General features: G+C 39.2%; 1 protein-coding gene across 1 annotated transcript; it reads left to right on the forward strand.

Annotated features, from left to right (window-relative positions):
- Positions 1-2,892: 2,892 nt before the first annotated feature.
- SPHKAP (SPHK1 interactor, AKAP domain containing) lies at positions 2,893-59,874 on the forward strand. Its single transcript, XM_075031807.1, has 11 exons — positions 2,893-2,976; positions 9,361-9,471; positions 35,324-35,383; positions 39,720-39,854; positions 42,833-43,088; positions 43,373-47,117; positions 50,572-50,751; positions 52,653-52,739; positions 54,751-54,803; positions 54,888-55,072; positions 57,632-59,874. The coding sequence occupies exons 1-11, from the start codon at positions 2,893-2,895 to the stop codon at positions 57,773-57,775; spliced, it is 5,040 nt and encodes a 1,679-aa protein (XP_074887908.1). The 3' UTR covers positions 57,776-59,874.
- The last annotated feature ends 1,074 nt before the right edge of the window (positions 59,875-60,948 follow it).

Consider the following 60,948-nt stretch of genomic DNA (forward strand, 5'->3'; position numbering starts at 1 on the left):
AACTCACTGAGGAAAACACTGTGGAGTCTGTTTCCAAATGTAGCGCTCATAATTTAGCATTTCTTTGTTAAAATTATTCCACTTTTCAGTGACTGTGAACCCTGACCGCATAAATCTGTTTGCAAACAGTGGGAGCCTGGAGTTCATATCACTAGCTCAACGTTAGAGTTGAACTACAATGCAGCGTGAGAATAAGGGTTCTGCTCTACAGTTACAGTACAGGAAACATGAACCCTAAGATAAAAAAGAAGCCCTGAAAGTGTTACAGATACTCATAAATGCGTTGTCCCTTGTTCTGTGAAACACAGTTGCTGATTTTACCTGTGCTCTGAATAATCAACTGGACGTGAAATACAGATCTGAGGACTGTGATAGCTGATGAGAATTTAGGTTTACCAGATTTCAGTAACACCAAAGGCAGTTGTTGCCCATCTGACCTTAAGTCTGAGATGGAGCCTTTTCTCGTTCAAAACATTTAGTGGCATTCTACATTTACTTCACTCATCACTTACTTTTAACAAGCTTTTCTATATTTACAAATGAGAGTTTGTTTTGGAAAGAACACATATTTTAAAGAATTAAGAAGATTTTGCAAATCTTTGTGCCTTCCATATGACTAGGTAGACAACTTTACTTCTGTATGGAACATGTAATGTGGTACCCCTTACTGGAATATCACCCAGAGGTAGCACAAATTTGTTAATACTCCAGAATATGACTCTTCAACTACATTTTCCAGCTAGGCTTTAATGTACTATTCTATTTGTACTGTTTAATTAAGGTCCAAAAAGGCCTTCAGATAGTGGCCACACTATCATCTTTGTTGCTTTTAGACTCAGCAACACTTTATACACTGAAAGTTCAGTTCGCTGCACACAGAGAGCAAGTAGTCATTATCAGCATATCAACTCCCTGTAGGGCAAAGCAGTGGCAAAGCCACTCAGTCTTCCTCTCAGTGAAGAGCAGGAGAAAACAATGGGCCTTGTACTTCAGCCTGCAGGTCAGACTTGATTTGTAATTTACTATTAGATTGCAGAAGTGATGCATGTTATAAAACAAGGCAGTGCACAGCTTCTGCTGGGAGTACTGAGTTGTACCTAGTACAGAAGTTGCATTTAAATGTGGACTTATCAAGGAGGGTACTTAATTTACACAATATTTGACCCTCTGAATATGAGGTTCTTATTCTTAATGAAGATATAAAACCAGAATGACTTCATATGTTTAATATCCCTCATTCTGTTAAAAGAACTCGGTATGAGGCCTATAAAAAGCTATTTTCTTTGTCAAATGCCACAGAAATTACTGCCCAGAAATATTACCCTTTATCTATATAATCTGAGCAACGGAATAGAATTTTGTAAACAGACAAAAGTCTCCCTTCTACATACAAATGATGCTGATATCTTAGAAAGTATTAAGTGGTATCACACTTTTCAAGTGAAGTCAGTTAACCTACTGGTCTCACTTGTGCATATGTATTCAATCCTCCTGTGCAATTCATGAAGCTCGCCCGCAATTAGCAATTAATAAACACTAAGTTAGTTTTATATTTTTCATTCACTCTTCTGATTCCAGCACATACACTTTTTTTAATAATCATGGAATAGCACCACACACATCAGCAAAATTCATATTGACAAAGTTACTTATCAATGGGAGTGGATATATTCATAATTGGTCCTAAGCAGTATCAAGTGAAATATACATATATGAATCTTTGAGAGAAAGGTAGCCTTATTGATGTTTCACTGTGGATTTGCGCAAAATGTGAAAGTAGCCTCCTCTTAACATATTGGCTTAAGCTCCCGTGAAAGTGACTTATAAAAATGCATTTTAGTTTTTAATTGAGCATACTCGGAAATTGCACATGGTCTGTTATCTCATTGTAACTGATGAAAGATTATTAGTTAAGCCATGGTAACCTGGTCATTTGTTATGGTCTATCACAATGTGTTCCACATCTTCTCATAGATGATTTGCAATAAATTGAAAGCACTCTAGAGACCCAATTTGAGAAGCAGAACTTGATCATGTAGGATACTCTTTCCCTAGTACATTTCTGGAGAAATATCCCTTTAGCACTGTATAGTCTTTAACTAAGATTACATCATGTCCAGAGAGAGAAGATTTACTAAGCTTGCGACAATTTGATTATATGGAGGGAGATCTTACAAGACTGGCCTGAACTATTCCAAAAGAAAAGTGTGAGGGGTGGTACCAGCTGTGCATGCAAATAACTTGGCTGGGGGAACTTGTTTTTATGGTTTTGTATTTCACATCTGCACAGTCCCAAAGTAAACACAGTTCTGTTGTGTACAGCTGACTCCCAAGAGTATGTGCACCTAAACCTACAATGTATCAAGCTATTCCATCTAGATTACGGAATTCAACCACTCCTGTTGTGTTTTTTAAATTTTAGTCACTACCCCTTTACTTCTATCCAGGCAGGTAAAAATGCAGCAAACGTTTCTTTTGTCTACCAAGCTGAATTAATGCAGCAAGTATTTCATTCGCTGCTCCAAGCTGCCTGCTTATGAAAACAAGCTACTACCACTTTTTATAGTGTCATTCACGACAGGTGGATATGATTATAAGCAGCTATATGCTATCCTCTAGTCTTTAAAAGACATTGGTCTGCTATTTTATATCCAAAGTATGTAGCTCAGGAGAGTTCCCCAAATTTTCCCAAAAAGGGAAAATTAAGGTAATAAATAGACCAGTAATGTCAGCAAGGAGAGTATAGACAGCTTCTTGTAATCTAAGTTAAGTTACATCTCTTTACTGAACTGTATTTTGGTATCATTTGAGTTATCTATGTAGCTGAGTCACTGGAAAGGTTTTTGGGGGTTTGTTTCTTTTTTGTTCTTCAGCAACTTTGAATCTCCACTGATGCATGAAGTCCCAGAGCACCAAGGCAGCAGCACAAACAGTTCGGCAAGCAGTTTGGGAAGCTCTGTCACAGCATGTAAGAAGGTAACTTCTGAGTTTATGTTGTATTCAAAGGCAGATATATCCCAGGTTATAGCTTTGCTTTTTAGCTTTTGTCTTTATTGTGGAATAAAGAAATTCAGCTGATACCTAAAACAGAAAAGGACTGATACAGAAAAATAAATTCTGTGTGCTGTGATGGTATCTTGCAGTTTTGTCTGCCTGGTCTATACCTGTCTGGTCCCAAAGTATATTATACATATATGGGAAATAAAATCCCCCTGAACATTTCTATTTTTCCTCATTATCTGACAATATGAAATAAAAGCAATCCATAGTGTGAATACCTTTAGGACTGCCCTTCAATAGGTGGCAAGTTTCCGGGACCCAGCCTGAGGGTCCAGAGCTTTACTTCTCTCAGGTCAGTACAATGGAGGGTCCTTCATGAAACAGCTTTTCTGCCTTCCCTAGTATCTGACTGGAAGGTTTTCAGCAACCCAGGATGTAGTATAGATTTGACTGTTGCTGGTTTTGTTGCCTCAAAATGGGTTTATATGTAGTTAGTTAATTTAGAGGATGCGGGGGGGGGGGGGGGGGGGGGAAGTGGTGCCCGTGTGTGTATGTATGTCATTAGGAGAAGTCATATATCACAGATTATTTTATGTATGTAGGTGATTTCAGTACAACTGAGAATACACCGGTGAAGACCACGGATGCTTCCTTTTATTCCTCCTCCCCAGGGCCAGTTTATGGTAGTACAGTCCAAGGGAAGGGGGTACTTCGCAATAACCCTCAGAGCTCTACTGTCTCCTACAGGCATAATTCTAGAGCTGACAAGAAAACATTTGTTCTAATACAGAAATGTTATAAAACTTCACAGTTCATTCAGTTTTCCCATAATTCTTACTTTTTTCTTTTCCTTTCACTAGCAATAATAATCCTTTCCTTTTGTTCTTTTTTTTTTTCAAAATAAAAACAGTATGTATTTATATATGCAAGCAGAGAGAGAGAAAGATAAAACATGTAGAAGATAAAGATTTATTTTCCTTATCCTGCAAACCACACTGTGGGTGTGGGGGGTGAGTACTGTCTGTCTACAGAAATTTTGTTAAATGTAAAATCATTGGTATAAAAAAGAACTCAATAGACTGATGCATATGCTGAGACTGGGCTTCTCCAGCTCACCACAACATGGCTAAAAGACAGCATCAATATTTCATTTGATCAAAGGGTTTGTTTATTTGCAAAAGAATACCTGATTTTTAAAAAATGCTGCTGAATGCAATTGGAATCTTCATATAAGCAGAAATAGGCAGAAAATCCATTGTTTGGGAGAACATCTTAAATTTTCATTTAATCTCAGAGTTGTATATTTTATGTAAGACTGAAGGACAGTGGCACAGCACTGAGAAGTGCCGCCATTATGTTTACAAATGGTCCCAGCTTGGTCACCTTCAGAAGCACTGCTCTCTTTTAAAGGCCAGCCTTTACCACTTGATTTAGAGATGCTTCACCTGTCTGATGACTTATATTTGAACTTTTCATTGTAATACGAGTTGATTTTATGATTGTTGGCACACTGAAAGTGACTCACTTCTGCCAACACTTCTGACAAACAGTGGGATGTTTTGGGCTTCTTTACAGCATTGTTACAAAATGTATTACCATTCTTTTCTTGTGTGGAAAAGGATAAAGTTACCAAAATAGGCCATTACCTTCTCTTTTAGCCTCTGTTAGTTACACTGATTTTTAAGTTAGATGTGTAATTGGTGGTGGAGTGAAACACTATGGGTTCCTGCTGCAAGGGAACAGTTTAAAGAGTTAACTTGCAGTTTTGAGTAATTGTATTTGGGATGAATGGCTCCTGTCAGGAACCATATGAGATGTGGCCTGTTACTACACACACAAATCCGAACAAATGCGGAAGAGGTGCCCCTTGATATCTCATCTTATTCTGTATGTCCCACTTTCATATCTTTTTTGATGAATAGTAATTAACCAAAGCAATTAAGATGATCAGCCTCGAAGACGCAGATGTTTCATTTGTGGAGCAGAGCCTTTTTAATGTTGTCTCGGTTATGGATATTTACTGTATTTTAATGTCTTATGATCTAAATCAGGGAGCAGGAAGCTGTTACACTAAACTCATATGCAATATTTTCCTCTGGGAAAGAGTGACTCTTCCAATCCACACTCTGCTAGAGGCTGATTTAGTTCATTGATTCACAACACACTGAGTAATGCTGACGGCTGAGTCTCTAGATGAGAGTGGAAAATTTTTTTTTTTAGAACCATGAATTACTGCTGATTTTACATTTAGTGCATGATGCAAATTCATCCTGAATTATTTTCTGAGTGCGATGATCCTGCTCTGAACCAGATATACAGCAGTGTGTGCAGCTGTTACATGTAAGTATGGTCAATGAATCAAGTTCTGCTTTCAGTTGTACCAATGCAAATCAGAGGCAACCTCGCTGAATTCAGCAAAATTTCTAACAGTGTATGTCAGTGGGATTGGCCCAGAACTTGTCTCAATTAGATAAGAATGAAATACAAGATAGGAGGGGGACATTTGGGCAAGTGATACTGTTTGCCTTAAAAGTGCAGGCTATATAAAAGAAGGATACTGACTGACAGCTGAAGTATAGGTTTAGGTTTCTTATCCTTTGGTACAGACCAGCTTAGTATATTTTGAAAATATGCTTAAATGCAAAAATAACAATCAGAATGTACTGGTAGACTTACATCTCTGCGGAATACCAGTTCTCACATTGCAGTTGATTAATTAATTAGCCTTGTTAATTTAGGACAGCTCCTTCAAGCTTATACACTTTTGATCATCACAGTCATACGTTATTTTACTATAAGGAATTCAGTATATTCCTTTAAAAGCATGACTATCCCAGCAAGTTTTAATACATATGCAAACTCCCACTTTATATAAACGCATGCACCTAGTTAACAGGGAGAATTGCCTTACAATAGCAAGATGCTGTAAGAGGTATTACATTCACTCTTACAGTATGTTTGTCTTTGAATGTGATAATATTGCTGTCTGTTACCAAAGAAACATGCCCAAAAGTTCACACGGCTTCTATATATGCATTTTTGCATAGCAGGTGTGTGTAACCCTACTGTGATCAGCATTGCGGGGTGGCCCAAATTATCCTTCGTCCAAAGAAGTATTAACGGGAAGGCTCTGAGCAATAGTATGTCTGTAATGGTCCTAATGCAGAAACTTGCATTTCATAAGGTAGAGTTTAAACTCATTCAAAGTTTACCCCTCATTCCTGCCACCGCTTACTCAAATGCCACCTTCCGTCTCCTGAACACCATTCAGATATGTGTTAAACCAGACCATATGCAAGGAGGCCTCCCCCACATGTTCCTGCATGCCTCCATTTCCCACAGCACTGTCTTTTCAGAGTAATTTCCAGAGGCTTACCAGATGATTTTGGGCCAAACTGTATTCCTTGGATTGCTGACCTCCGCCAGCTTCTGCTGCGTGGACTCAAGTATACCTGGTTTTGTTTTTCTCACCTGTCTTCTTCAGATCCAAATTGCTGCAAATTATTTTCTCCAGCCTCCAGTAGTAAAAATGTTATGCCTATTGCACCCTTCTTCACATTTCTGGCTGCATTCTCAAGTGCATGTGCAGAACTATTTATGCACACATGAGACCAAAATCTGGCCCAGGGAAAACATCATCCTACTAATGTTGTTCATCTCCTTGAGGTTACTTAAAAATCCCATGCTGTCCAAAACTTTCCTGTAATAATTTCTACCTTTGACTTCAAAGTCTATTATGAAAAGCTGCATACAAAAAATTATATGTATCATAAAGCCTTGCAATTTATAAACCATCCTGGAGTGACCCAAGCTTGGCAACTATGACTTGACTGGACTGAAACATTTGTTCAGGAGAGTTATTGCTTCTGTTGGTGCTTCACCAATATTTGCTTCCTGATAAAAACATCCTCTGAAAGAAAGGTAGAGCTATCAAGGGTCATTTAACATCCCACAGGAGGAAAACTAGGTGAAGCTTGGACTACCCAGCTCTTTTCATGGGTTTATCATCTACAATATACATCTGCTATGACCTAGCTGTTCTGAAATGTTGGGTGTGCACAGCAAGTCCTTATGACAAAGAGTAGTACCAAGGATTTCTGAAGCTTGTTTCTGCATGATAATTTCTGCCTATTCCGGTTTCTCAGAAACTGTCTGATATTTGGGAAAGCAAGCTCTAAAGTGATTAAGGCTAAAGACAAATTTATTGTGATTTTTAAGGAAATGAAACAAGACTGCTTATTACAGCAAAAGCTATTTGAGCTAAAGAGAATTGTTTCCTGTCAGTGTTATGTCTTAACAGGTAATTAGAACTTCAGCCCTTTAGGATGAGAAGATTTAGAATCAGATGAAATCTGAAGTCATATATATATGTATATATGTGTGTGTGTGTGTGTGTGCTTGCATGTATATATATGTTCAATTCTTTATGTCTTCATAAAAGCCTCAGAGGATGGTAATTTTTGGAAAAGAGGAAAAAAAAAGCTTGATCCTAGATTTTACCAACCAGCTTATAATGGCTCAGTATTCCCACATTTGAAAATATTTCTAAAAAAAAAAAAAAAGAATCATTTATAACACTAATAGGAAATTGTTTCTTTGGGAAATGAAATATATTATTTTCCCCATCTAGTCTCAGATTTAGTTATGGTGGCAGGAATCTTTTTGCACTGAGACAGGAGGTTATAAAATTTATTGAGCACAGAGTCATTCAACTGGTAAACAAGATTAGCTAGAAGCCCCCAAGAAGAGGCTGGTGTTCATGTGAAGCATTCATGAGCCTTTGTCATTCTCAGAACAAATTATTTGGGCACAGTGCTTTTTCTGAGTATTCTGTGAACCCTAAATTTGTATTCAGAAGCTCTTTGGAAGAAATCCCATAGCAGAGCTGGAGCACTGAGAAACAACTGCCACAAAGGTGCAAAGCCTTTGTGGAGGGCACCATAGAAGGGCACTGAAGCAGCCCAAACTTATGGACTGTGGTGTTCCCCATTGCCTCCTCATCCATCTTCTGCTGACTTTTATTCAGAAATCCATATAGAATAATACAGGGAGTGCAGTATTAACCATCTCACTTGCTTTCTGCCAGAAAGATAAAAATTAGAGTGGGTGGTAGTCTGTGGGTGGTAATAAGCTTATTTCTGGATTGCCCCTGAGTATTAGAAAATTGTGTCAACTGGCCAGATCAGCTTTCCACAGTCATTCATCTTCCCTGAGAAACGAAGAGGCCTCGCAAGTTCTTCCCACTTCTCTTCCTAAGAAAGGGATCTAGGCTTACAGATCAAGTGTTCCTGAAGTAGGACAAAGGTGTGTCAATGCAAAACATGCAGTAACGTCAAGTACTGTGGATAGATTTTTTTCCAGGTAGAGCAACAAATGTATATTTTAAAATATCGTTATTAAAATAAAAGGCTAGAGAGCTAGAGTACAGACTGTTTCCATGTAATGCAAGAATTGCGAGAAGTACAAATAAAATATACATCCATTTCACAAACATACTTGTTAATATTGCTGCCCGAGGAAGACAATAAGCCATATAAAATGTTCTATAAGTAGCATAATTGTTGCAGATATTCTTTTCCTATTGTTACCTAGTTGTTTTAAAAATACTAAGGGTCCTTTTTTCATGGAAGACTATTAGGACAGAGACAGCAAGTAAGGAATTCAGTTCAATATAAGCATCAGACTTGCAAAACTGGCTTTGCCTCTTTATGGACTACAGATATCTGCAGCCCCATTTTGCTTTTGTTTGAGCAAAGCTTGTGGCATAAGCTGTAGGATTTAGTCAACACAGAGATTAAACGCAAAATTTTGGTTTTAGGGTACTGACTGAGCTCAGTACTCATTACAGCAGGTCTTAAGTACTTTAGCTTCTCAGAAAGCAGAAATGTGTGTTTAAGAAGAAAGAGTTTGCAGCCTATCTAAGAAGCAGCTGGCAGAGTGAATAGTACTGATCTATTGTGGAGAGAGATACAGTATATCATAAAGGCTGCAACTTTGTGCACTCTGGCATAATTAAATAATTAGTTTTTCCAACATCTATGTTTATCACTTTAACACAGAACAAAACTCCTAGCAGTATTTTCCAACAAAAATGTTGGGTTTAGGCATCTCCTTCAAGTATCTCTAAGGACTTTCAGTTCTGAAAGAATATAAGCTAATACTTTAGGGGATATATAAATCACTTGATTTAAGGCACATTAACTGGACAGGTCCAAAAGGAACAGGGGTCCCAGTCTTGCCTCCCAAAATTTTGTAGGCAAGATTTCCTTTGAGTTACAACAATAGAGTTCAGGCCCCCAAAGCACAGTAGGACTGAGTAAATTTTTTAATTATTTTAACTATTTTTAACTATTTTAACAGATTCTCTGCAGTAACAGTCTGCTAGAATCAACAGACTACTGGCTGCAGAATCAGAGGACACCATGCCAAATTGGCTTTCTGGAAGACAAGTCAGAAAGCAACTGTGCCTCAGTAAGTACTCACTGTAATTTCCTCTGGGGAAAAGTCCACTGAGAGTTATTTGGGTAGGATGTGGGGCCGACCACAGTACATGTTAAATTAAAAAAAGTCAATGACTAACTGACACCGAGATTATAGCAATCTAGTTTCTGTAATTTCCAGCTTTCTGTTAAAAGCAAACATACAAAGCAAAAATGAATACAGATTTCTACATAAAGCACATTAATAAAGATTACTGCAGAGGTTTCCCCACATTTGGTTTTCAGACTTTGTGGCCCTCCATATTTTTTTATGTTCATAATCTGCAACTTACAACAGAGGAAAATAAGCCGAACAGAAAATTATTCCAAACCACAACTTGGTAAGTGGCAGGTTTGAAAGAGCAGATGTTTAAAAGGCTGCTCAATGTTCCTGAAGGCATAGAGATACAATTAAAGAGAAAACTCTTTTTATAGCAGATGAGGAGAAGCTGCTAAAGAACTCAAACAGAATTATTTTACATTTGAAATGAAATTTAAATCTCACTATTGTGGGTTATAATGGAATTAAGAACAGCTTTTGGTTAAGACGGTATGTGAAGAAATAGGAGTTATGTTGTTGCTTTACACACTAGCTACATGAAACTGGATGGAGGTACATTGCTGTGATTGTAACAGTTTTTTATTTGATGAATATAAAATCTCAAGAGAGCAGATCCTTACTTGGAATCCTGTTTGATTGCTACTCCCTGGCCTCAATGAGCCAACAAAGGCTTTAGAAAGAGCAGTTTTGTCTCAGGTGAAAGGTTTCCAGCACTGCTTGTGCTGCACACAACCTAAAGACCAGCAGAGGGGTCTCATGGAGTCTGCTGGGATTCCTTCAAGGACATGGACATTTCAGCTCTAGCTGATGAACCCAGATGCCTGCTGTCAAGAAACTGAATCTGCATCCCATGGTGGTGATGACTGGAGGCTTTGTGTCTTGCCTGGGGGTGATGCTGCGTGCTTGAGAACAGCACGAGTGATACAACAGTGTCAGTGCAGCAGTTAAAGGTTAGGAATATGGTCAAAGGTTATAGGGCTCAATTCACTGTCATGCTGTCCACTGGACTATCAGTTTCCACAAGACAGCGTGAGCAAAAGACACAAGCTAATCAGAGTGTGCTAGTAAGCAACAATACAAGGTATAAGGTGAGAAACTAAACAGACTCCTGTGTCTATTTTAGATGATGCTGGGTGAAAAAAATGAAGGGGATATTAAGGAGTAGTGTTTAGTGGTACTAATTTCCTAGACTCCCCAAACTAGACAGACAGCAGTTCCCTGTTTTTTGAGCATTCTGCATGTATTTCCCAAGCAAAAGGGTCACAGTATTAGGAAGTACAAACATTGCTCAATTGCAGCTGAAATGCTGTCACTTGGAACAGTATCCTGACTACATTCTTAACCAGAATGGCATCATCAGGCAGGTAATCAATGGTATCTTTGTCTGATACACGAAAGGATTGCTTTTAATGCAGAAATCATTGACCACAGTCACTTGGTTTTACTATTTAGTACTTCATATCCTAAAAAAGGCTTATTTTCTCAGAGGAAATGATTACTCCAAATACTAATATAAAAATGAATTATGACTTGCTTTTTGATGTGTTGAGCTTTGACTTTTTTCTTCAGATTTCTTTGAATCTTATAGGAAGTTATCTCTGATAGGATGGAGCTACTGAGAAAAGACAGCTTGTTAAAGTAAGACTATGCTCAGATTTGATTTAAAAATACCCAATATAGCTGCTTGATACACACTTTTCCTCTTGAAAGCACAGATCAGGTTTTATCTAGCCCTGGTCAGTCACCTTGTAGGAAAAATAAGCATTACTCTCACTATTTTGCAGATATGAGAGAAGAGGCAGAAGTACTGAAATGACTATTCATTACAATCCCAAAAGGAGATTCTGAGATAAAGGGTTTCAGCAAGTCAAAGACCCAAATCTCACATGTGCTGAATGCCCACAATTTTCCCTGGTAAAGTAATGCAAGTCGTTAATTTTCTTTTAATCCCCTCTTTGTCAAAGAAAAGACAAAAAAGACAAAGGTCCTTCCTAAGAGAACAGCTTGTGTTACTACAGTGTAATGGTGTAGTTCCTGCTTGCAGGCAGAGAGTGGGCAAAGGTGCTCCATGAGTCTTCCAGGATACAGAACTGCCCCACTGTTCCTAATGCCATCCTAAACTACAAGACCCTGACTGACCGCTTTCTTACATGGGAGGAATATTAGGATATGCTTTGAAACAAGGTCTGCCAAGCCATCTTGCCCCATTGCCTACTCCTTGTGTAGTGCACATACAGGACAGCCAGCTTTCCCTGTATGGCTTTCTGAACACAGTGCCAACTCGACACACACAGAAAGTTTCACAATTTTCAAAGCTAAATTTATAACTAGTTGATTCTGCAATTTACAGTTATCGCTATAGAAGAAAAGAGATTACATTGAAAGAATTTTATATTAACGAGGTTGAAGCAGAATGTACAATAATATATTGAGTGAAATTAAAATATCATATATAGAGAGCATTGATTTAGAAGCTAAGAAGTTATATATTATTTTGGAGCATTGCTGTTCACATCAAGAGAAAAGGTATTTGGTAGCCTGGAAGCATAGTTCTTGATCTGTCCCTGAAAGTTATGCTTTTGAGTTACTGTTGAATTGGTACTCATAAACTGTTACGAGCAGAACTGAAGTTTTGTTCATATTCCTGGATAATTTATTCTGAGTGGTAGTACAGTACGGAATTTTAATTTGGGTGCCTAAAAAGTTGCACAACTAATGTAAATACAAGCAGTAAACTAGAAAACTGAAATTAATCATCAAACTTGATATGTGAATCAGAGTGTAAACACTTTTTTTTTTTTTCCCCACGAATTGCTCTCCCCACTTTAGATACGTGGGTGGTTCATTTTGCTGTGCACAGTACATGAGCAAGCCAGGGAACAGGGAATACTTAACCACTGTGCAAGGATTAGGCATTAGTTCAGCACCATACTCAGAACCTGCAAAGCATTTCATTGTGAGTCCTTTCCAATGACTGACACTAAACAAGCAGAAGCTGCGGGAATGAGGGAGGAAGAAGGATATGAACATGGAATAGTTTCCCTAGCTTCTCAATTAGCAGGCAAACCAGACTGCCCTTAGCAGAAAATATGTTCTATCTTCTCTTTCATGTGGAAGATTTTATAAATTGCTGTTGCCAATGGTGCCAGAGATGTTTTAATCAAACTGCCTCTGAAAGTTGTCATTATGTTTGCAGAAGGAAAAAAAAGAAATCTCAAATGTAGTATATCATTAATGGTTGCTTTTCCCAAAGATAGCTCATAATACATTTAGCTATAGTGTTCAGTTTTCATTTGGAAGAGTTCATGTTTAGTTATAAGGGGTCTAATCTTACTGTAACTATAAATGCAACAAGATCATATGAACATAGCTTTCATAAATGTTATATTCATTATGTTCCATTACAGATTAGCACAGTTAGTACAAGTAAAAATAGACTCATGGCTGTCCTACATATGCTCACCAAGTATACTAACATTGATTTATTAAAACACTAAATATTTAACTCAGTTGTAGAAGACTACTTTTTCAGAGAGAATTTTTTTTAAGCAGAACTGGCATTTTGGTACATGTAATAGTCCATCCATTTCCAAACTGGTTAATGAGAATGTAGCCATTATGATATGAAAATAATAAATTGTGTTAGAGGAACAGTATTTCATACTTGCTTAAGTTGGAAATCTTCTCAAGAGCTCTGAAAATTGTTATTTCAAATTCTGCTACCTTACAATAATAGAAGAAATGCTAGTGTGTCCATATTTCATCCAATGTTTCTGGTCATCTGCAAGGATGAACAATAGAAATCATAGGGAGAAATAATAGGGAGATGTGGTGTCTGTTCTCCATTTTTATGCCAACTTAGCAGTATGTTGGTGAGTTGTCTATGAAAAGAAGTGTTATGAGTATGATATGAACAGAGTTTGAAAGATTGTCTTGTCCTAACTTTCCTTTTCTACTTTCTGTACATACAATTTTTGTCCAATTCTCTGTGTTTACATTTAGGAAATCAGATTAGATACACTGGGATTGAGTCCAGGGGGACAGGACTAACTGTCTTATGTTATTAGGGCTTTCTAGGGAGACTTCGCACAGAGGCTAGTCAGGAAGGGGCACCTGAAAAAGATTTTTCTGTGCTTGAAGTGAAGGCACAGTGGGAGAGAGTAAAGGTAAATCCTAGGTAGTAGAGCTGTTTGTTTTCATTTCTGTATTGGAATAAAACATCCTACCAGCTCTCTTTAAACCTCCCCTGGGATGAAGTGTGCTACCCCCCTTATTTCAGATGACCCTATCTGATTTTGCCATGCTGTCTGCTTAAAAAGGTTAAACTCCCTCAAAGAAATTCTTATTCTACATCAATGTTATGAGTGCTTTTTCCTCTTCAGAGAATATTTGAGTAATTGCTAAACACTAAATTAAACTTAGTTCAACTAACAATGATACCGTTTAGCAGCAGTTTACTGCTGCAGATTAGAATATGTAGTTTCATACTAATATCATAATTAGATAGTATAAATTTTAAACATAGTTTAATTATGGAAGTCTTGTTTTGTTTGTTTCCACTGAATGAGAACTTAATCAAAATTCACCTAATAGAATAAAATACATGGATTCATGAGACATAATCATTCCTAAGCTGCACATAGTGACTTATATATGTAATTAAAGTATCTGTAATGTGACATTCTTATTACCCCATGGAGAGACGTCATAAAATAAATGTAGTTCCACATATATATATACACCTTTGTCCACTCCATTATTGCCATCTTTCTCAGGACCTACATCAAATGCTTTGGACATGCTTTTAAGCAAACCTTATTTGAAAAGAAAAAACTGATAGATACTTTGTCCCTACTTTCCCTCCAAAGATCTAGGTTATATAATTACTAGTGCTGAACATTTGTAGTTGGCTTATATTAGTACAAGTTAAGAAATTGAAATTCTTCCTTAATTAGATGATTTATAGTTTCTTCTAGCATTGGACTCTCCTAAAGTACAAAGTCTTAATCTTGCGCACAGAAAAATCATTTATGATTCTTCTTAGCACTTCCTAAGATTTGACATTTTTCTTTTCAATGCCTGTGCAGTAAGCATCAGCATGAGTAAGGTGGTATTGCCATGCTTCTAAAGATGTATCTTAATTATCTTTTAGGAATTCTTAATGAAGAGTTATTTAGAAAAAAGCAAGATAAAAAAAAAAGTATTATAGTGTTGCAAGACATTTGGCATTCATTTACTGCAAGATGCTTAAATCATAGCAGTGATTTTTCCAGAAATTCTCTGGACTTTCATACTCTAGAGCAGCAACAGATACAAAAGCCATTAGAAATGATATTTGCACTGAAAAAAGATTTTCTCTCAAAATGGACCCAGACTCCAATAATCTCCCCACAAAATGTGATATCATGCCCTCTCTCTCTTCACATGACCATCTTGTCCCAACACGGAGGCTGGGAAGCAGGCCTTCCTGCTCCACACAGCCTAACAAAGCCCTTGAGAACCACTGGTCTAGGAAAATACACCCTTCCCTTCCCAAGCAGTGTGCCTCCAAGTGAGAGGTAACGGGTTTTCCAGACTTTGGCGGAAATGCTGCAAACATTTTGTCAAATATCCTGGAGAAGTAGAAACACAAACTTTACACCCTTGAACAGCAGTGATAGATATGGAAGGTGGAAAATCTCTGCTTTTCAATTAGAACAAAGCAATAAAAAACAATGCTCATTTCTTACTTTAGCATAACAAGATACCACTTTTTAAAGAATCAGGATGTGTCCAGGGCTCTAAAGCTCATTTTAAAATCATTTTATGTCTCCTTATAGCTGAAAGAAAGATCTGGCTTTGCAGGAGAGAACAGTTTCAATAAAGGGTTTAAAGATTTGAAACAGTCTTGAAATAGTCCAGCAACTTTTCCACTTGCAAGTACTCCTACTCTGTAATAACTTAAATACTCCATACAAGTATGCATATAATGTAGGCTATATGCATAGACATACGCAGCTGTATATTGGTTAGATCCAGCCAAAGGTAGCAGCGGAAGCACATGGCCAGAGTAGAGGGAAAAGGGAAGGACAGCAGCCCAAATTTCAGTCAAATTCAGTCTTGTTAAAGTACCCTCTCATTTAATTGCTGGCTGCTTTTGTCTGACCCCGTGCCATCTCCACTTGTTCTCCAAGTGGTCTGATGAGTCCTGGTGGTAGCACAAAGGAGAGTGGAGGACAACATGACTAGGGAAGTGGGGAGGGTGGAGACAGTAACCAGCAACTGGGTGGGCTTATGTCACATGGAAGAACCTCAATCCATCCACAGCACAGGAGAAGGAAGAATTGCAGGTTGGCGTTGTTAGCTGCTTAGTTGAGTACAGAAGAACATACCCAGTCTAGAAGACGGACATTAGCATCTCAAGGAAAGGAAGCAATGCTTATATTAATGAAGGGTGGCAAGGCTGTTGCCTTGGTGAGAAATAAAACAGATTGCTAAGAACGCAAACAGGTGATGTAATTATGGATCACGTTGTCTATGATCTCTCTGTTTACTGAGATAATGAAGAATGTAATTTTGCCATCATAGCAGCTAGATTTTCAGTACTAGCTGCTTAACTTGCTGCTGTATAACTTCACTCTCCTAAGCAGGTATCTAAGCATTGCCAATTTCATTGCAGTTTAGCCATCAAGCTTTTAAACAGATTCAGGAGGACGTTAAGGATGCCTTTATGCACTAATTTGAGCTGGTCAAATCAGGGCTTCTGTGGTCTCACCTCCTCCTCTAGCCCCTACTTCATCTTTTTTACTACCCTGCGTTTGTACAAATGTGTAGTAAGTTGGTTCAGACAGAAGAGAACCTATGAAAATAAGAAATCAGTTTTCCTGGCCAGTTCTTCCTTGAATCATCTCACTGTATTGTCAGACAAATGCCAGTGCTCGCTCAAGTGATAGAACAAAAACATCAAGGAAACAGCTCCCACAAATTAATTCAAGTGGAATGATAACATATGCAGAAAGGGAAAATCCTTGGCAAGGTGTATTTTGAGGAAAAAAAAGAAAGCAGCTTTCGGTTGAATTAAAGTAGATTATGAGTGGTTTTCATTCATTTCTTCACCCAAGTCTTTTTAAAGATTTGACATGACATATCTTTGGATGTTTAGGTACAAATATACAGAGTTATATTTTACATCAGTCTTTGATAGCAGAATTACTTCCAGGTAACTTGCTAACAGTAGTGTGGACACTGGGTCAGGGTGCTGAAATCTAAGCACTGGAACATTTTGTATCTCTTAATAAGGGCCCCTAGCTCCAGTATGTTCTCCAGAGTCTCCAGAGAATGAAAGCACTTACTCTCCCATACTGAAGGGTGGAGATCTAGTCTTAGAGGAGTTCAGAAAGGAGGATGTTTCTTCCCAGGATTGGTAGCAGTCAGCAAGGCTCTATATACAGCCAAGTATGGAAGTGCAATCTTGAATCCCAAAGGAGGGGTTTTTTTGTTTGTTGGGTTTTTTAAATCAAAACCATATGTGTGTTCCTAAGTAGTGACCATACATAGCTAAAACAACTGTTTTGTTTTATTGTGTTTGAATGAAGATTTGCATTTCCTAGTAAACATAGCAAAGCTCTATTTGTCTGCATAAAACAGATAGACCTACATACTAAGATGTTTGCCCTCCCTCATGAGGTTGCATGCACACCCCCAGCAGTATGTCATATAGACAGGGGATTACAAGAGTGTTTATTTTACCTTTCACTCAGTAATTACTCAACCATCTTCAAGAACAGCATTGTCTCTTTCAGAAATCAAAATCCATCCGTTGCTTTCCAGATCTAAGCCATAATTACTAGAGGTATTTTTAGTTTTAAGTCCCATCTTCCTATTCAGCCTGACGATACCTTAATTATATCCTGACAAGGAGCAGGAATCAACAGCTGCAGGCTAAATTGTGGCATTGAGTCTTAGTCATTTCTCAGGCATGTGTGGGTGTTCATGCTGCTGTGGTAAGGAATTGTACCTTCCAGAGAGCCCCTCTCTCACTTGCACAGAGAAATAAGAAACCCTCCTCTTCACCAATTACTCTCTGCCTTATGGAGCCCAGTGCAGGCCAAAACGCTAGTTTAAACGACCACTGAAAGAATTACTTGTATAATCTGTAAAATATGTTTCTCTTGTTGGTCTTGTTCATACTTGGCTCTGAAAAATATATGTTCACATATGAGCTAATGTTAAGACAGAAATTAAATATGCCCTTAAAGGGTTGTATTTCCACATTTTCAGTACCACGCATGTATTTTATACAGCAGCCAAAACTGCCTCATTAATTTTGGGGTGGGGAAAATTGACAATAGATTTTCTTCTCTTTTCTTGTAACTTCAGACTTGGACACACTTTAATCTTCCGTCTAGATCCGCCATCTTCTTTCCTGTTCCTCTGTGATACTTTCACACAGCAGTGTTTTCCTGTCTGTATTTAAGTGAACTGGATGCTTAGCTTTACTCTGACAAAGCTATAAATAAACACCAGGAGGATCAAGTGTGGTATTGCAGCTGTATCCCCTTCAGCATTTCACACTGGCATATCTTCAGTGCCTCCATGGTCTGCCTTATCAAGAAATGGGATTCTTGTGCTACCTCCAGAGTGGACATCTGTAACTGCTTGCTGCTGTTATAACCACAGGTTCCCTCTAACATGAATTGCAGTGTGAGGCTTATAGAAATTTGTTAAACATTAAGTATACAGGGCACCGGAGAAAGCAGATGGTGCATGTGGCATAAATATTTATTGGCATATTTTCTTTAAGTCATAAGTGACAATTAATTACATCAAACCCAAAGGAATAAGCCTTAATGGGAAGAATATGTTCACAGCTGTTTTTGAAGAAACAGATTATAAAGAGATGACTTGCGGTGATTCATTAATGCAGTCCAGCCACTAAAATAGGGATAGTCTCTAAAATATCAAGACACATAAATCAACCAAGTCATTTGAGATAGGCACCTTCTGAAGAGTAATTGGGACTAAATTTCAGGTATGTTACTGCTAAAAATGCTGGAGGGAGAACAGTATAAGACATCCTTCTGACAACATACAACATGTACCTAAAATAGAGTTGTGGCTGGGCTGGGGAGACACAGGAAAGTCATGTCAGGACCTTATTTAGATGAACTTGAGTGACTCACAGAAGATAGTATATACTAGGTTGTCTGCTTTTGGAAATGCTCCATCAGGGCTTGCAAGAAGAGCAGTTGGAAACCTCATCTGCATGTTAGATAGCAGTTGTGCAGTTCACGGGAAAGATTTTTACATAGAAACTGGAAGTAGTAATGTGGGGTTTGTGGCAGTCCTAATGAAAATACAGAGCAAGAAGGGGAAAAATACTTTCTCCACTCACAGCTAGAGAGGGAAACTGTTACTCTCTAATCATGCGAAGGACTGTACAACAGAAGGAAGGCCCACACTTGGCTTCAAGTTGGTGTTTCCTCAACCTGCCCTGCATCCTGTTGAAGTTCTAGGCAGAGAAAGTGTCAGTAGACTGCCATGGTCCTACTTTGACAAGGGTGGATTTTTTGATGGTTTGCAGTAGCCTGATTGCACTTTGGTGAGGTCAGGAAGGTTACCACTGTATAGCTGAGGGATACCTGTCATGAAGCCTTTTGAGTTATTTAGACTACAGTGCAGAAGGTGTGCCTGAGCTTCTTCATACTCTGGGGTTATCACTCGTAAATTCTCCCACCTGTGTAATACTGCTGCCTCACATTTGTGTACATCCTTTTGCAAGCAGCTACGTGGCATATCTAGTACTTACAAACTAGTATTTTTATTTCCACATCTCACAGCTGGTTCCTCTGCCAGAATCATTTTGGCAAGCGTGGAAATTAATGCGAGACAAACATTGCATCCAAATGTTAATGGATAATTAGCTCTGTCTTCCAGAAGATGCTTTTTTATTCTGAGTCACTGTCAGGCTATTTCAAACACCTCATATAAGACATATTCCAATTCAAAATCCTCTTTAACCATTTAAATATAACGGATCAAATTCTACCATGTGTGGAGGAGAGAGCTACATCTCTTATACCATTCCCAGTCTCCTATCTAGCAAAAAGTTGAGCTATATATATTAGTTATAACTGTTAATGACTCCAAAAAGAAGTTACGAGAGCCAATGGCAGGGAAAATAAGTCACTAAGATTTAGTCAGTGGGGCAAAGGAAACTGTAATCTAAAACTAAATAATTGCAACATAAAAGCAACAACTGGTAATTTTCAGTTTCCTTATTTCTTATGAAATATCTCGAATCTCCACAAAAAAAGTGATGTCAATCCTTATAACACATCCTTCTTCAGTAGGCATTTATCTCTATGCTCAGGGGAGGGAAATACTTGGAAATTACCCGATTACATTCTTCCATCCCATGACAGCACACCAATTCAATAGTAAGGCAGGAACCAAAATCCTGCCTGCTTCCCAAAGTTACTCGGAGGCTATTAGGAGCTAATAGCCTCCAAAGTTATTAGGAGGCTAAATAATAGTAATGGCAAAAAAAAAAGGGGGGAGGGGGCGGTGGTGTGGGTGGAGAACACTGTAGAATATTACCTGACACTCAACAAATTTCAGCTAGCAGTTAGTGAACAGTTGGGATCTCTCTCTCCCTCAAAAATCGTAGGAAAGTGTCTTTTCCCTTACATGCTTTATAACGTAGGTGTCACAAGCCTCACTGCTCTGCACGAAGGCATTTTAAAGAAGCACGGTATAAAACCAGAAGGAAGCTGAATGAAGATCACACGTTAGGCATAATGAAACTGTACACACAAGAAAGCCACACACGCACACTCCTACTTCAGATGATCCTAATTTCCTCTTCATTAGGGTGTGTGTGACTGCATAGTTATATCTTTAAATAGCTGAGAAATTTGTGAGTGGGCCTGAGTGAGTGCAGAGACCGTCTGCCCCCCAGGCAGCTTGTCTAATTGCCTCTGTTCCAGTTCAGTCTGCTGCTGGCTGCAGCAGTAGAGCTGTTAAGTAAAATGAGCAGTTGCTTATTACACAGATAAACACACATGCCCAGTGACACTGTGAGAACTTTAAGAAAGTACTAAGCTTGGAAATTCTTCTGTGTAGCTTTGTGCTCTTAGCATTCAGAGCATGAAATCTAACTTCCACCGTAAGTTGCACCTAACTGCAGTCGAATGTTTTGCCATAGGTGTTTTCTTCTCCAGAACTCAGGACCTTGTATAGACGAAGTGTAAGTTCATGTGCCCTCTGAACTGAAAGATCCTCTACAGCTGTCCATACAACATCCATTTTACCATCATAGTGTTAGCATACAGCTTTTTTTTTCCTAGCTACACTAAGAAAAAGTTACCAGGGGTAAGCAAAAGCAAGGATAGGAGTTTCTGTTTTCTAGAGATATTTACCTTCTCAAAGTATCAGCATAAGTAAGAAAACAATCAGGAACCACTCTACATAGTGTTACTGAAATTACCTAAAACACCACTCCTGATAATATTGCAGGAAACTGGCTCAGGCTGAGGTTTCTAGCTCCTTTTCCAAAAAGATCCAATCCAATCCTCAATTGGATGCCAGAAATTTCTCATCTCTTTGCTTGTCTGCAAAGAAACTGGGAGCTACAAAAGCTGTGACTTTAATCATCACTGTAGGAGCTTCCAGGCCCCTTTCTGTAATATGAGCCCAATGTAGGGATGATGCCGCATAAAGCATGTCAGGGAGCCTCACAGTCCCATTTGCACCACTGCTTTGGACCTACAGGTTTAAGAAGGCCATGAAGAAAGCAGATGTTGCCTTGGTAGAAACTTGTCTAGGGGAAGAAGATAGTTCAGACCAGAAAATCTTTTTAATTTCCCGCTTCGTCATTTCAGATATGAGAAGTTGAAAGCTAGGAGATTCTTGCTTTAAGGGGTTTGTTCTAAACCCATTAAAAGTGTTGTTCAGATATTTTTTCTCCAACCACATATACAAATAAATATGTGGAATGAACAACTCTTTTTTTTAAGCTGCAGAGCTTAAAAATGGTAATGATAAAGCTAATAATCCAACTGACTCATGGACAGAAAAGATCTTTATTTCTGTCTGCTGCTGTTTAACTTGGTAGAAAAACATCCATGATTTCAGCAGCTGTGTGGTCTGGCTCTGGGAACACAGAGCTTGCAAGAATGGGTGAGTGTGCGGAAGTACAGGTACTTCTGCCTAATCTCTGCATGGGATTAGGGATGGTTTCGATAATTCTGATGCAGTAGCCACCTCCTCCAGATTCCAGCAGAAGTTTAACTGAGATATTCCATGCTCTTTTTAACTGATGGTGTGCAAATGTGGGTAGCATCATATTTTTCTAAGTAATTTTTCTAAGCATTTGGGAAGAATCAGTATCAAATCCATCAAAATGAGGTTTCCCAGTTAAAATCACTTTATGTATTATGAACAGTTTAAAGAATTTCCCAGCTTGCTTCTTAAACAGTGTATTTGGGTAAGATAAGTCCTTCCAGATATGCACCTCTCCACCCACCCCCCTAAAGGTGCTTAAAGAACTCTGTGAGAGGAAATTATTTACCTTCACTCTCTCATGCTGGATTCTGGAAATAGATCAGTATTTAATAGATAAATCAATAGATCAGACTTCAACTGGGGCAAGACCTAAATCTGTCAAAACCTACATGTATTAGGCAAAACATTGTCCCAAAGCAGCTGTGGATTTGTGTGCATAAAAATAGTTTGACAAAGTACTTGAATTAGATTCAAATTAGTTTGATTAAATATTTTTTAAGAACCAAGAGAATACCTAGGATTACAGCCTCAGTAAAGAAGCATAATTATGGTTTCTGGTTGCCTGTTTACCAACAGAAATAATTTCAGGCTCAACTGAGAGCAATGAAAGAGCAAATTCAAGTTGAGGGGAGAGCAAATAAAGGAGAATTGGGGAAAAGGGAAATTTCAAAGTTCAGTTAAGGCTTTCTTTCTAATTATGCAGTGGCATTTAGGGGTTTGAGAGCATATATTTAAGATGTCAAATTAACTGACTTGAAGAATCTTTTTAATGGGACTGAACAACAGATTCTGCAAGCATGGTAGGCATGGTGATTCATGATTTCATTTTCAAAAAATTTGTGAGATCCGAGATGGTGGTATCATAGAAGACACTTTTTTTTTTTTAATGGATGCTAACACAAAGCAGTTCTCTAAAAATAGGCAGAGAAAAAAGGGAGGGCAGCACCAAAGTAAACCCCTACTTATGCAAAAGCAGGCAGACCTACAGGCCCACTCCTTTTAGGGACACATTTGGCAACGGAGCGTCCCCTGATGGCTCCGAGAGGCTTAAATAGAAAGACAGAGGAGTCCGGTGTCTTGACAGAGCCATGTCAAATAACCTCCCACAGCAACAGGCTCCATCAGCAGAAGTTGAGCATTGGGCTTCAGCTTTTTTCAAGCCAAATTTTAAGCCCTTATGGTCTGTGGGAGGCAGGTGAGAAGAACAAAGAAGGCTGGAGGGTGGGTAGCTTTGATAAGGAGACAGACTGTGTCTCCACCAGTGCTGACAGTGGGAGAAGGAGGAACTGGTGCTTCTGCCCCACCAGTGTTCCTCTTGTGACTCCTCTGCAGTTTGCAGGATCTGGTGTCTGATGTGCTTGACATGCTACACAAAGCTACCATTCTGCATGCTAGAGATTAGATCTTCATTTCCAATCAAGACATACCTTACGAGTACATGTGGCTCAAGGCCTCCATGTGACAATCTGTAGTCACCTCCAAACTTGCTGGATCATATCTATCTAATTTGACAATAGGCCAGAGGTCCCGGAGGTAAAACTTCCTACAGGTTTCACGAACAGATTAAACTGGGAGATTGTATAGTGCACCAGCTAAGCATGAACTCAAACCTTGCTTATACAACAGCGAAATGAGACAAAGCCACACCTTCAGAAACACTCTACTGACGGGAAAGTGGCAATCAGATCTTACACCTCGAGGTGCTGAAAAGTTAACGTAGAAATGTTAATACATAGGTAAGCAGGCTTTTCTAATCCCAACGCTCACGTAGCCAATCAGAAAATTAACTGTTTTCCAGACCACTTCGTAAGCACAAGAACATGTAATATTTCTTCTTTTTCAAGTAGTCTTGCTGCTTCAGAGCTCTACCTGTTTATAACCTAACAGCTGGAGCGGAGCTGCCCTGGAATTTGTAAAGCACGCGTGAGCAGAGAGATGCTATGCAAGTCTCCTTCAGCAGAAACAGAGGTCAGTCCCTAAAGGTTTAGTTTAAAATGACTGAAGCTGTTGGCAACCATATGTTATCTTTCTTATAGAACTTTAGTCAAAAATGATGAAAAGAGAGATTGGTGAGCCACAGCAGGAGCAAAGCCCACAGTGAAAGACTGAGCCGGTGAAGTTGGGCAACTAGCCTTTTGTTTGAAGCATACTGCTAAGAGGGAACACAAAGCAGAGGGCATCGCTGCTGTTCTGGGCTGCTCCTCGACTCTGACAAGCCTGGCAGTGACATTTTTGTTTTTTCTTCTTTCATATTCCTGTTTTGCTGGCAGTTAGTGTCTTATCTTTATTGGCCTTTGTGTAACCGAACTAATGTAGGTTAGTAGATTTGAGGCTGTATTTAGAGTCTACGAGTTGCTGAATTTAGAGGCTATGCCTTATGTTGTGAACTCAATGTTTAGAACAGGGTATGTTTTCTTCTGAATTGCAGTGGAAACCACTAGCTAGTTGCTAAGAGGTTTTTTTGTGTGGAAAAGGTCTCTAAAGAACAAACTGGTTCAGTCACAGAATAAGTGGATTTTTTTTGTTTGTACTTTAACTTAATCTAGACATTTCTACAGGGTGACTCTGTTAGACATTGACAATAAAGTGCATGGAGCTAAGACGACTGTCATCAAACCATATCCATTATAAAGCTGTAACTTCTGTTGTTTGTAACATTGGTCAGCTGTAGCTGGATCTTTTGTGTGCTGAATGCAAATGCTGTTAAGGGAAGGATGAAACATTCCTTTTCAGAAGGGAAAAAACATGGTGGTATTGGTTTAAAAATTTAATCTTCTGATCCAGGAAGCAAGAAGAGGCACTGAGACCAGGATGGGTTTGGTGGGGGGAAGGAAGAGTTTAGGGCATTATCCTGATCAGTTAGATTTTACAAACCTGATTTTTAGTCTTAATGTGTATATTGATACATATTTATCATACAGCTGAGCTCAGTCAAAACCCATCATCAGACCTGCATGTGTCCTTCCTTAGTTCCCACCTCACTTTCTCAAAAGCAGAGAGAACTTACAGAATGGTGTGCTTTTACTGCAGAAGGATCTCACTAACCAGTGGAGCAAAGGGGCCTGTTTTTAATCTAGAGACAATAGTTTCTGATCCACTGGATCCAGTCCTGAAACCCTTTCCATAGAAGACTTTGAGTAGAGATTTATCAGGAGACATGTTTCAGGAGGTGTGACAACCATGAAGCTGCTGATTTTGTCTGCTGCCCTGCAAAGTACCACCTCCCCATTTCTTCTTCCCCCACTGTAATCCAGAAAGAAAGCACCTAAGCCCAGGAGACAGCAATACATCGCAGACCTGCCCCCCTGCATGAAAGACAGTGTGAAAATGAGAAATATGGTCTAAACTATTATGCATACTAACACTATACTACAAAAGGGGGAAAAACACCTATATTGGGTATCACAATAAAGTGATAAGCATTACTGAGTAGTTGAGGCAAGTAAGAAAAAACTAGCTCAATTTAAAAAAAAAAAACACAAATACACTTTTCCAGACATTGCTGCTCTACCTTCTGAGCTAACAGCTTATATCTAATTGTATAAAGCGCATTTTGCTCTTTCTATCCAGCTGATAGATATACTTAAGCTTTGGTAATACCTGCTCATTCATACACCCCAGAAACCTGGAGCAGGCGGAACTTGAGTCTGATCATTTTCTCTCATAGTCACTGCTATGGAATATTTTCAATTGACGTCTTTCTTCAGCAAAATAATTTTCATTTTTAAATTAGGCTTAGCAGCATTTACTTCCTCATCTTTCTCAAGTACTGAAAATGCCTGTAGAGCACCATAGAACTGTATGACATGCACAGATGAGCAGAATGGATTTAAGTACTTATAACTTTTTAATCTTCTTTTTTTACTTCTACATGACATACAGATGTCTTCAGGAAAAATATTTTATAGCAGTTTAGAGCAACATTGTACCAAATGAGACTATCTAGGTTTGTTAAAAAAATAGTAGGCAAATACTCAACTGCCCCAGAAATCTGAACATTCAATTTAGTAATGCACCATCAATGTTTTCTTCACCATATATCCAACATCATAATAATTCCCTGCTTCAGTTGCTTCTAAGATTTAAGAATGCATCTGTTTGGCTTTGTAGGCTACAGGCAGTTACATTTCTTGGCTTACCAAGACTGGCCTGGGCAGAGACTGCCAAGACAATCGGAATTTAGGGCTGCAGGGAGTCAGTCTTTCACCTCGGTTTCATTGTTAAATACCTCATTTTTCCAAGCCATTAAGTATTTTCTATTTTTTGGTGCAGTTATTTAGCAGAGTCTGGCCTATAGTTAACCACAACAGTTAAAACTTCCTAGCATTTTGACAACTGAAAGTTTCAACAATTTCTATGAAATCTTTTCCCTGGAAGTGTCTAAAATTTGGAAGTACTGTTTTATAAAGTTCTATCTTTGTCTTTCTGGAGCTACCTTGTCACTGACATATTGTTCCAGACTCTGCTGATATTTGGGGAGCAGGCATCGGCCTGCCCTGCTAAGCAGGAGATCAAAGGATGCAGGAAAACGGGAAGGAGCAGGACTGGCTTCTGTGCAACCCACAAAATGGTCTCAGGTTCATGCTTATTATTTTGCTTAGGAACAAATCCTCCTTGAAAATAACATCCCCTGCAATAGTTTGATGGAACCATAATTTTTCCATACCAACAATCTTCAACTACAGGAAATGGAAAAGGAAAAGATTAACTTGAACAAAGCTAAAAGATGGTATCAATTACAGTTTATTGCTTTATATTTATCATTGTTTTATTTGGACTGGCCTTGAAATCAGATTTCTCAGCTTTGTTAACTGTCACAATTATAGTATCTAATCCTCTGAGATTCTACTTGACATTTAAATGGTACAGAAAGAAAGAAAATAAATAAGTGTAAGACCTAGCAAAAAAGTAATTTAAGATGACTAATGCAGGCACATAAAGTTTTACAGAAATTTATTTTAATTTTGTAGTCCTGCATGAGCAGTAATACTTTCTATTCATTCTGCAGCAAGAACTACTGTTGAACCCAGTCTGTAAACTGAAATGGTGAGAGAGAAACATAAACCTTTTAATGGTAATGAGAGACATGCAAAGGGTAGAAATATTAGGCTGGATATTGCTTTTGGCCTTCATGGGTGCAGAGTCATTTCTGTGAAGTTTTACATCCAACATGTGCATATTCATTGGGGCAGTCACTGAGTCATTGATAACAAGATTCCCATCAAACACAATGAATTTGCCCAAGACCTCAAATTTCTGAAGCTGCTGTGTAGGGAGACTTCTAGTCTCCAAAGCCTGAGTCACAGTGAAAACCTGATAGCAGCTCTTCAGCACATGAATGAGAATTATATTGTACAAATTGTACTCAGAGGTGCAGATATTGGCCTCAGATGTCAATTATGAAAGTTTTCTTTTAGTAAATAATTGTGGTGAAATGATCAAAGCCACAAGCTTCCCCAAAAAATCACACAAGCAGCCTCCTTTTACACAAGTCCTACCAAACCTAGGTGCTAAAAAAATTCCTAGGATCTCCAAAATTAGGAGGTAGTTTGTTTAATTATTAAAGGGTAATCTCATGTGACATTTTAGAACATTTATTTTCAAATCATCATTTTACAGCTATTTTGTCTTTCTTAAAAAAAAAAGTACTTGAAACTATTGGGATTACAAGACTCAAGAAGCTGCAAGTTTAAAGAACAGAGAGATCAATAATTAGGGGTCCTTATAGACAGGCTATATATATATATACACACACATATATATATCACAAGAAGTGGAAGAGTTTTTATTTAGCCTTCACATTAGCATAAATAATTCAAGTGAAAATAAATGCAGGGTTCTTTTGGGGAGCTTTGCAGATCAGCATTTTGATAACCATCAAAACAAATGATCTTGTCATACAGACAGCAAAAACAGATGGCTGCATTACTAGAATCTGCTGGAAAAGGCATTTTATGCCATCTTAATATAAGTCAAAAATATGTGAATGTTACTGGTCATTTTCAAAGAGACAAAGCTTACAGAAAATTTCTGGACAGAATATGGCACATAGACACTCCTTTGATATTTTCTGTGGGTTACAGTTTGCTTTGTCTCAGATGCATGGAATAAACCAATATTTTTCCCTAGGGCTTTTGCTCACTTCAGCTCCTAAGGAAACACAACACACAGCTATATGTTCTATGAAATAGACACTTACCATTCCAGTGAGGGATGCCTTGGAGTAGCTGTATTCGGGTATTGTGCTGTGGGGAAATTATGGTGATCTAAACTATCTTTCTAAAGCCAGGAGACTTTGACTTTGGTCTAATAAAAGTTTAAAGCTACTGTATTGTTTTTCTACTTTTGCACAGAGTAAATTAGGATGAGAATATGGCTCAGAATCCAAAACTGCCATCCCATCACAGAGTTACTGCTGAGAGAAGAAATGAATGAGGTCAGACACTCCATTAAATCCTTAAAGACAACTGTCATAGCAATCGTGGTTGCTGTAAAATTTCACAACCCTCTTCACATACTATCTTCACAGTTCTACATTTTAAAAAAGGGATAATGTGTTCAGTGGCATAATAGCATATAAGAAACAATACACATGCTGAGAACAAACAATACCTGCCTAAAATATAGAGGGGAAACAACGTGGGAAAAACCACCAAGCCTTTAATTTCTCAAAGGATAATGTTAAATAATCAGTATATGACTGCATTAATGTAAGATGCATGTTACTCACACCGAGCACAAGGAGCAAGGGAAGATACAAACAAGCACAGTCAGATACGTATTAATTTAAAAGTCACGTTGTGAGAGTTTCATACCTGCATCACCCAAACCAGGACAGAGAGGAGACAGCCGACTGCCCTGACATACAGCTACCTTCCTGCTCCCACCACTGGACTCCTGTCAGCAACAGATGCTAACATCTAAAGTGAACAAAATAACTACTGAGTGTCATTGGGGAAAGCTTAAAGTGCAAGGAACGGCACAGTTTGAACTTGCCTTTCCTGCTGTGGAGATACAGTCACTGCTTCAGTTCTTTGCCCTTGAGGACTGCATTCTCATCAGTGCTTCAGCTGGTTTTATATATAAAACAACTATCAGGCTTGGGCTCAGCAGTCACTCAGCCTTCCTAGGCCACACCACTGTATCCTGCACATCCACTGGCTTAGGCATTTAAACTGTGTTTTTCCTTTGCACCCAGGAACTGCCTGCTCAGAATTATCATCTCCTGCTATCTCTCCTGGGGCTAATTATCTTTTTCACTTCTGTTCGTAGGAAATTAAACATGAGTTTTATGGACAGATTGCAGTGCAGTCCCAAACCAGTTATTTCCTCTAACTCTCTCCTGGGCTGTCTGAATTGGCACCTTGCATATCTAAGTAGACTTGGTGTTGTGACAGAAGACAGGAGAGAGGATGGAGAAAGCAGAGCAGCACAGACCTAGGACGTAAAGACCCTATAAGTTCAGCTTCCAGACAGGATTTACATGCTGATATACCAACCAGGAGGGCACAGAACACGGTGAGTTCTGCACAATTACCCTGCAAATCCAAATACATACAGAGATGTTTAGCCTATGCTGAGGTACATGACACCTAGGCCAAAGCTGATGAGGATCAACTGTATGGATACAGTGGCAGAGTGACAGGCATGAAGTGGTTTGTGCCACCTGAATGTTGTCCTGCCACCATTTTGGCATTTTGATACTGTCTTTAACTGCATAGTCGTAATCAACCACATGACGTAGATTAGGATGAAGAAACCATGTTTAAGAGTGTCCTTTAGGTTACAAAGTCATAAACTCAAGTGTTAGAAAATGGCAGATACACAGTTCTCTGCTTCTTCATAATTCTGCACCTTTTTGCAGTCTTCCTGTTCATTGAATCAGGCGGAGATCCTGCGTTGCATAAAGGTGGGCATACGAGGTAGAATTAAGGTTGCACAAGCTGTCTGTATATAGTTTTAATTTTCAAGTCCTGTCTCTTGTTTTGTCCTGGTTTCAGCTGTGATAGAATTCATTTCCTTCTTAGTAGATGGTACAGTGTGTTTTGGATTTAATGTGAGAATCACGCTGATAACACACTGATGTTCTAGTTGTTGCTAAGTAGCACTTATCCTAAATTAAGGATTTTTCAGTTTCCCATGCTCTGCCAGCGAGCAGGTATACCAGAAGCTGGGAGGGATCATGGGCAGGACAGCTGACCTGAACCAGCCGAAGGGATATTCCATACCATAGAACGTCATGCTCAGTATATAAACCGGGGGGAGTTGGCTGGGAGGCACAGATGGCTGCTCAGGCATCTGTCAGTGGATGGTGAGCAATTGCATTGTGCATCACTTGTCTTGGTATTTTGTTCTGAGTTTTTGGGGGTTTGTTGTTTTAATTATATTCCTTTTCATTACAATTATTATTACTATTATATTCTAATATTGTTGTTAGTATTACATTTTATTTTACTTTAGTTATTAAATCGTTCTTATCTCAATCCACAAGTTTTACCTTTTTTTCCGATTCTCCTGCCATTCCCACTGGGGCGGGGGGGAGTGAGCAAGCGGCTGTGTGGTTGTTGGCTGGGCTTAAACCAAGACAGGTTTAAATTCCTTTCTTTTAAAATAGATATTGAAATTTATTTGGGAGAATGATATAGAATGTATATGTATTTGGATTGGGGGGACACACACCACCTCTTGCAGCCCTTTAAACAAGTGTTAATCACAGTTCTTTACAGCGCAGAACACAAGACTATGGCTCTCACTTCACTTACCAGAGTAACTGTATCAGTTAGGTGCAAGGGACAGCTATTATCCCAGTGAGAGGGAAGAATATAGTGGATTTTCAGTTCAACCTCTTCCCTAAGAAGAAGGTGGAAGAACTCACGCTTCATGGGGGAAAAGGGACCAAGCACCTCAAAGCTGTTTCTCTTCTCAAAAGCTGCTAGCAGCTCTTAGCAGCACTGTGCAAGAAGCTACTATTATCGCGGCAGGATAAGCTCAGCCTTCAAACATCTCTGCCGAGTTAGTATTGTGACAGAGAAGAAGATTGGAAGACAAACAGATTTTCTTCTTAATTAAAAAAAAGATATTAGTTTAATAAAAGCCCACAAGCTAGGGCTTGTTTTAGTCTCACCAAAAGCTGTAAGATATTTCATAGGACAAAGAAAAAGCCTTTCCTCACTGTCAGGTATTGATACAGACAATAGAAGGAGGCATTAGCACTTCCTAAAACAAACAGAAAAAAAGTAGTTTGGCAGTCTTTTATCTGGGGAAAAAAGTACAGAACTGAAATAGACTTCACCGTAGAACAGACACTTAAGAAAAATACACAGTTTTTTTAAAAAAATTACTGTTGTTAGTATTATACCTCTGAGACATTGTTTCTTTTTACCATCAGTGTGCTTTTTTTTTATCTAGGGAATATTAAAATGGTAGTAGTACCAACCTTGGTTAATACAAGCTGAAATGAAAGCAATAAGGAAAATACAGACGATAATATATTTCTTTGCCTGTCATTCAGCTGTTTGCCAGCATCACTACTCTGGAAAAAAAGTGAAATTGCTTTACCCTTCCAAAGTGAGAGAACAGTGTTACACTTTTAATGATTCCCTGAGGCTGTCTGTCAATAAGTAAATATATTGTGTGTATAGTACCTTATATCCTTAAGTGCTTTATAAACAAATTTTTTTTCTTAACATGTAGTTCTTTTAAGAAGTAATAGTCTTAATTTGCAGACAGTGGACACTGAGGCATCTGCATAGTTTCTACACCAACACAAGAGTAGATTTCAGGACTTGAAATTGTTGATATAGAGAATTTACTACATACACCTCTTACCAGTCAGAGATTATAATGCAAAATAGGGAAGGGGGAAAAAAAAAAAGTTTCTCTATTTGCTGTTTATATGGTCCTGGAAAGTAAAGGCTTCTTCAGGATCAAAGCTCAGAAATTTAGTGATGATAATCTCCCTGGTACTGTCCTAGTAGAAAAGCTTAGAGACTTTTATGAAGAGGAGGCCTGGGAGTCAGACCCCAATTTGTGTTATTCATGTACAAGGATCTGCATAGGGGTTGCTATTTACAATGTGATTGTGTATCAAATGGTCTCTGGATATGTAGCATACTGCTTTCTGCCAGTATTGAGACTCTAGATTTGAGTGCAGTGGTACATGTTCACCAAAAGAAAAGCGTTGTTCTCACTTCAGCAAACAGGATTTCTACACTGGAACCAAAAGTAGGTATTAGCATCTAACAGGGAAGTTGTGGGTGACTATCTCACTATGTAAAGCCAGAATTTGGGTGGTGGGGTTTTTTTCCTTTTTGTATTATGTAACACCATTTAATTTTTGTTCGTTTCTCCCCTCAAAATAGATATTTCCTTAGCCAGAATAAAAAGCACTATCTTGATGTTTCTGCATGATTTCCAGACAGTAGCTCAGTATGAGTGGAGAGCAGACACATTTTGGAAGTGAAAAGATGTTTGTGGGAAGACAAGGATGTGAGGTGTAAAGGAGAAGCGTATGGGAAAAGATAGACATTCAAAGATACTATTATTAGGACAAGGTTAAGTTCTAGTTAAACTAAGCTAAAATACATTAACTTGCATCTGATCCAAAGGAAAAAAAGTCAGAATTAAATTGAGGTTGACAAATGCTGACTTAATCTTGGCTCTTTCTTCATAATCTATGCAATATTTTCTTCCTACAGATTATGAATTATTCTGTAGTGTTGTTTTGCCTTGTTTTGATGGAGGAGTCTCTGGTAGTTACTAGAAGTTCATCAAGCAACACAAGCTAGTGAGAGCTTAAATTTTGTATTACGTAAGCAGAAAACAGTGAGAGATTTTTCAGATGGATCTTTTTCTCTTTGAGCACCTCTAGTGAAGTATCTCCAAGAAAAATATCCTCACAGTGAACTTCCTAGAAGGTAGCAGTAGTGCAGAGCCTGCCAGGATGGAGCTGTAGAGTTAATTTATGATTACAGCAGTCACGTAGTCCCACCTCCTGCTCAAAGCAGGGCTAATCTCAAAGCACAGAGCAGAACAGAAAAAGTAAATGAGTTCTTCAGTGTCTTTCACCAGTGCAAAACTATTTTTGTTTAAAAATTGCCTATAATTAAAACTGCAAAATCCACAGAACAGGAAGATGCTAAGAGACCGCATCGTGTCAACGGAATTTGACAAGTGTATTTAGAAACTGGATTCAGTACTGCCGTAGGTTTTATAATATAAGTTCATTTTAAGTTCTGAAGAAAAAAAAAAAGATGAAAGATAATATCACTTTAAATAATAGATATTCCTGCTTACACTGTTATTTCTTCTACTGAGGCATTAGCAAGTTGTATACCATCCACACCACATGAAACAGAGGTGATCATTTTTTTTGGCTGCTTGAAAAGGACATACCTTTAGGATGGTAGTTGGTGTCTCTGGTAGGAGTGCTAGTGTAGAATACAGCAGACATGTACCATTGTGCCAGCATGTAGGTAGCAAATGACAAAACAAGGTTTACCAGAGTGTCGAGTGTTTGGCTGGAATGTATGTGCAGACACGACTGCTCCTACGCAGCTTTTTCAGAAAGCTTTCACACTGAATGGCAGTACAGAACTAGACCTTACCACTCTGGCATGGGGGCTTGGAAACAAAGCTCCTAAGTAATAGCCCTACCTTCAGGATGGTAGCGAACATGCTTGAGAGGACTAGAAACTGGACCCATACCTTCCAGCACTCCTACCGTGGTTGCCAAATTAACGGTCGTCTAAGAAAACGCACCTCCATGCACCTGCGGACTCATAACCGCATATCACGGCGGGCATTGGACAGGTGCACATGCGAATCAAGAGTGTAATTTTCTAATGCTCTGTAATAGCTACCCATTTCTGATATGTAAAATGCCTACATATAAAATCCCAGTGGAAAGGAAGACAATTTTTTTCCTGTATAATTAACTGTAACATGTTTAGGACATTACATAACTACCACATTATGTTGCTAGAGGGTATTTTAAATACTTTATAGCTTAGAAATTTTTATAACTATTTCTTAAAAGTTAGCCAGCCATAAAATGCAGATGACAGTGGCATAGTCTGATTGTTGACATTTTCAGAGAAATATTATTCCTAAAACTGTAAAAATGTTGGAAAATACATTTTTAAGTTCATCTAGAGACGCCATTAAACTATTTAAAAAGGCAAAAAGCTTTCTTTTTCAGTGAGGTTTTTTTGGTTTACAATGGGAGGTCTGGCTGGATCTTTCCATCTGCTGTGCTGGCTGTTACTGCAGATGGTCCTGATCTGTACATATGGTATGTACATATATAAACTGAAATCGGTGTTATCTTGGGGTAAAAGCAGGCACACAACAGGAGCTTGGAAGCCTAACACAAGAATATTGCTGAAGGGGATAATTTAGAAATTTTATTTTTCTAGGGGAAATTTACATAGAATTAGGGAAAGAAGTACTTAGTGTTTGCTGGAAAAGAAAAAGAAAAGAAAAAAAAAAAGAAATCACTCACCTTTTAGAAGGTAAATTCTGGATCTGCAATTTGTTTGGCATCAGATGTTGGCTTCAGCTCAGCCCTGAATCTGTGCCAGGTTTTGGTTTAAATCATGACAACACCAAACTCTCAAACTTCTAAAAGGTTACCTCCAGTGCTCAGAAGTAGGACAGTCAGCCTAGCTTTGGAGTCCCAACTTCTAACTCAGAAATAAAGCTGGAGAAGAGATTTTCTGTTTTCTGAAAATTAGAAAATGGCCTTCCAGTCATGTAAAAAAATGAAAGTGTCAGAAATGAAATGGTCCTCAGACCTGAAGTTTCTGTTTAAGTCAATCTCACTACCATTAAATGGTTTCTGAAACTCATGATGATCAAAGAAGGAGCAAAAGACCTCGTTAAAAGTAGTACTTGCCAGTGAATCACATGTAAACTTGCTAAATAGTAAGCTGTTCTGCCACCTATTGCAATGCCAGTTAGCACTGCTGAAAACCTCTCCTTGCATATCGGCTCATGAATCAGTTAAAAAAAAATTATTTCCATAAAGTCTTAAACTTCTACTTAGGAAGTTTGGACAGTTAGGAAAAACACTACCATATTTATGTGATGTGGAGAAAACTCTAAAAGCAACTCGCAATTGCACTTATGAAACATTTAGCAACAAGTGCCTGAAAAGAAGAAATCATTGGAAAAGCAAGACTTGAAGAGTTTATCTGATATATAATCAAATGCATTTTTAACATTTCCTCTGTCTTTTCTAATATCCTCGGTATTACAGTTTATTGGCAACATTAGCTCATTCACCAGACAAGCTAATTGTCAGAGCAGATAAAGTCATGACTTTTGATCCTTTTTTTCTTCTTTCTTAATATCTACTCTGGTATTCTCTTCACTAACTTTTCAACCTTTCTTGTACTAGGGAAAGGCTTCACATATTCAGCTGCAAGGCTAGAAAAGGAACATATATTGACTTTAAAAGGATTGCTGCCATTCTAACATGACTTTATAAGCTACTGTTTCTTTTTCTCTCTTATTACAGGTTTGTTTTGTGAATTTAGATGCAAACAGAGATGACTGCAGCGATGAGCAAGTGAAACAGGTAACAGTCTGGGTCTTAATAACATGCACCGGGAATCTGAAATTATCTCAACATCAGGCCATATTTTATAGCTTTTCTTATTCTCAGCCCAGAAATATCTAACGGATTGTTGCAGCCTGTGAATTCACAGCAGTTATCATGTGATTGAACCTCTTGTTCAGCTTTGGTTTTATCAGAGAAGTGAACATGGGTATGTCATACATTCAATTTTTTAATTTGACATAATACTACAAAAAAACAATTTCTGATATCTCTCTCTTCTACTGCCAAAACCCCTTTGAGAATCTTCTACTCATTTTGGTCTTGTTCAGCTGACCGGTCTTAGTCAGACTCCAGATACTTTGATTATGTGGTCTTCGGGAAGGTTCTAGATAAAACAGAACTAAAAGGTATGTTTTACCATTTAACTGAGAGTTTGGAGGGTAGAAAAATGGGATTTAAAAAAAAAAAAAGAGAGAAAAAAGCTTGGTTATTTTACAAACACTAAGACAACCTACATCATGATATACTATTTAGAATGCATACCATTTGAAAAAAAACCTCAAATCTGAGAAAGTCAGATTTTGAAGATATGGCCTGGTGTCAGTTTTGAGTTTACATCTTCCTTTATCAGTTCATTTTCATCATCCTGGCTTGGTGCCCACGATCGACACGCAATACAGCAGCAATATGTGGTAAGGGAACCACATCTAGGATCTCCTGACAGTATGCAGGGAGTTCCTCAGTAAAGCAGTACAGTTAGTTTGCTGAAACCACTTTTAGCTCATGGGAGGGAAAGCAATGCTGGGACCTTGTTGCCTCCTACAAGTCATTCATTAGCAGGCACTGCTTTTCTATGCTGTTTTCTGCATCCTGGATCTGTGAAAATTCATATCTCAAAAATAAATACGGTTTCTTGCAGCAAAACGATTTTTCTGTTGGATCAGCAGGTTAACTGTGCAGAACAGCTCGAGAGGTTTAACTTTACTGAACCCACAGAATGACTGGTTGTTTTCTAATAAGCAATGGTTTTATTGTTGTTTACAATGTTTATTTAGGAACAAAAGGTGCAGCAAGTCATAAGGAAACACCAAAAGCTTCTCTCTCGATCTTAGAACTAGGTATCTGTAAAAGCCAACTTAAACTGGCTTCATGCAGCTATCCTTTACAGTGCCTGGAGATGAGATTACTCCCTCACAAGCACAAATCACCTTTCAAAGCAGCTGCATGATTTTTACCTATCAGCCCTACCGCAGCGGTGCGTTCACCGCCTGTGCGCTTCGCAGAGCCCTAAGCTCTTCCTTCGCAGCAGAGCCCGGTCGGCTCCCCAAAGTGCTGCACCCCGACATGCCCACAGCTGGCACTCCCCACCCGGCGCGTGGGGGCGACTGGTAACAGAGAGACCGCAATACCTGGCTGCATTTTAGAAAGGTAGTTTCTGGTGCAGAGTCAACACATTTATTAGCCGTGACTGGAAAATGATTCTTTTCTTTTAGTTTTCAGTGTACATGCTAAAAATTCACTCCTAGCACAGGTACTGTGTATTCTTCTCTAAGAGGAAACACCCTCATCACAATTTTTGTGTACAATATGCAGTTTGTGTTATATAATATGCAGTTTGTGTAAATTAGCTTTGAGCAGGGTGGATTTTTTATATAACACTGATGTGGTGGAAGCATTTCATAGAAGAATTTTAAAGACGCTAGCATAGCTGTTATTTATATGAAATATATAACTATTTACTAATAGGTACTGTTAAGGATTTTGCATTACCCATTTAACCTTGGAATGGGTTAAATTGGGTTTTTTTGGTGTAAAATAATCATCTTTCCAGACTTTTCCTTTTTTATTCTGAACAAAAGGTAAGGAACCAAAGTAAAAGATATACAAAAAGCCATGGTTTCCTAGCCAAGAGATCTGATAAAATGCGGCAATTTAGGCAGTAGAAGAATAGAGATACAGAGAAATGTGTGTGATAACAGAAAGGCTATAATTTGAAAAAAGAAAGGGATGAGAATTTTTTTTGTACTATACTGAAATGTCAAACCGAATTGAAGCACTGAATTTAGTTATGTCAAATACAAATACTTAGCCTCATCTGAAGATCAATCTACTGAAAAGTGAATTGTTCCCCAAAACTGAATTAGATTTGCTAAGCCAGAAAGTTTTATTTTACCTAATTTACTCTGAGGAAAAATAACAGTACTGTGAGCTTATGATGAAAAGGAAAAAGTGAAGTATCATTGAATTGCATAATAACTGAAGCATACAGCTGGGTGCCCGAGATCTGCATTCCCTTAATGGCTTTGCTGTTTGATAGGCTGCGTTAGTGCATAAAATGGAGGTGGTATTTACTTCCTCTGCAAGGAGTCATCCTTGATTCCCTGTTCATAAAGGAAGCACACTGAGATCCCTGGCAGAAAAGAACTGCAAGCGCTCTTAGAGTAGGTGTTGGCCTTTTGGTCTGGCCTTTGTACACAAAGGAGCACAGATGTCTCCTGCACACACTGGGGACTCCTAGCAGTGTTGTGATACAAATCTGTGTTATGTAGCATCATTCATGTTGTGACTATTACCACTTTTGGCTCTAGCAAATACGTAACAGGTAGAAAAAGACTGTATCATTTCAAATGTGTGATGGGTTGACTCTGGCTGGACGCCAGGTGCCCACCAAAGCCGTTCTATCACTCCCCCATCCTCAGCTGGACAGGGGAGAGAAAAATATAACAAAAACTTGCGGGTCGAGATAAGGACAGGAGAGATCATTCACTAATTACCGTCACGGGCAAAACAGACTCAGCTTAGGGAAAATTAACTCAATTTATTACAAATCAGCCAGAGTAAGGTAATGAGAAACAAAACGAAATCTCAGAACACCTTCCCACCACCCCTCCCTTCTTCCCTGGCACAACTTCACTCCCAGATTTCTCCACCAAACCCCCCCAGCGGCACAAGGGGGACAGGGATGGGGTTTACGGTCATCACACGTTATTTTCTGCCACTTCACCTCCTCAGGGTGAGGGCTGATCACGCTCTTCCCCCGCTCCAGCGTGGGGTCCCACCCACGGGAGACAGTCCTCCACGAACTTCTCCAACGTGGGCCATTCCCACGGGCTGCAGCTCTTCACGAACTGCTCCAGCATGGGTCCTTTCCACGGTGTGCAGTCCTTCAGGAGCAGACTGCTCCAGCGCGGGTCCCCCACGGGGTCACAAGTCCTGCCAGAAAACCTGCTCCACGGGCTCCTCTCTCCGCAGATCCGCAGGTCCTGCCAGGAACCTGCTCCAGCGCAGGGTTCCCACGGGGTCACGGCCTCCTTCGGGAACCCACCGGCTCCGGCGTGGGGTCCTCCACGGGCTGCAGGTGGATATCTGCTCCACCGTGGACCTCCCTGGGCTGCAGGGGGACAGCCTGCCTCACCAGGGTCTTCACCACGGGCTGCAGGGGAATCTCTGCTCCAGCGCCTGGAGCATCTCCTCCCCCTCCTTCTTCACTGACCTTGGTGTCCGCAGGCTTGTTTCTCTTACATGTTCTCACTCCTCTCTCCAGCGGCTGTTTCTCACTCTCCCAACTTTTTTCCTTCTTAAAAATGTTATCACAGAGGCATTACCACTATCACTGATTGGCTCGGCCTTGGCCGGCGGCGGGTCCGTCTCAGAGCCGACTGGTATGGGCTCGCTCTCTCTCGAACACAGGGGAAGCTTCCAGCAGCTTCTTACAGAAGCCACCCCTGTAACCCCCCTCGCTACCAAAACCTTGCCACATAAAACCAATACAAAATGAAAGCTCTTGAAGGTCTCCAGTGGAACAGCAAAGAAATGCATATTTCATCTGTGTATTAAATGCTCCTGTTATTCCAGGTTTAGCATTGCATCAATTTGATCAGCAATTTCCAGCTAACTTTCCCTTTGGTTTCTTGCTTGTCATATGCCTGGAGGAAAACTGGAAGATTTGCCCTGTTCTCATTACCATACTCACAGAATCTTTTCTGTTTTAGACAATAACAGACACAGTGTTCTCAGTCTCTCAGGAACTCACTCGTGATAGGAAGGACAAGCATTTAGATGCACAAATACAATCAAGCCGTTTAGCACATGACAAAGTAAGGGATGACAGATTGTCCTGCTGGACAGTTGTCCAGAATTTCATGCTGTCACCGTTGTCTTGCCTGATAGCTCAAAAGAAAGAGTGTGCATTTTAACGCTGCCAGTTTTATTTTTAATCCACTCAAAGTAGTAAGTTCAAGTAAGCTTTCTAAAGGGACACCTATAAGTGGTATTTCATTTTGATATTTATGAATATAACTGTGCAACTCAGACTTCATTTCGTGAGAGCAAAAATCTATCTTTCATACTACAGAGGTTGATCAGCGTCTCTCCAAATCTCCCCAAACTCATCAGTTCGATGAACGTACAGCCACCAAAGGAAAATGAAATAGTCCTGCTGAGTGGATTAGCATCAGGAAACCTTCAGGCTGATTATGAAGTTCCCCAGGTAGGAATCAAACTCATCTTTAAGATCACATCACACCTGTGAAGGATAGAATTTGGAAAATGGAAGAAAGGAAGCTGAAAGCAAAGACCTTGCACCAGTTTAAGAGATGGGTGGGAGTTTGCCAACATAAAAAAATAAATCTAACAAAAGCCTGTTAAGTGTGCTTGGCGGTGGGGGAGTGACACAGATAGGAGAGAGATTCTGCTATTCCCTCTAGATCCTGTGGATGTCTGGGTTGCAGCTGATAATGCTTTAAGCCATATTAGCGGCTGATCCTTCAGGGAAGGCAGGCATTGGTGGCAGAGATGATTCATAAGCCCAGATTTCAAGAGTAGCAGGAGTCAGAAGGGTGGCACAGAGGGGGGAAAGGAACGATGTAACACTTTTTCTGTGCACATAGCTAGATTGGGCCACAGATCCTACAGACTCCCTTTCAAGTGAAGTCTTGCTACCTCCCACTTTTGTTCCCAGTCCATCTTCTCCCATGCATGCACCTCAGAAAAGAGCTGACGATAGGACTTGAAGATCCTAGAGGCTACTGTAAACCTGAATGTGACGATGGAAAATACCAAGCTACATTAACCATATCAGAGCTGATACCTCATTTAGCTTCTGTCAACTTAAAAAGTAATTAATGCATTAATTAAAACTTAACATTTGAAGAAGCCAAAAGCAAAGTTCTCATGCTAACTCCTTTACTCCCATTATTGCCAATGAAATGTTCCCCATCTGTGATCTGGAGGCCAAGAATTCCTCTTAATGACACCACATAGAGAAAGGAAGCAAACAGTAACATTTGCTTAAAGGCATTTTAATACACAAGTTCCAGAAGCTTAACTCCTTATCGTAATAAAAGTCTTTTTCCTCCTTTCCATTTTTATCATTCATTATGCCTGTTCATGTCTGTGTAAAGAAAAAGAATGAAAAATACTGAAGTATTTTTCGGCCTGATTCTGATCTCATTTGGCCAAGCATGAACTGGGAACAGCTTCATTAAAACTGCAGAGTTATCTTGGACTACAAAACTATCTCAGCAAACTTAAAACATGAGCAGGTATCTTGTTTTATCTGCTGCAGAAAAAGAAAACAGAAAACTTTTTTTCACTGAAATTAACTTGTGTACAAAAGTCTTCATGTAGCAGGCCCTGGAACAGCTGTATTGCAAAGATCATTGAATTTTGTGTTATACCAATACACTGATCTTTAAAGAGAGAAATTGCCTGGTTATTGATCTTTCTTGCCACTTGTGACTAATGGCTGAATTTAGAAAGATTTAAAAAAAAAAATAAGAGCACAAGCCCACGGTGAGAGCAGTGGAGCTCCAAACCCCACCTCCCTGGGGGGAAGCTGCTGCAATAGATACAAGGTTGTTCTGATGCCTGAATAAGATGACTCAAGTACCCAAGTCATCCCCATCTCTGAAAGAGTGCAGCCATTGAGAATGGCAGCCTTCTCGGTGAGAGTGCAGGCAAGAGACAAATGAGAACTAACCTAAATTTCCACCCCGTAAGATGAGTAAAGCTTTGCATTGAGGCTGGGTGACATTTATTGGCCAGATAAGCACATGCTATGTTCATCCTTACATTTGTTTGGCTTTCCAGAGAATTTAATTTGTAAGGAGACTCGCATAGTTTTCATACAAGGATTTTTATTCTGCCCCCTCAGCCCTTTTCACAAGTACAACCCTGCAAACTGTGGACTGGAGAAACAGCAGGGGAATGTTCAATCTAAGGCTGCATCTGTTTTTAATAACATTTTTCACAATATAGTATATGCTCAAGTCTGATTCAGCAACAATTTCTTAGCAGCTAGTTAAAAAAAAAAATCTGTATTTTCTTTTTTACTTTTAAACACATTAATTTATCTGGTTTTCTCTTCAAATACATTTTTTAGGTGGAAAGGAAGAGCAGGCTAATAAAACATGCTATTCCAACATAATAGTCATCCCACTCCCTTTATTACTAGATATTTGCTTTGAATTCACACTCAAAGACAAAAGATCTAGGATGGTGTTACATTATGCTAGATACTGTGCAAATGCACAGAGGGTCCAGGGCATCTTTTGCACAGCTTAAAATCTACCTCCTCGATCCAGAGCTGGTTCCACTCAAGCTGGCTCCTTCCTGGGGTCTGAAGTTAAAGCACAAGATCACAAGCTGCAAAAGCTTGGCTTTGCTTCAGAGTACATCCACACCGCAAACTTAGTCCCGTGCAGAGATATCAACTTAGCTTTGTGGTTGTATAAATATCCAACAGTTTTAATATCAATAAAATGAGGATAACAAGGGTTCCTTCCTCTCAGTTTCTGTCCAACTTTCAACTTAATTGTACAGCTTCTTTGGGTGAGACAGTTTTATATAAAGGCTCAGCACAGTACACAGTGGAGCCTGGTCTGAAATAATGGGGCTTTGGGCAAATAAGGAATGAGAGGAAGAAGAGCAAAGAAACAAAATAAAACACTGTTTTAAAACAGTCTGTAGGAACATCTGAAGGTGACATGCTCTTAATTTCACCAGCCACTATTTACAGGACTGCCTTTGAACAAGTGTTGCAACAGAAATTATCCCGAAAAGGAATTCATGCCCACAAACGATTCCCTCGAGAGGCAGGTAATACTGGCTGGTATGAGACCATTAATAACATTATGTCAGATGGCTAACTCTGACATGGCTAAAAGCAAGTAAGTCTCTGTCATTAAAACAAGAAGTTGATTGAAAACAAACCACTTGGTAATTTCAGCACAATAAAGATGCCCCTGTGGTACAGCTGGGTTCTCTACTAAAACTCCTGTATAACGAAAGTTGTCAGTCCAAGCAGTCTTATTTTGGCATATATGTAACTGCACGCTGCATTACAAACATCTAAATGACAAATTGTATTGCCTTTTTGCAACAACATGCCCAAGATATTTATAGAGAGGGAAGATTAAAATAAGTTTTCTTTTTTAATTAAGTAACTGAGATTCTTTTCCCCTCTAGTGTCCTTGGCTGGCAGATGTCTGCTTGGTTCAATGTGCAAGGGGGGACAGGAAAAACAGCGCAAGCTGCATCATTTTTGAAATAAACAAGTTTCTGATTGGACTTGAGCTCGTTCAGGAAAGGCAGCTGCAGATAGAAGCGCATGTCTTAAAGCCTGAGGATGACACAAACTGCTCAGTGTCTTCAATAGAAGAAGATTTCCTCACAGCATCTGAGCACCTTGAGGATGACAACGAGGGTGATGAATATAAATCTGGTAAAAGCAATGGGACTGAGCATAATACTGCTGTTGTTCATACTGCAAAACAGCCATGGCAATGCTCACAGAAATTGCACTTGATGTTAATTCATGCATATATTTATCTGTAATTTAGAAAATGGACAGCCATTCATATTTTTAAATTGTTGTTCAAAGACATGGATACATGGCTGTGCTGTAGTTTCACAGAGCAGTAATGCATTACACAGTTGTGCAGCTGTTTTCTTTTTAAAGTTACAGGGTATTCTGCAAAAACTAATTTCTTATTTTTCTTTTAATAGGTCATGAAAAAGTAAGTGTTTCAGAAGCATCTTCAGATGTCAAAAAAAATAAAGGAAAGGGATTTGAAAATCTCCACTATAGAAAAGCCAGGTTGCCATTCATTCTTGAAGGGAACTGCATTAATAAAGATAATGCAGCTACTAGAGTCTCTGAAGCTGTGAATGTTGTGGCTGAAGATGCCATCTTACAACCTGAAGATAAGTCAGACCAGGAAATACTCTGGCAGAAGGAATTAGCTCGAAGAGCTACTTCATCCTTTAGTACTACTAATTTGACTGGCGAGGTTGAAATTTCCTGCTCAGCACACACGTTAGAAGATGGACCTTTAACCAAAATGGCTAAAGAGGAGCTGGGGCCTCTGTATGACCCAACAGCAAAACACAGCAGTAAGACAGATGGAGAGGATTGTGCAAGTATCAGGAAAACTGATCCTCCCTCGCAAAATGAGCAGGCAACTACAGGTCAGTATGCCACCAATTTAGCAGAATCTGTTCTGCAAGATGCGTTCATTAGACTATCACAGTCTCAACCCACTTTTAGTGAGGAGGCTGCAGTCAGCATCTCCGTAGGAAGCTCCTGTAAGTCAGAAGACGTATCTGCTTACCAATCGTGGAATGAACTTCCAAAGATCGTCATAGTGCAAAGTCCAGACAGTTCTGAGAATATATCTGACTGGCCAGGGTCTGCGTTCCCCAACCTGTGCCACTGGACTGAATCAGGAAGTTCTGCTGAAGTTTCGGATTACTTTGAGGAAGAACATTCAAACGGACACGGCCAGAGCGCACTGGAAGTGGCCCTGGCTTGTGCAGCCACTGTTATTGGAACCATTTCCAGTCCCCAGGCTGCAGAAAAATTCAGAGCGGATCAAGAAGCCACAGACTCTAAAAGCGGAGTGGTTGATAGTGAGGACCTACACACAGCATCTTCACAGCTACTTGATGACTGTGCTAGCACAGAGTATTCATTTCCATCTGCACTGTGTGGCATGACTCAAGTAGCGAGTGCTGTAGCTGTCTGTGGTCTGGGGGAAACAAAGGAAGAGAAGTACCCTGCAACTTCGAGCGGACTTCTGTCTGCTGCTCAGACTTCTGCAGCCATTACTCTTCATTGTAGCATAGCTATAGGAAGCAGCATGGAGAAGCTAAACGATACCATCGCAGAAGCACTTCTCAAAGAGGCATCAATAATTTTGACAAAACCCAACACATACAAAAACGTAGGACATTTTATGGAAACAATAAATGGAAAAATTATTGAAACAGCAGCAAGGCCACGGATTCCACACACTGATGAAGTAATCAGGGATGAACTTGCACAAAACTTATCCAATATTATTCTACGACATTCTATTGAAGAGGTTAGGAAGAAGAGACAGCTACACCCCTGTTCAGAAAACAGCTCAAGTACACAAGACATTTTCATGGACACTGCAAACAAGTTGCTTTTTAACATAATGTATTTCACTTTCAAGAAGATGAATGACATAAGACAAGTTGAAGAGTGTTCTCCCCTCTTTTCTGAGGGCACAAAAGTAGAGAAAGTAACAAGAGCAGAAGGATGGTCAACACAAGCAACTGCATGTGAAACTTCACACAGCCCCGTTGATCACTCTGCTGTTCAGCCATTTAGTACATCCTACAGCACTAGGGCTAGCAAAGATCTTGGAAATGTCACAAACACTAGGAAAAGTAATGTGAAAGATGTAAATAGCAAGGAAAGTGCCACACTGAATTCAGAACCAACAAGTAGAGCTACAGGGCATAACACACTTGTTGCAAAAACATCTCCCAAGAAAAGATACCTGAAAAGAACCACACGAGACTGTTACAAATCCCCAAATCAGAGTAACAATCATCATCAGAAGAAAGACTACAGATCATTTTCAGACAGAGAAAATACCTTTGCAAACAATGAATGCAGGCATGGTGTTCAAGAACAGCTGTCTTCCAGTGCCACCATAAACGCAGAAAACCAGGCCAAGCATAAGTGTGATGCTGTGCTAAATAATGATGTTCAGGTTAGCTTGTCTTTATTAGGAAATCATGTCTTGCTTCCTTCTCAGCCTGTGCTACAGGTGAAACATTCAAGGGACAAATATTGTATAACAGATTTTGCAGAAGAATTGGCAGAAACAGTTGTCTCCATGGCAACAGAAATAGCTGCCATTTGTCTTGAAAATTCAAATGGAAAGCAACCCTGGTTCTGTGCATGGAAGAGAGGCAATGAATATCTGGTGACCCAGAGCTTATCATGCAGAACCATGAAAAGGAAAAAGGAAACCCATGCTAATGGTTCAGTTGTTCGGAAGCACAGGGCGCCTAGACTTAGTGAGATAAAAAGAAAAACAGATGAGCACCCTGAGCTAAAGGAAAGGTTGATGAATCGAGTAGTAGATGAATCCATAAACCTTGAGGACACACCAGATTCAGTCAGTATCTTTGCAAATGAAGTGGCTGCCAAGATCATGAACCTCACCGAACTCTCCATGGTTGATAGCATCTGGCAAGGTCCAAACCACCCCAGGAATAGGCTGCACTGTGAAAGATGGAGCCGAGCCAAGGCCTCAAGCTGTGAGAGCATACCAGAGGAGGACTCGGATTCGAAAGCCTCTTTCAACACCCTAGGCCTAATGAACACCTTTGGTCAGCCTGTGAGCCAGACAAGTTCTGTCTCAAAGCAGTCTAGTTGTGAAAGTATTACAGATGAATTTTCAAGATTTATGGTGAACCAGATGGAAAATGAAGGAAGAGGTTTTGATTTATTACTGGATTACTATGCAGGAAAAAATGCAAACAACATCTTAACTTCTGCTTTGGAACAGGTAGCCAAGAAAAATGGTCACCTTAATGTAAGACCAAGTTGCCCATCCAAACAGTCCAGCACAGAAAGTATAACAGAAGAATTTTATAGGTATATGCTAAGAGAAATAGAAAAGGAAAATAAAGATAACATATCTTCACCTCAGAATTCAAAGGACTGGTGTGGCAATTTGCTGCCACCCTCTCTACGATCACCTTTTTGCTTTAGGCAATCGTCAGTGCCTGACAGCAGATCATCAGGCTCTAGGCTAACAGTTAATGTCCCAGTTAAGGCAAATTCATTAGATGGATTTGCCCACCATCACCAAGATTCCTTAAGTGTACAGCCAGTCAGTACTGTGGCTTCTTCAGGTCTTTGCAAGTCTGACTCATGCCTGTACCAAAGATGCAAGACTGACCAGATAACAGATATGTTGATTCATGAGACGTGGGCAAGTTCTATTGAATCTCTAATGCGCAAGAACAAAATCATAGCAGATGAGGCAGAGGCTGCAGAGGCAGACCAATTTCACAGTGATTCCCCACCACATGTGGAACAATATGCAAACAGACTGGCTGCAAATATTGTCGAAAGTGGTAAAAATTTAACTGTTGTCCAGCAGGATTCCTTTGATTATACAAGCCAAGCTCATGTGCTGGAAAGCAAACACCCCCAAAGGGCAACTCGGATTCAATCAAAACCCAAAAGGGATGGAGTAAATTTGGATGAGAAAAAAGAGCATACAAAGAGCCCTGGATGCCTCCCTGCAGGTCAGCACAGGGAAGTGCCTTTAATTCAGATAGAAACTGATCAACGAGATGAGACAGGTAAAGACCTGGAGTCCTTAACTTCATGTGGCCCTTCTGAAAAGGAGCATCAAAACAAAGAGAAGCCTCCAGAAGCTTTTGGTGGGAAACACATGGTTTCCAGTTCCCTGCAAAATAGGTAAGTGATGAAACAGCAAATCAGCACATTGCTTTGGTGTTTGTTGTAATTTCCCAGTAAAAATTATTTTGATAAAGATGATAAGAAGAGAAGCACTTTTAAAGAAATAAACAGGCTAAGTTCTGACTACAGGTTTCTAATAGCATAAAATCACCCAATCATGTATCACAGTGCCAATTTCTGGAGCAAACTTACATTGAATATGACCATGCTGTTTCTGAGATTCAAATCTAATACTACACAGACAAGTAAGTTTTCTCTCTACAGATATTTAAGTCTTCCATAGTTAAGACAGGAAAGACGGACAAAGTTTGAAATTTCATTTAGCGCTGGCTGATATCTCAATTAAAAAAAAAAAAAAAAAAAATCAGTGTTAGTGTAAAACAGAAGATAGCAGAATTTGACCTGTAGTTCCCTACTATGCTTGTTCATATAACTAATGCTTTGTGTACCTGGAAACAAGACCAGACTTCCAAGAGCTTGAAGTTCAGCTCTGTGTTTACAGTCTGGAGCAACAAGTAATAAAAACTCTTTAGTGAAGGAAATAAAATAGTAATTAAAAGCACACCTTGCCTCCTTTGGTTCAAGACATCTCTGGTAGAATTTAGATAGAGAAAATAATAACAATTCATTTTATTTTAATTTAATTTCACAGAGTTTATACCACAGCTTACGACCCTCTCCTTACAGTTGTACTCCTTTTGTTGAGGAATCTGCAACTTTGGTTAAGGCAAAGTGTAAGCCCAGTATGAGAGTGCAGTACAAATGCAGAGGATTGTTGTGGATGCTGCGAGGTTAAGATCAAGGCTCTTTCTCAAGGCATTACCTTTTTTTAACTACATTTCTTCATCGTATCTGTTACTTTAATGGTATCTAAACTGCCAATCACTTGGAGCACTGCAGCACCCCATTATCTCAGAGTGCTAGAAAGAGCGCAGGTGCTAGTGTTAGAAACCATTTTGTAGCTCATTTTATTCTAGGCAGTGCTCTGTTTTGACTTTTGACAAAGCTCTGCTTGAAGTGAGAAAGCATGTACTTTACTGTGTATGGTAGCAGTTAGGTGGATAATTATCATAATGTCACTATTCTTTCATACTGACTCTCCCCCACTAACCTTCCTCTTCTTTCAAAGGCGACCTACTTTTAATAAGATACATTTAGAAATCTACCTGTTTGGAATCTTGACTCTTTGAAAATGAAGTTGTTTTTGCACAGTTTGAGAGTCCTTTAATAACAACTTTTCCTCTGCCTTTGATGCAGAGTTCCCAAAGTGGCTATGGGAAGCTTAAAGCAATAGGATTGGCAGGGCAGTTTTAGTAACCAGAGGCTACACCTACATGAGCATTTTGGTTCAGCAATGCAGTGCAGTTCTGAATCATCTTGTCTCCATGTCCATGCTTCGGGTCTGTTTGCAGCGTGCAACACAGATTTCTTTTAAAGGAATCTCAACTAGAAGCTGCACAAGTGTGTACCAGATGTGCTCGTACCCCTACTGGGAAGGCAAAGCTTCCAGTGGTTCTTCACATGGATTTAAATCACTTGTGGCATGGCTGTCTGGACCAAGCCTAGACTGAAGTAAAAACCTAAAAAAAATACATATATGTAAATATAAAAGCATCAGCACCAATTGCTTTGATCCTCTCCTACTGCATGAAATTATTTGCTAGTGTAGGTACAGGCACATAGGACTTCAGGCAAAATATCAAGCAGATGTAGAATCAATTAGAAGAAAAAAAAAAAATTAAAAAAAGCCATGCAGGCCTGGGGAAAAGGTCTTCAGCAAGGAAAAAGAGTTGTTTCTTGTACGTAGGCAGTGCAACAGACCCAGTCCTATCACGGTTACACAGAAACCGTTCCAACTGACTGTTCAGAAGCAGGGAACTGTCAGTTCAAAGCATTGCTAGTCTGAGATGTAATTGCATAATGAATCAAATAAAACCCCAAAAGCCAAGTAACAATGCCCACAAAAAATCTCTCATGTTTTGGACCAAGTATTAGGTGCTACCTGCCCTGTATTAAAAATCTGAATAACACCACTACCCTGTGACCTGGCTGCTCAGTGCCTTCATGTTACTGCAGATGACAAGTTTTGTACCTGAGGGGTCAGGGATGACAGGCGTAGGTATTTGACAGATGTTGACTGCCTGATAGAGCAGGGGCCCTCAGGCAAACAAGTCCCTTTCTCCCTGTACAGGAGGCTGCCTCTCTCTAGCATCCAGCATTCATGCAGCAACTTCTCAGTTGTCCTGAGAATGAGAGCATGGCAAAAGGAGATATCCACAATATTAATGTCGTGGTATATTCTTAATCATGTTAATTACTTGGGAGCAATAGAATTTTCGGGGTGATCTCTTGCTCTAACTGAAGACAGGGCACCTCAGCCATAACTATAGATAAAAGTCTGGAGGCGAGAACTTCTCTAGAGGGATCTTGCAAATGCAGACCACCCAGTACATATAACAAAACTAGTTTTGTTTTAATTGTTATTCTGGTGCTGCAGCAATACAATTAATTCTTTCTTATTATCCAAAAAGAGGGGGGTGGGGTGGGGTTGGATTATTACATACTTTTCGGCCTGCATATCAGAAGTTCCATGTTAAGTCTCACAAAGTTCACTTTTGCTCTGAAAAGTTACCGTAAGTATAGGTGGGGTTTTTTTGTTTGTGTTTGCATTTGTGGGAGAGTGTGTAAATATATAAAAACGTGTCATATAAATATGTGTGTGTGTGACATATGTCAAGTGTGCAGAATTATAAAGCATTTTTCCCTTAACCCTGTATTTTCTAAACTCAGTCTGGGCTCCATATTCAGTCTGGTTTCTGACTACCTGCTGCACACCTACCTAGAAAAAGAATACTTTGTCCTTCCCCAACCTAAGCAGCAAAGATCTTAAAAAGCAAAGGTGGCTAAGATTCATTAGTGATTCACAACCCACAATACTTTCCTACTTTTACTTCTAGACCTCTTTTGCATCTACAATGCTAACAGAGTAGAAAACCCTGGCAAGAAACTTATTCACCCATTAGTAGGACCGGGATTTAGTGCCAACATATATTTCCAAGAAATGCTGGCATTCTGCACTAACATATACCATATATTTCAACCACTGATTGACTGAAGTGCATTAAGCAATAGGCCTATGCAGTGAGCAGTTCTTTTTGTACATGTAAAATCTTTTTGTACATGTAAAGTCTTTTCTATGCATAGTTCAGTATAAGGCTTACTTTGGTTTGTGTTTCTTTATAGCAGCCATAAGAAGATCCTTTTTAAAAAGCATCTCAGACCATATGTCCAGCTGGACTTTGTGTATAAATTATAAACTTGTCCAAACTCTTGCATCTGTATAATTTTGCAGCTTGGTTGACTTTAATGAGCAGCATTGCTTGAAGATTGGTGACATCAGTTTGTTTGCCTATATTACAATATCAATGTGCCTTCCTTATCACCCTACCAGCAACAGTCCTCAGAGCAGACCAGATGCTGAAATCATAGGAGAGACAAAAACAGCTGAAGAATTTCCAAACCATCTCAGCAGCAGTGAAGAAAGCACTGGCAGCTGGTCCCAGCTAGCTAACGATGAGGACAATCCTGATGACACGAGTAGCTACTTACAACTCAGCGAGCGATCCCTGAGGTACCCATATTGCCTGTTCTCAGTATACAATATGGTCTAATTAACCAAGCCAATGATTCGACTACCATGCATCAAGAATGAGGGTTAACAGCTCGAGATTTATTCAGAATACTGTAAAAAAAAAAAAAAAAAAAAAAACCAAAACCAAAACAAACACAAACACCTAACAACAGTTCATCTCTCTACTTTTAAAAAGGGGAAAAAAAAAGCCACATTCTGGTTCTTAGCCAGGTCTTTTTATTGTTGGTGAGCAGCTAGATTCAGACAAAGAAAAAGCTTCCCGGCGCCACTCAAATGCCTCAGTCCTACAGTGAAAGGGCCATTGGACAAGCTAATTGCGACGGTCTTTCCTTTGATTTATTTGCTACTATTTGCATAATGTTTATTTTGGCATCTCCTTAGCTGAGATTGATGAGACTGCTATTCCCAGCAGGTATCTGTGCACTGAGAGCAGAGGCAGAGCCCTGATCTGCTTAGACTGGCACAGGGGAGCAGATCAACAGAGGATGATGGAGTTCCCCCTGAGCAGGCATAAGTTCCAGAGCTCCCATTGCAATGTGCTGCTCTTTCTTCCTATTCAAGTCAGGACATGTGTTTAGAAATGTTACCTAGTCCTTACAGTTTAAATAAAGTGATGTTAGTTTGACTTCAGCCCTTTCACGACTTCAAATTGAGCAAGATTTTTTCTTCACATGCTCTTAGATTAGGTTTTAAAATATTGTCAAGTAATTACATCTTTCTCTTGGGTTTAAGATGGCAGGGAGGGAAGACAGTATGGTAATGAAGCGGGGAAGAGAAAGAGTCTCTGTCAGAGAGCACTGTTGGCTAGCTGAAAAAATACTGAACAAACCTTGCCTGTCAGTGTGGGTGAACATTCGTCCCGTTAATGTAGTATCAACATTTAACAAAGTCCTTGGTCTGAGAGAGATAATGTATTATGCCTTTTGGCTCTGCATTGAAACAGAAATTGCTACAGCAAGTCTGAATGCATGGCGTGCTGACACTGACTCAGAAAAACCTGATGGGGAAAGGAACTGTCTAATCAATCCTTCTAATGTAAGGAAAAATACTATTAGTTGCTTTTCCAGTAAAAATTATGTGGTTCAAGTTGACTCGCCATCAACTTGTTTGTGCTAATTGACTTGCAGCTAGCAAATTAACAACCTGTTCATGAGACTATTACAATATCTGCATAAACATTCATTGTCAAATTTATAATGATGTTATAAAGTGAACTGGTACTATTTTTTCCAAATATTCTCAGATGTTTGGCTTCTTCACAAGAATGAAGTATAAGAGAGTATTTCTATGTATTACTGGTCCCAATGAGCACTGGCTTTAATGAAAATCTCAGTCTTTCAAGGTAGTCAGAAACATAAGCGGCCATCACTGTACCTGTGGGTTTCACCAAATCCCTGGTAGTATTTGGGGTATGATGTAATACACTGAAACTGCTGCTGGTTACGGGCATGGAGTCACCCAACAGGTAAGTAGTATGATGGGCAACTAAACGCCTTCCTGTAACTCACCACGTTCAGAGGTATCTGAATCTCTGTACCTGATAATCCTTCTTTTCAAGGACTCATTCAAACTGGTTTTTTTGTTTGAGGCCAAATGTTCATTGCATAAGCCATTCACAAGATAGTCCACTTTTTCTCCAGTTTATAGCACTACTTGATACATGCTCTATCTAGACCTATTTTAATAAAAACCTCATTATTTTGAGCAGATTAGTGTGCTTCATTCTGCGAACCACTTGCTGAGCCAATTGATTTTGTGGAACTCTACATAACAGGGGGCAGCCTCCTCACTTTGCTTTGTACAGAAATAAATTAAAAAAAGATGTATGGAGACATGTTCAGTGCAGCTTGGCACTAATATTTAAACTTTTGCTTTGTCAGCAATGGCAACAGCAGTACAACTAGCAGTCTTGGCATTATGGACCTGGAAATTTATCAGGAGAACGTGCCATCTTCTCCTATCATTAAGTAAGTAGTCACTGAAGTGAGACTTGATGTTTAGTCTAATTTTAACTGCAAATCGTTTACGCCATCTAAAATGTGCCAAGCCCTGCTTTGCACCTGCTGCTGAGCCTGCTGTTAGTTTCAGAAAAAAAGCACATGCAGGTATCTGTGCAGAGTGGTAGCACTAGGCAGTGAAAGATTACAGGAGACCCACCCAGGTGACTCTCTCAAGAGAATATGGATCCACCAATCACTCTGCCTAAAAGACAGTTTTCTGCTGTATTGGTTTCCCATTGTGCGAACTTTCTTCTCTGATTAACTTCAAATATTATCAAAACTCTGCTGTAATAGCAAGTAAGGTCAAGAAAATAAGGATCAATTAAAGTCAAAGGAAAAAAATACGATAGTATTCTTTCCAAGAATAATAATAATTTGGCCCAAAGTACATCTTACCTGTTGTTTCTGGGCATGTTTCTACTGAGCATGCAATTAAATTATCACGAGGTGTGCAAGTACCTGCCTAAAGATTCTGGTACCCTGAAACCATGTATAACTTGCCAGCTGGTGAATGTCATGATGCAGTCAGGGCATGGCCACTGCAGAAGTGTATAAACTGAACATCACTCGTTGAACGTGGGAACTTTGTGAAGTCAGTGACATCAGAAAATCTTCACAGCTCATTACCAGACTATACTACAACTGTCCTGCTTTGAAGAGACTCTTTTTTTGTAAGAAATCTGGGCATTCATGTTTCTATAGAGTTACATGCATTCTCTCTCAGCTGCTGATTTGGAAACTTGTTAAAAAATTCCCATCTTTGTAGTAGGCAGTGATACCTCCTACACACCTTCCTAAAGATAACCCCTCTCCCTTATATTTCTGAGGACCAAAGGGATAAATTTTTTACTCTCCTTGTTAGGTTTCAGGGGCTATTCTCAGGTGTTAGGCAATAGGCACGAGAAGTTTGTATTTCCACAAATCAAAGTCAAGGCACAGAATACATCTGCTGTTCAAACAGAGAACCAGAAAAAAATCTGACGGGAAGGAAGTTATTCAGCACCTATGATTCTATGTCATGACAAACCATACATTGGATGCTGCTATTTTATTCTTTCCTCTCACATCTTACAGTAACCAGTACACAAGCATATATAATCTTGATTCTTTGAAGTCTTGGGGGAGATTCTGAAATCCTGTGAATGAGGGTGGTAAAGAGTAGCGTCCTCCCTTCCATACTAGAAACAAAATCTTACACTTGCAGCATTCCCCCTGATTGAAGGCAGAATGGGACAGTGGAAACGTGTATTGTAAGTGCTATCCCTCCAGGAGCGATGAAATGAATGCAATAGCCATGACATCAATAATGAATTTGCAGTCTCCTGCCACATGTACATGAGCATGGATATTGTGTTCAGAAATGGAAGCTGAAGCAGTGACCACATGCCTGGAGTTTGTTTCCTGTAGTTTAAGAAAGCAATAGTACATAAGAAATTAAGATCTTTGGACATTTTTGCAAGGTGTAAACAGAATTTGTTTATCCAAACAGTTAATATATTTAAAACCAGCAGTAGTTTAAGTCATTAATAGTTATGATCATATTTAACTATGAAAGATAGAACTAGAAAGCAAGACTGGAAAAGGTTCAGCCAAGGAGTATAGCACTGCATAACTCAGGCACTGGAAGTTCAGTATTTCTGCCCAGGGTATGAGACTTGCTCTGTCTTACCATAATGTCATTTGCTTGTCATTATGTAAACTGTAAAGATACACAGATCCTGGTGAAATGTAATATATAGTGCAACCAGTACAAGCGCTTCATCCTATTACGGGAATAATGCTGCAATTCCCATAGCTTTTCCTGATTTACAGATTAAATAAATGAAATATATTCAGCATTTTATTATTTCATCCTCCGTAACTTTTTTCTTGCAGTTTTCTAGGTCTTACATTGAGGGAGAAGTTTATCCATCATGAAGCAATGTTGTAGACTGTTCCTAAATATCACTAATAAGTTTTGTTGTTGTTTGTTTCTAAGTGAATTAGTAGAAGAAAAGGTTTTCCTTAAAGAACAGACAGAAAATACAGAGGGTAAGTTGAACCATATCAATTAAAGCATACAATTTGAAGTTAAGACAAGTAATTGCACAGTAACTGTTGGGATTATTTTTCCAGAAAGTACTTCTGGGCTTTCAGTGGGAACAGCTAATTGTCAAAAAGACCTGCTGGTGATAAACTTTGATCTGGAACCAGAGTGCCCCGATGCGGAGCTGCGAGCCACCCTGCAGTGGATAGCCGCTTCTGAACTTGGAATTCCAACCATCTATTTTAAGAAATCTCAGGAAAACAGAATTGAAAAGGTAGTATTTACAGAATTGGGCATCCTATGTTATGTTTTATTGAAGTTACTGAGCTTAAAAGCAGATGCAAAAACATCATCATTACAGCAAGATAGCAAAACCTACTGTTTATTACAGAAAGGGAGGAGAGGATTAAATGTGTCAGAATTTAAGGTACATGAAATATTTAGTAGATTGTCCATGGCACAAGAAACAGTATCACCATGAGACCTTCTCCAAAGCCTCTATAACATGCTTTGATGAATCTGTTCACTTTTTCATATCAGTGCTGCGTTAAGTATCAATGCTCAAGGCAGAATTAACAGAGAGTCCGTATATGGCTGCATTTGAAGGGCTGCAGATGGCTTACATGGAGTTTAAACACATAGCTTAAAAAATAAAAATCCCTTGCATGTGGGCATCGCACATACAAAGTTCTGCTCCTCAGTGACAGTAAGAGCTGACTACGATGCGAGACAGAAGTTGGACTTAAGATTTCCAGCTTTGAAATTCCTTAGTCCTTATGCAGGTTCTGCCTTGCCAACAACACTGATCAGGGCAGCTGCAGGCAGGTCTGAACTTGTGCCTGGCTGTTCAGAAATTGCTACAGCTGGGAATACAGCAGGGTACTGCAGGGGCCTGACAGTTCCTCCTACATTTACATGAGATCTACCAGGGCCAAACACGTTGGCTTTATAGTCACTCCTGTGCTGGCAGAAAAGGATTGCTGCTCACCAAGGAATGGGCCCCACTGCTGAAACGTACAGAAGATACTAATGGCAAAATAAAGATAATCCATATTAGCTCAGGTTCACTGACATAACAAGACTACAAGGCTTCTGCACCAGAGCTGATGGAAAGCTCAGAAGATAGGCAGGATGGACCTATCTGTGTAGGCATATCCTTATGTTATATTACTACCCTAAGAGACAGTTTTAGCCCAGGCAGTGACCAACCAGCGTTTCCAGTAGAACCATATTTGCAACCAGGTATCTGTTACTTGGTAAATTAGACTGATTGAAATATTTTGCACCTCCCCTGGCCTAGCAATAGAAAAGTGCTATGCGTGCCAGTACTCTTTTGCTCCTGCTCAGGTGTAGCTTAGCCTCTGCCAACCACCATTTTGAAAGCAGAAGTCTATTTCCAGAGGGAGAGGGGCAGACAGACACAGACTACCAGAACTGAGAAACCTTCTGAGGGATTAGTCCAAGCCAGAGCACCAAGAGCAACACTGAAGTCCAAAATGGCCACAAGAAGTGCAGACTGTGTCTATTCCCAAATGATTAGTTAGTGCTCCATTGTAGATCGCCCTAACTGCCACTCAGCGTTTCAGGAATGACCAAAACAGTCCCATTTCTAAGGTCAGCAGGAACAGCTCAAGACTTAAGGCTTACAAAAAGTGTCACAGTATTCAAATCAATTAATGAAAACAGTATTACAAATCAGTATTTTGGTCTTTTATGGGAAGATCATTTTGAGGAGCACAGATATTGTTTGATTTTCTTGAGTACATGCATTTGGGAATCATAAACATAATTTAAAATGCATTCAGCAGCAACAGTCCAAATTGCATCTAATTAAAGAAACAGCTGTCAGCTTTACCCATGTGCTTTGGCAAACAGTTAATTCAATTGCAAAAATACACTAGAGAATAATGAAGCACATCCTGCCTACAACAGTGCTCTTGGAAATCGCGTGCCTATTAAATATCATTAAAATACATATTAAAAGTTTAGGCTTCAGTATGTAAATAGCAAACAGCTATGCTAACTAGAGACACAATATTTTCTTGCACAGTTTAAAACTGGAAATGTAGAAGGAGCAAGCTAATTGGATATTGATTGTGAAATTCAAAGAAATGAAAAGCTTTGATTTTCATTTATGTGCTTCAGAAAAAAACAGGACCAGATGTATGACACTGTGAAGCCCATTATTAAATACAAAGTGGACAAAATTAAGGATTTTTTACAGCTGCTTAAGAACATATACTTAACCTCTGGTTTATCTGGAAGTTAAAAAAAAAAAATCAAATATAGATACTCTCTGTGATTCAACCACAATTGTGGCAAATATCTTCATGTGACAGAAGTTTACCCAGGATTCCCTCTCACCAGTACTACGTGAATATTTAAAATACTATGGGATGTCTATGTAGAAATACAGAAAGTTAAATATAAATTAAAATATAGCTAATGGTAATGAAGAGGGATTTTTTTTTTCTTTAGAGTGGATAGTCACACTTCTATTATTTTGACAGCAAGTTGTGGATAACAAGGAAAGTTGTGATCGTTTATCAAGCTCACTTTCACTGTTCTTACTTTCATTGCAATAAATAAGAATTGATGAGAGCAGCTAACTTAGAAAATGTCATAAGATTGGACCAGTCTCTGGGAATCTATGGAACTTCATTTCTGAAGTTTTATGAATAGAAAGAACCTTTATGCTGCTGTGCAGTGAATCATGTCCACTCCCTCATGCAGCAGTGCATTTACAAAGGATGGTCTTACAGCAGTTTGTGTGTATTCATTTAAAAAAACCTTAACCAAATCCTAAGCGTGTTTTGTTGGTTTTTTTATTTAGTTTTTAGATGTTGTGCAATTAGTTCAACGGAAGTCCTGGAAGGTGGGGGATATCTTTCATGCCGTGGTGCAGTACTGCAAGCTCAGTGAGGAAGGCAGAGAGATGACACCAAGTCTGTTTGATTGGCTTCTTGAATTGGGTTAAGAAAGTTCACCTGTTCAGCATTTTTGTTTTATTCCAGTTTAAATAAGCAGTGGTTTGTGTAATGCTCCGATTTCTGAACATCACTGAATAAAATGAGCAACGATATACAAACTCTACAGAAACAGCACACATCCGTTCCACAACTGAACAAGGAGCAAAGTGAAACCAAGGTGTATTGTATCTTTCTGTATCATGAGGGACTCTTGATGTATTGTGCTATAGGATGTACTGTACTAGGAGGGGATGGATTTTTAGCCTTCTGAATGAGGGGACTACACAGTAAAAGCTTAAATTATCTAATATGTTCCATTTTATTCAGTTTGATTAAATCAATCAGCTAAAATGGGATAGTACACTAACATTCAGTTTTAAAACACCAATATTTGTACAGTTTAACTATTAGAACCAGAGTTTGTTCCAGGGTGGCTGGAGACACTCACGTCCCTAGAGAAAGAATTGATTTATTTTTTTTAAATCCCCATAGTCTGTTAAGGGGTAAAAAAAACCAAACACCACCACACCCAAACTTTTGAACACTTAACACCTTTGCAGCTAGACAATACAATAAAAAGCTGCTGAAAACACATTTTAGTTTCTTTCCATGTGATTATTTCTCTTCCATAGCTGTTCCCGATTCCTGTCTTCTTCTCAAGGAAATAAAATCTAAACTCTCAGTTACTACCCTTAAAAACTTCATTCCTTTTCACTTGGAGGCAATGCAGTTCAGTCTAGCTACACCTGGCATATCCCTGAACACAGCTCTGCAAGTCAGGGCAGCAGGTTTCTAACCCTGTCCCACCACACACCTGCCACGTGACTTTGGGCGAGTCATTTCACCTCTGTGCCTCAGTATGCCTACCTGGTAAGAGGGAGTAATGATAATACAATCGTTACGTAAAGTGCTTCTGTTTAAAGCACTATGTAACATGCTACATATCAGTTAAAAGCAGTGAAAAAAATACTATTTTAATTTTAATCAAATAAATTGTTAATAAAGTGAAGAAATGCATATCTGAAAAGAGTACTATCTCATCATAAAAATCTTAATTTTTTTAACTGACAAGAAAGCAAAATGATTGTTGAAATTTCAGTAGACATACTTGTTCATTTTGAATATTAGTGTTTGGACTATATGTGATAGTTCACATTACTATAACATTTATATAATGGTTTGATAAGATATACTATGGTATCGTCTTGTTGAGATGATCTGTTAGTATCACGCACTTAACGATACATTCTCTTGACTCTGCCAAAGAGATTGGTTTTGAATTTAAAGGTAAGTATAAATTAGCACTTCACAGCTCTTCTGCGATTTGTTTCTTTGAAAATATTTATCTTTCATCTCTCCCTACCCAAATAGTGTAGTAGAAAACCTGCCTGCTTTTCCCAATAAAATATTGAAGAGATTGTTTATTTTCCATATAACAGTATATGCTTCTGTAATATTTCTTGAAAAAAAAACCCAACCTATCCTTTTGCACTAAATATTTTTGAAAATTTTGAAGTAGTTTTAAATAATTTATGAAAAAGAGCCATATTATCAATTTTATCTTTAAAACAATTCCTAAACTTGCATGATTGCCTCACTCATTTGTTCTGAAATACAAACTGTTAGTGAATCAAAATCTAACATGGAACATTAAACAACATGAGTAATTCTATATCTACTCCACAGTATATACAAAACAGTGAAGGTCACTTTACTGTCAAGATAAAGGTTGATTTACTGCATACTCTGAATGTAACTGTGCAGTCACTGGGCCTGCTCCTAGGAATTGCTGAACATCCGTAACTCCCACTAACGTGAGTGGCAACTCTAAATGCTCAGCATTTCTGAGGCTGAAAGTCAATAAAAAGCACCAAGTATTATAGACTTAAAGTGCTTTGTTTGAGTTAATAAATGGGAGTGTATTTATTTTTAAACCAAATACAGTTAGTTGTCAGTATACAAGTTTTTGCTGTGATAGAATAAATGTTTACTTATTCTACAAAGCACAAATATCATGACAGAGTTGTAACAGTGTGATGCAGTTTCTCTGTACAGTAGTTCTTAATGTTGCAATTTATTCAGAAATAAATTTATGTTATAATGTGCGTCCTCCTTGCCTTCCTAAAAAGTTCATGGATGTGCTATGGTTTTTTTTACCTATTAAATAATATTTGCCTGCCACCCGTGTAGCTTCTCAAAGCTCTGCTTCTGAATGAAAACCATGACCCATGGCCCAGACTAAAACAAGTCAGAGCAAGCTCCAGGTTCTTACCTCAGTACCAAAGCTACAGCTTTACTCAGGTTCCACAACTCATTCGAGAGATACAAGGCTAATTATAACATTCTTAGTATCGCAGTAAGATAAAGAGAAATTACATGTTCATTGCTGAGAATTAACCCCAGAATGACTCCCAACATACCAAATCTCTATTAGTGCTCACTCTAGCTGCTTTCAGCACCTGCAAAAGTGGGCAGGGGGTTGCAGAGACAGAAGTTCAGGATTTTCTTCTGCTTGTTTAAGTTTGCACAGATATTTACTGCCCTACTGCCTAGGTGGTATTTCTATGACTAAACAGAAAAGGAAACCAACACTTATCCAAGTAAATTGGAACAGGACATGTCCACCATTTAAAAAGGCTGAAAAATATTAAAAGTCAACTTTAAATACACATAAATGAGAACTTAATACTACATACAATTTTAGGTAAAAATCTCAGAGTAAATTATATGCAGTTCAGCCTCTCAGTATACATGAGCATGATGCAGGTTGCTAATATCACAAGGGCATGGAGGGGGTGGCTGCTCACTTTCCCAGTACAAACTAAGACCCAACAAATGAAACTCACGTGAGCCAGATTGAAAGCAAACAAAAAGAGGTGACACATTATGAAATGAGAGGATGCAAAACTTGTGCATAGATGCAAGTTCCCACTTGGGGAACTGTATAAGTTCTTGAAAGAGATACACCACAATTTACTAAGGAAGACAAACCCTACGAGCCTCAGGAGATGCCCTGGCCATCAGAGGCCACCCATGGCAACAGCAGACATGTTTGCCTCAGCACCTGCTGCAGCGCTGGTCCCAGCCAGGGCTGTCCCACTCACCTTCCTACACTGCAAGGCAGCTTCAGGGGAAGGCACCTTCCACCCTGGTGTTGACTCTACCACCCACCTAATGAAGA

The sequence above is a fragment of the Buteo buteo genome, chromosome 7 (assembly GCF_964188355.1).
Source record: "Buteo buteo chromosome 7, bButBut1.hap1.1, whole genome shotgun sequence".
Lineage (NCBI taxonomy): Eukaryota > Metazoa > Chordata > Aves > Accipitriformes > Accipitridae > Buteo > Buteo buteo.

What these genes read in the sequence shown, in the direction of transcription:
- SPHKAP (XM_075031807.1), top strand. Translation starts at nt 2,893, where the DNA reads ATGCATGAAGTCCCAGAGCACCAAGGCAGCAGCACAAACAGTTCGGCA. An exon ending in GGGTGATGAATATAAATCTG is followed by an intron (nt 43,089 to 43,372) that starts GTAAAAGCAATG and finishes TTCTTTTAATAG; the next exon opens with GTCATGAAAAAGTAAGTGTT. An exon ending in ACAGACAGAAAATACAGAGG is followed by an intron (nt 54,804 to 54,887) that starts GTAAGTTGAACC and finishes TTATTTTTCCAG; the next exon opens with AAAGTACTTCTGGGCTTTCA.